General features: G+C 43.8%; 1 long non-coding RNA gene across 2 annotated transcripts; it reads left to right on the top strand.

Moving 5' to 3' along the window:
• Positions 1-31,376: 31,376 nt before the first annotated feature.
• On the top strand, positions 31,377-65,228 carry LOC121496664. Of its 2 annotated transcripts, XR_005989301.1 has the most exons (4): positions 31,377-31,642; positions 33,064-34,454; positions 62,779-62,910; positions 64,337-65,228. It is a non-coding gene; the product is annotated as an uncharacterized LOC121496664 (long non-coding RNA). The 2 variants fall into 2 exon arrangements; XR_005989302.1 differs by lacking the exons at positions 31,377-31,642; positions 33,064-34,454 and adding an exon at positions 48,502-48,709.
• The last annotated feature ends 6,861 nt before the right edge of the window (positions 65,229-72,089 follow it).

Here is a 72,089-nt window from a genome sequence, read left to right as displayed (position 1 = left end):
AAGCAGGAACCCACCAAGTGGTCATAATCAAAGAATTTCAGACTGCAATTACACTGTTCAAAGCTAGCACATTCTTTTTTTTTTTTTTTTTTAGATTTAGTTATTTGTTCATGAGAGAGACAGAGAGAGAGGCAGAGACACAGGCAGAGGGAGAAGCAGGCTCCCCATGGGAGCCCGAGGTGGGACTCGATCCCAGGGCCCTGGAATCACTCCCTGAGCTGAAGGCAGATGCTCAAGCACTGAGCCACCCAGGCGCCCACTGTCTAACTAACTGTCACCATCTCCCCTCCCCAAATTAAAATGGCTGCCATGTTGGTTGCGTTGTCTTGCTTATCATTCGAGGCCTGGGGGCACAAGTTAATTTGAAGGCAAGATGGTGACTCAGAGGAAGATAATCTTTTATATGTGTTATTTATACAGTGGGCTTTGGACGCCAAAGGTCTCAGTGATACCTGCCTGCGTCTTTCACTTCCTCCATGTCTGATGGCAGAGAAATAACCACATGGATGACAACCATGACGCCAGACAATCACGGTCATGTCTTCTACATCGTGCCTTCTACTTGTGTTATTTCTAATCCTGACAGTAACACTGGATGGTTAAATATTTCCATCCCCCTTTTACAGATCAAGAAACTAAGGTTCAGAGAGGCAAAATAACTTACTGAAGGCCACACAGCTAGTGTGCGCAGGTATTAGGTCTTGTTGCATTCGAAACTCATGTTGTATCTGCTATTCTACTTTGGGAAGAACTCTCTGGTGGGTCTCTATCTCCTCTCTCTTGACTTCTTTCAAGACTTCTTCTGTCCTGCTCATTCATTCATTCATTCATTCAAGTATTTATAGAGTGCCTACTGTATTCCAGGCTTTTCCTCAGGGTGTCCCAATAGGATTGATTTCCAGCCATCATGACAAATGGCCTGTGGGGCCTTAAGGAAGAGAAGGGGGTAGTCAGTGCTGATAGTCCTCTCTGAGGCGATTGCTAGAGATTATGGCAGCTTGCACTGGGGCTACCCTGCCGTAACAGAGGCTCACCCATGCAGAGGCAGAGTGAACAGAGCACATACAGATCCAGACACTTCACGATAGTCCTGACATGGGCACCCTGGCTCTGCTCCATGCACTGGTTCAGAGTCTGGCTTCCTCTCTAGTTACCTTGTCATCCCCTAGGAGAGGGGTCAGCAGACGGTAAATGTCTTTGGCTTTGCCAGTTATATGGTCTCTGTTATGACTCCTGACTCTGCCACATTGGAGCAAGAGCAGCCCGAGGCAGTATTCAAATGATGCGCATGGCCAGATTTGGCTGTCTGTGGGCTGGATTTGGAGTGGAGTTTGCTGACCCTGCCCTAGGGCATTGTCACTGTCTGCTGAATCTCTGCTTTGTCCAGATTCCAGCCAGTCCAAGGGGCAGGAGAGCATGGAGGAGGCACACCTGATGTGTTAAAGCCCAGGCCTGGAAATGACACACAATGCTTGGCTCATGTTTTATTGGCAAAAACAGAGCACGTGGCCACAGTCAACTGCAAGGGAGTCTGGGTAATATAGTCTGGTAATATAGTCCAAAGGACCAAAAGAGAGAATGGAGTTTGTATGGATACAGTGCAGTTCCCACCATAAACCTTAACCAGAGCAAGGGAGTCTGCACGGACAGCGATTCTCTTTCCTCAGTGACACGTGTCCTTCATTACCCCTCTGGTGTCATGTTCTGCTTGGGGCTGGTGAAGCTCATTTGGAGGCTGCAGGAGAGTGTCTTGCAGCAAAGATATCCTTTTGGATTTGATCACCTGACTGTGAATTACATCCCAAAAGATTCTCATTTCACTATAGGTCCTTTCAAAAAGCCAGCTATCCTTGAACATTTGGAGGGAAAAATGATATGCCAAATTTCTTCTTGTACACAACCAGTGAGGGATGCACTCAGATTTTTTTCAGATTCAGTTGTGCTCTAGGGCTGCTCTTGCCCTGCAGAATGAGTTCCAAAGAATATAGAGAAGATGCTTTCTGTTTGGTGCCCTGGCATCTTGGGTCAGCCACCTCTACTGGCACCAAATGTCTGAGAAATCAGCAAGGGTTTTCCTCTAATAGCCCCAGAGATGAGGAATAATGGGAGGTAGGGCCCCTGAGGCTTTCGGGTGGAAGAGACAACAGCATCCATCCAAACTGCCCCGGGCCTGGTGGAGAACCTGGAGGTCCCAGTGTGTGCAGAACAGAAGCAGGAGGATGCCTTGGCCTTATGTTCTGCTGGAGGTCCAGAAGCCTGGGTGTGTTCAGGCATTCTCTCCTGAGGACAGGGCATGGCCAGGAGGCTACTGCAATCCCTCCCAGCAATGGGAGCCCCTGACCACCAAATGCTTGTCAGCCTCCTGACAGGGCTTGCTTTGACCAGTTTAGTCTCTACATTTGAAATATTAGCACCACAGAGGCCCTGCCATCCTTCCATCCTTCAAATGCTGGGGAGGATAGAAGTATGAAAGGAGAGGCCTGTCAGGCAACATTGTTGGCCTTTGGGAGTGTTGGGCAATAATACCTACTGCATTTTCCCTTCATCCATCCTTGAGAGGGTGAGGGGCACTGGGAATGACTGTGGGAAATGCAGTCTGTGCAAGGGGCTCACGTGCTTGTCATGGAGGTATTAGTCCAAGGCCACAAGGTGGAGGAGTGCCATTTTCAGAGTCACTGATACCCCAATGAGAACCACCTCAAAGGTTTCTGCATGTTGGGATGCCTGGGGAGCTCTGTGGTTGAGCATCTGCCTTTGGCTCAGGTAGTGATCCCAGGGTCCTGGGATAGAGTCCCACATCCGACTTCCTGCGGGGAGCCTGCTTCTCCCTCTGCCTGTATCTCTGCCTCTCTCTGTGTGTCTCTCATGAATAAATAAATAAAATCTAAAAAAAAAAAAAAAAAAAAAAAAGCTTCCTGCATGTTAATAATCACAATACATGGTACCGGCCAAGACTTCATGTGTGCTACATGCCACATCATGTGCTCTTCTGAGTCCCTCGATGTGTGTAAAACTCATTTAATCCCCACAGCACCCCAGGGCATTGCTGTTATTACCCACACTTTACTGATGAGAAAAACAGGCACAGAGGAGTTACGCACATTGCCTGAGGTCACACAGCTTGGACCCGCACAACCAGAAGTCAAGCCCAGGCAGTCTGGTTTTGAGTCTGTGTTCCTACCACACTGGACTATTTCTTGGTACATGAGCTGAAGAAGCATACATCAAAAAAAAGCAGCCACCCTCTTCACCTTTTCTTTTGTTATCTGCAAGTGGCCGAAGGAAAGTAAGGGAGGCAAGGAAGAGAAGGGCAGGAAGGGGAGGAGAAATGAAGGGAGGAGAAAAGGAGGGAAGAGGAAATCCAGAGAAATAATGAGCAAGAGGGAGAAACCGGCCTGGCTGAAAGCAAACCACCCTCCCACTGCTGTTGAAATCTACATTTTCTCCTGGCTTATTTACAGACTGGGTGTTAGATCCTAATAAATGGGAGGATTTTTTAAAAGGTCCTCAGGATAGCAGAGCCAAGCTAAGCAAACGGCTCGTGTACACAGCCCAGGCGAGATGAAAGGCCCCAGCCGTCCAGGACCACTCAGGCCCCTTATCTGCCCCTGGCCCTCTGTGGGTTTGAGAAAGCCCAAGTGGGTGGCGCTGGCGGAAAGTTCAAAGTCACTTTTTGAACAGATAGCGCAATCAAAAGTTTGTCTATCTGTTGAAATATTTAGGAGAACAAGATATCACTTTGACCCGCCTACACCTGGGACCTTTCTGAATGCTGTTAAGATGTGTTTCAAGCTTGTTTGTAGTCTTAATCTTTAATGGGCTTCTGCGTTTTTCAAAGGGTAGAATTTGGCACAACAAAACCAAACCAAAAAAAAAAAAAAGATATTTCTCCCCCATCAAGAGAGGTATGCTTGGTGACCTTAGCCATTCTCATGCCTTCTGGAAATCAAAAGAGAAAAAGGTGTATGGTCCTATCTCAACCTCAGAGTGGTAGTAGTGTACCTCTAGTCTCCTTTCTTCAACCCAAAGCGCTAAGATACGGAGCTGAAGCCACCACCTGACTCCCCAGGAACTGGCCTTCAAAGAAGGCAGGGAACCTAGAAATGAGGCTTAGAGTTTATGGCGAAGTTGCTTTTGTCCTGAGGACCCTAGATGTTTGAAACTAAACAGGATTAGTTCACAGAGTACAAGGATAGCTCTTTAGAAGAAAAGTAATCTAGCAACTGAACAAAAGAAGGCAGCTTAGGGCACAGAAACCCTTCAGTAAAAACTGGAACATCTTGACTCTCTCACCCCCAAACCAGACTGTCCCTGAGTCTGCTTATTTTTGTCCCTTACAATCTTACTGGGACTGTAAAATGGAGATAATACTGTCACCTTAACAGAGTCAGCATGAGCTCTAAAGGTACAGAGAGTGTAGGTAAGATGTCCACATGCTACTTGACATATAGAAGGAGCAAAATGTGTAGTATTGAAAACAAGCAATCAAAAAATGTAGCTTCTTTTGTCTCTTTTTCCTCCTCATCTGTATCATCAATCCTCAGGATGACTCCTGTGAGTCCCCCAAAATAGATCTTCTAGCTTGAATACAAACCCTATTTGGTTGTGTGGAGATCCCTGCTGCCTGGGGGATACCTCCTTCATCCCAGAGATGACCTCATGGCTAGCTGTCCTCTCGCTAGCCCATGAGCCAAAAAAGAGAGTCCGACCTTCACATTCCCTTGGTAGTCTAGAGCCAGAGCAGGTGTAAAAGTAATTAGGAAAAGGGCAAGCATTGTTCAAGATGGCAGCCCCAACCCACCTGCCATGGTCTTTCCATGTGGTGGTGATCCCAGCAGGTCAGCTATGGATCACAGCCTATTCCCCACCACCATCACCTCCACTGCTTATGTTTCTCTGGATCTTTTTTTTTTTTTTTTTAATTTTTATTTATGTATGATAGTCACAGAGAGAGAGAGAGGCAGAGACACAGGCAGAGGGAGAAGCAGGCTCCATGCACCGGGAGCCTGATGTGGGATTCGATCCCGGGTTTCCAGGATTGCGCCCTGGGCCAAAGGCAGGCGCCAAACCGCTGCGCCACCCAGGGATCCCTCTTTTTTTTTTTTTTAAGATTTTATTTTTTTATGTATTAGAGACACAGAGAGGCAGAGACACAGACAGAGAGAGAAGCAGGCACCATGCAGGGAGCCCGACATGGAATTTGATCCCAGGACCCCAGGATCATGCCCTGGGCCAAAGACAGAAGCTCAACTGCTGAGCCACCCAGGTGTCCCTCTCTGGATCTATCTTGTTAGAGCTACTATGTTTCCAGATCCTGATTCCTCGTCTATGAAATGGGGATAATCACAAGATGAATCATAGCAATAATACTTAGCCATTAATAGAATAATTAATATATGCTAGGCCCTGTGATAAGCAATATTGCTTTCTACAATTTCATTTCAATTTTCTTAGTAAGCAGATAGCTGCAAATTAAAACTGCTCTGCGACACCATTATGTTTCCATCAGCTGGCAACAATTAAAAATGTCTGACAATACCAAGCACTGGCAAGAGCGTACGATCTCACCACTGTGTCGGGAAAGAGTTGGCAATAGTCAGTAAACTAGAGTAGTGCATACCCTGTGAATTAGCCATTCTACCTCAGGCAGAGCCCTAGGGAAAGCCTCATACATGTGCCCTGGGAGACACATATAAGAATCTATACCTGGGTGGGGGGCATCTGGGTGGCTCAGTTGGTTAAGTGAGTGACTCTTAGTTTCAGTTCAGGTCATGATATTGGGGGCTTGAGATCCAGCCCCCTGAGTGGGGCTCTGCACTCAGTGCTCAGCATGGAGTCTGCTTGAGATCCTCTCCTCTCTTTCTCCCCCTCCCCCACTCTCTCTCTCTCTCAAATAAATAAATAGGTAGATAGACACAATCTTTTTTTTAAAAAAATAGTATTTTCAGGGGTGCCTAGGTGGCTCAGTTGGTTAGGTGTCCAACTCTTGATTTTAGCTGAAGCATATGATCTCAGGGTTGTGAGATTGAGCCTCATGTGGAGCTTCAGACTGCATGTGAAGCCTGCTTAAGATTTTCTCTCCCTCTCTTTCCTTTTCTATCCCTCTCCCTGCCTCCTCTCTCTCCTTCTGTTAAAAAAAAAAAAAAAAAAGAATTTTCACAAAACATTACTCTTGAGAGCAAGAAAATTGAAAATAATGTAAATGTCCATCCCCAAATGGAACATTCTATGGCAATGAAAATGACTGCTTAGTAGCATACATATTAGCATGGATGAAGAAAGCATATAGCAGAAAAATATGAAAAATATTTTGTAGAGGAACATATATAAGTAGTTCAAGTATAAAGAAATATTTGGAGGGATCCCTGGGTGGCGCAGCGGTTTGGCGCCTGCCTTTGGCCCGGGGCGCGATCCTGGAGACCCGGGATCGAATCCCACGATCCTGGAGACCCGGGATCGAGTCCCGCGTCGGGCTCCCGGTGCGTGGGGCCTGCTTCTCCCTCTGCCTGTGTCTCTGCCTCTCTCTCTATCTCTCTGTGACTGTCATGGATAGATGAAAATTGAAAAAAAAAAAAAAAGACTTTAGAATAAGCCCAATGACATGTCTGTGGAAATAAGATGTGAAATTTCAGAAATGAAAGCCAGTCTTCCCTGGTAATCTCCGGAATGGAATGAGCATAGAGTCCTGATAAAGGGGGAGAGGTGCAAAACACTGCTGTGACCACAGGACCACGTGTAAGAAAATGATAAAGGTTGCAAATATTTAAAAAAAAAAAAAAAAAAAGAAATATTTGGAAACGAGCAACCTTAATTCAGAGCAGCCATTCTCTCTGAGGAAGGGGTGGGGAGAATGTAATACAAGAGAGAAACACAAAGGTGGTCTACTGTATTTGTAATATTATTTATATATATGTATATGTATATATGTATATGTATATATACATAATATACATTTTTTTTGAGAGAGAGAGTGCAAGTAGGGGGTAGGTGGTGGGGAGGGGCAGAAGGAGGGAATAGAAAGAATGTCAAGCAGGCTCCATGCCCATTCTGGAGCTTGCTGTGGGGCTAAATTTCACAACCCTGAGATCATGACCTGAGCCAAAATCAAGAGTCGGCTGCTGAACCGACTGAGCCACTCAGGTGTCCCTGTAATATTATATTTCTTAAGCTGGGTATATGCATGCTCATTATATGATTTTCTCTTAATATTTGGGGGATATCTTAAACATTTCATAATTCATTGGTAAAAATAAATTAAATTTATTAAAATACAACAAGCAAATGAAATGGAGTTCAACCGTTCAACCTCTTAGAAGGAAGAACCTGCTGGAAAGGAACCCACTGGAGGTGCAAAGGCAGCCCACTGAGGTCAGCCAGGGCCCCTGGCCACCCTTCCAGGGCCGTACCAAAGGGTCAGGAAGGCTGGCTCCAGTCCCAGCCATAGGCCTCAGCAGAAGCACACTGGCAGGAATTCTAGGCACAGGAAGGGTCAAGACGATGGGCTGAGAGCAGATGGGGAGCATGAAGCCCCTGGACCAACAGAGGTCCTGTCGTGAGTCGGAGGGAAATGATGGATTTATATATTTAATGGAAAGGAAACTGTGGCAGAGCAATAAAACTATGGTCATGTAAGCAGGTATGTTTGGGGCGGGGGGGTGTGTTTAAATCTACACTCTGGAGCTCCTGCTCTGGTACAATTCTTTTGTTAGATCAGGTAATATTTTTGAAAAACAGCATTACAAAAGGTTAAATGTAGAACAGATGTAAGTTATAAAATACAAGCTGATCAAAGCTGAGATTTTGAGACAGATATGTTAGCAAATGATGATAAATCCGTCCCAGTAGGACTGTAAGAAGCAGACAAATGTAACTATGGAAGAGCGAAAGTCAAGGGTTGCAACGGGGGGAAGGGGAAAGAGTGAAAACAAATGTTGGAACTAATTCTGGGGAACTCACACAGAACATCAATGAATCTGTGCCGAGAGAGGACCGAGACAACGGACACAATGTACTCCGTTTTCTTTCAAAGAATAATCAAATTCCTGGGTTTTGAATAATCCAATTACGGATTCCGATCCCAGAGCCTCAGCCATCGCTCCTTGTACCGGTTTCTGACTCTGGAGTTCAACCTTCTCGAGCAACAGATGCTGGGTTCTGGTTTAAGGCTTTTAAAAATCGGCTTTCGAATTTGGGCATCGAAACCGCTCATTAAAAAGCCAGATAATTTATAGTCACATCATTAAACCGCTTCCTCAGCCTACCACGATAAACTTATCATGGGAGGGGGGGGATTTCAACAAAACATTACCACTGCTTTCTGGGAAGGCAGCAGAGGAACAAAATTAAATAAATCAAGCCTCTCTGTGTCAATAAATGAAGCCCACGAGAAGTAAACTATTTACTGAGGCTTGAGTGAAACAGAAAACATTTAAAGATCAAGAAAGAAAAAAGGAGGTAATTGTTCAGGCTGTCAGCAGGGGACCGCTGTGATAATTTGATCTGAACTCTGCTAACAAATGACCGAGCCGTTCTTCCAACTTTAGTATCTGTTTATGCTCCTACAAATTGAAACCCCGCCGCTCAGCTGCGCAGAACAGGGCCGGGTACAATAGCACATCAGCCCGTCGATTAGTTCAAGGTGGGGATGGATTAGCTGTCCATCCCAGGCTTCCAAGCCCTCCAGAATATTTTGTCTTTCCCTGCTGGGGTAAAAGGGTGCAGACATATGTAACTAATAAAGAAACAGGCTTCTATGGACTGGAGGTTGAATGGAAGGAATGCAGAACAAAACTATAAAATAATAATAGACAAAGGGGCAGTGAGGACCAGGCGGCGGTGGGGACGTGCGGGGGGGTGGAACTCAATACCTCTTCTGCTTACCCAGGCGGGGCTGTAGCACCGGCGTCCCCCAAAAGTTTTCAGAATGGAAGGGGGGCCTGTTGTGTGTATGATCTCCTAGCACACGGCTCCGGGCCAGGCGTGCCAACATTCAGGACTGACGGGAGATCAAAAGCCTGATAAATGAGAGGAAAGGGAATGTTTGACCCGCTAAACCATATTCTACAAGAATCCCAGGCTTTTAAAGTAATAAGCAAGGCCATAAATTACAATGTCTTGGGTATATTCTGATATATTCTGATGCACACGAATGCTATTCGTATATAACATTTTTAGAGAGATCTATGAGCACTTGAATGCATAAGAATCTAGCTCACTATTAGAATTCTGCGTCTAGCAACTTATCTTCCTGGGGTTTCAGAAGCTAAAAGGGATAATTAGGTGAAAAATATGCTTTAAATAAATGGGAGCAAATGCAAAATGACACCAGCCATCCATACACTGCTTTCTTGGATCAATAATGAGTCACATTTAGAAAGGGAACTTTGGGATCAAATGGAAAAGAAAAGACGAATAAATGAATGCTTAGGCATAGCATAGGGTTAAAACCACGGGCTGTCGATTGGAGGCGTTTCTCCACCATTTTGAGCCTGTGATCTTGGTCAGCATACTTGGCCTCCTCAAGTCTTGGTTTCCTCATGGGTGAGTAACAGCAATAATCATAGCCCCTGCGTCCCAGAGCTACGAGAAGGCGAGAGTAGGCAGGGCATGTAGGACGCAGTGACCTAACCCGCGGGAGGTGTTCAGTAACTATTACGTAACATTTTGTTGATATGGTTATTATCATGATCACTGGCAGCGCACAGATGGAAGGAGAGGTATATTTGGTTAATCTATCAAACAACTCTGTGGAGAAATCAGAAAACTTGGGGAGACACTTATAAAGGAAGCCACTGCAAAAGTGTCCTACTAATTGGATTGTTTCATTGGCCTTCCTTTTCCAAATTTTCAAACCATTTGCCCCAACCTACTCTGAGGCAAGGCTGACAAACTTTCCAGCAGAGGGCACTGGCCCCATTGAAAGATGAGGAGGCCATTTTGAAAATGGCTGCCTTAACTGTCCCAAAGAAAACACGTCTGCTAGCCACTGAGACAAAAACATTTATTTCCGTCCAGGCAAATTTGCCTTCAGACCAAAAGCATCTCAAGATGGTCAATGGTTTTGCCTGCTAGGATGCTGCCAGATAAAACAACTGCTTACTAGGACCAAAATAACTCCAAAAGCCATGTGATGAAGAAAGCATGAAGAATGCAGAAGGAAAAGCATCCTTAACCTCAAGCCTTTCATCCTTCAGCGAGCTTGGTCGTTCTCAACCAAGGGTGATTTTGCACCCCAGGGGGTATCTGGCAAGGTCTGGAGGCATTTTTGATTGTCACACCAGGGAGAGAGAGAGAGAGCTTGCTACCACCGGCATATGGCAGGCAGAGGGCAGGGATGCTGCTAAAGCTTCCACAGGATGTTTAGGACAGGCGTCCACAACACAGAATAGTCGGGCCCAAATATGAATAGTGCCAAAGTCGAGAAACCCTAAACTACACATAGATGTGACGCTGGTCTTCCTCTTGCCTCAGCTTAGCTGGGGCACACGTTAATGGCAGAGATGTGATGTTACTGAGTCTGAGTCTCAGCAAATTAAAACAGAAAATTATAGTGAACAAAAGCAGCTTTTGGCCAATCAAGCTTCAATCAGGAAGGAGAAAACACAGGTGCTGAAAACATGACTTTGATTTTTTTAGCCCTGAGCTTCAGAGAGGACAGCATGATTCCCGAGATTGTCCAGCTCTTTTTATTTTCTCAAGGTGGAGAAGCTAATGGCCGGAGACTGAATACTCACAGCTGTCCTTAGAATCTCTGGGGGATGCTGAATACTCTAGAAACTAACCAGAGATGGGAGCTAGATTGAGTGGGAGGAGAATCCAGAACGGTGTTAGTGTGGATCCAAGTTTAAATCATAGCTTCATCTCTTAATAATTGTGTCACCTTGGGCAAGTTAGTTAATCCCTCTGGGTCTTAGTTTCATATCCACAAAACAAGGTCAACCCCATCCACCTTGCCAGACTGCAGGAGGCTTAAGTTATATAACGTATCTAAAGCTCCATATTCTTAACTTCAAGAATGAAAGACATGTGTCAAAGTGCCCAGTGGATATTGACATTAAGTTCCAAAGGTCACCAGTATTTACTGAGCACTCAGTAAGTGCTGTGATTTGCATTGATTAGCTCACTTTAGCCTTCTATTACTTTCCCCATTTTACAGATGGAAAAACTGAGTAGGAGAAGCAGGGTTTGAACCACAGCGGTTGGATGCCAGAGGTCACACTCATAACCTCTACCCCACCTGCCACATCTAAAGAGGTTAGGGCTGGAAGAAATATCAGAGATCATTTAGGCAATCTTCTTCATTTCTCAGATGGACAACTGAGTCCCACAGGGACTGAGCAGCTTGCTTGTGATAAAGCTGGCATGGAAACTAGGGGTAGGGTAGGGTCCTGACTCTCATTTCTTCCAACAAAGAACAGCTCTGAATTTTTTTTTTTTTTTTTTGCAAAATCAGATACCATTTTCCCAGCACAGGGTAAACACAGGACAAATCACTTAGCATGTGTATCTTAATAACCCGACTTGACTGAGATGAATGAATTCACATTCAGTCATCATATAAGCCTATTAAATATTCCAGGAGGCTGCAGTATACATTTTAATGGATGTTGAAACACTAAGCGTGTGTGTTTATGGCTCTTTTAATCTTGCCAGTTTTACTAATATGATTAGTTCAGGAACCATTTCACATTGAGACTCAGATATCAAAAGAGAAACACAGAAGTTTCTAGAATATTTTGTACCTTGAAAAAAATTTTTTTTGAGTGGAATATTTGGTTCTCACCCATGAGCTCAGTTAGGAGAGGAAAACACAAATGGCCGAAATCATGACTTCAGTGCCTCTGACACATCAATGGGTAGAAATCTACCATTGCGTACTTTGAAATGCCCTCCTCTGTGGTTGTTAATTGTGCTACTTCCCTTTTGGGGGACCCCAGGACTTCACACACAGATATCCCCGGCTTCATTCAAGTTCCAGGCATGAGGGTACATAGGGCACCAAGTGGAGTGCCCCCAGTCCTGCCTCTTCACTCCCTGTGCCTGATATTTATCAGATCACCCACTGTGCCATGGTGAACAGTGGCCAAATGAGGAGCTCGGTGTCTGGGAAATTATTGAAATGGCCAAGTGCCATGGTGAGAGTTGTTTGTTCTGGGAATGGAAGGAGGAAATTGTCGGAGGAAGTGAAATAGGAAATGAAGAGATCAAAGGGAGGAGGAAATGAGATTGAATTGAACCCTTTCTGGATTCAACTTTGCACTCTTAACCCATGTGAGGCAAATGATCAGGCTTTAAGCAGCTGGGGCCTGTGAAACACTCTCCAGCCGGTGCATCCTGGCAATGGCAGCCCCCATTACCTTACCCCAAATATGACTGCAGCTGGGAAGCTGAGGGTAAGCCAAACCCACTTCTCATGGAAAGAACAGTGGTGAGTGTCCCAACCAAATCCCCAAATGCCAGTTTAACCAATAAGCCCCTTAAGCTATGGGATAGGATGAGTATATAGAGCCTGAGCCAGACTCTCTCTACAAGAACGAAGTGAGGTCTCACCCAGAATCAGCTACTTTCCTAGTCTCCATGGTGGGAAACGGGGTTTCCAGAAGACACAGTTAACAACAGAGATTGGGTTCCAGGGCATAACGGGGTTGTGAGCTGTAGGGATTCAAGCCCCAGTGATGGTCCTTTGTCCTGGCCTGCATGTCTGGGTCATTGCAAAACCCAAGGGCAACTGTCTGCTTCCGGTCTTAAGGAGTTAATTCTTATATTATCCAACTGGAGTTCTGGTCCCTCACCCCAGATGACACAAGTCTTTCAATAACAGAAATTTATTGATCACCTAGAGGAAGACGTTAGGGAGACAGAAGTGGATAAAACAGACTAAAATCTCTGCTCTTGCTCAGCAGATGTTCTAGTGGGGCAGCAGGCAGTTAAATGAGACCAAGGTCTCTTGAGGTTAAATACATGGCATGGAATGTTCGAAGATGATAAATACTAGGGAGAAAATAAAGATAGGGAGATAGGGAGTGTTCTAGGAAAAGGGTCCAAGGGGAGCCTCCCTGGGAAGGTGAAGTTTAACGAAGGCCCTGAAGGAGGGAAGTTAATGAGACTGGGGGAACATCTGGGGAAAGAGCTTCTTTCCTTCTCTTCTCTTCTCATAGCAAGCACATATCCACATCCTTTTTGGGTCTTAAAAGGGTTTTACTTCTTGCAAATAGGAAAACTGGTAAGACAGAAACAAACAAAAGAAGGGTCCACTATTGCAGTATCTATTGCAGTATCTCCCAAAGGCCCACTGAGATGCTAAATATAGGACTTTGGGTGCCCATCTCCAAATCTCCAAACCAGGCCGATCTGCATTCCAGAAAACACAGCTGGAGGGTCTTCTAGGCACTTGACCTAAGGACGAGGTGTCGGAGAGGCTGGGAGGGAAGAGGTAGGGTAGGGAAACGGCCCTGGGCCTGGAGGAGCATCCATGAGTTTGCCTGGCATCTGTCCTTCCTTCATCACCTCCTGTCATACCTCTACAGACCCTGTTGGGTTGGTAAGACTTGGGACCTGGGGTAGGGGTAGGGGCTGGGGGAAGGGTTATTCCAAACAGTGGAGAAATCTCAACAGGCAGAAATTGAGACAGAAGAAAGGGGCAGGAAGATGATTTCCAAGGCCACTTTTCTGGAGAGGCTACTGTCCTTGCTCTAGGGATCCAAACAGCTGCCTTTAGACACCTACACTCCACAGCTTTGCACAGTAGAGCATGAGGAGATCTATGGTATCAACAAGCAATACCAACATTTATAAACATGCACACACACACCCCAGACAGGATCCTAGAGAGCTGAGAGTCATTGCTAGAAGTACATGGTAATGAGGTTAGTATCCATGATATGCTCGAGGTCTGTAATTTCCACATCACAAGGACTTGAACTCTGCCATCCTTTGGTTCCTTGGTGCCTGAATACCATTCCTTGTCTGAGGACAGTTTGAAACCTGACCTTCTAGTCATTTCTACTTCTTTCTGGAAACCCAGGTGGATGTTGGCTCTGGTCTCCCATTCTGTAAGAACTAGATGAGATTGCTCTATCTCTCAGCCTGTGCTCTCTGTAAACAACACTGTCATCCCAGTAGCTGGCTCCTTGGGACGGTTCTGGTGCTTGAGTGCCTGTTTCGGTGGCATGATCTCACTACCTGGCATGTGTGGTCCCCATGCTCCATACTCCCAGGACTCACAGATGGAACCAGGCCCACCGTGACTCCCAACCCCTCTCTACACCCAATGCATGCACGCGCACACACACGCACTCCTTTCTGTACCTAGTAAAGTTGACTTTGCTGAAGCTTTGTGATGACAGGAGAGGAAGAATGGCTAGAGATTTGGATCACAGGTACACAAATGACTTCCTAATGGCCAACCCTACTCTTGGAAATCCTTCACTTCCAGCCATCAGAGATTTTTCAGTGGCTGAGTCACTCCATATAGCTAGCCTGCAGCCATTTCCTATTCTCTTCTCCTGGCATACCGTCCCTGAGAATTTCTAATTGAGTTCTTGTCAGCTCCTGCTCTCACACTCAGATCCAAGAGGTCTACCATGGGCAGTCCCAAATCTATCGAGTTGTCCAGCAGAAACCAAAGATCTTTTTTATAAGATTCCCTCTTCTTGGAAAGCAAACTCCCATTTCAGATATATGTCAATAAGCTCTATAATTTGGGGGCTCAAATGGGTTAATCATGGGGCAGGACAACTCATTTCTCTGTGATGCCCCCATGATGCCAGAACACATTTACCTCTAGCATACATTTCATAGTTGTTTGGTTAAGCTAAAAACGCTGTTGGGGGAAATCTAGGAGAAGGCTCTCGGACTTAGGGGAGAGTGAAGGCTCTGAGTGCTTGGAGGCAGGTGGGGAGTAGGCACAAATCTGTGATGTGAGCCTACGAAAGCAGTAAGAAGAAATTTTGTTGGCCCCTCTCTCTGCCTGTCTCTTGAAATCTGACCCATTTGTGGTGGCTGATTGTTATCCTGCTGAGCATCTTTTTCTCAAGAGCGTTTACACACATCAATTGAGGCTGCCAATTGTATGGCCTTACGTCATGGGCTGTGTGGTCGGCACGGGACTCAAGGTGACCAATCAGCATATCACAGCAGTTGCCCATCAGAGGCATCTCAGGTCTTCTGCTAGAGCTTAGAGGAGAAGTGTGTTCTTGTCTCTGGGCTCTAATTAAAAGGATGATGTGACTATCTTGGGTCTTGTTTTCCCCATGGGAGATGGGGGCAGGTGTCAATGCATATGCTGGTGTCGGGGCCTGAGGGGGTTCTCCTCAGACTTACTGCCCAGGATTTTTGCCTTCAATGCCACAAGGTCAAATGGTGCCATGCTGTCTCTTCTCTCCCAGGCTGGATTTTTCAACTCCTTTTCCTGTCTCCCCACCCTTCTGTGCCCTTCCTCTGACCTGTCCCTGATGGTCATCTGCCATCTGGTTTAACACTTGATTCTGATAACCCCGAGTTTCACAAACTTCAGTCCCCTATACATCACCTTTGCTTTTTTTCTCTTTTTGCTATAACCACCTGCCATCTAAGCTACTAATTATTTAATTAGCTTCTTCACTATTTTTCTTAACCAGCTTATTTTAAAAGCAAACTGTATTTCATAAGAATAAACTGAAAACCAGTGGTTACTTGGCATAAATAGAATGTAAATAAAGACACACAAAAGTCGTGTTATTAGATGCTAGCTAAATTTGTGCCTAAGGTTCTGTCCTGAAATGCCCTTTTCATGTTAAAAGGGAAGCTGGCAAGATTTAGCAAAGTATTAAAGGCATATTGGCACCAAACTTAGACTTGCTCTTGTCATTATGAAATAATTGAGAAGGGATGGAAATGAGTTAATTTTTTCATTAATCACTAATTAATGCCATGTACATGTACCACCTAAAATTGCTTGAGTGCCAACAGAATTTTGGAAAATGCTAAACTAATCAACAATCAATAATTATGCCATTTTATTTTATTTCCTTTTGTCCTATGCTTACCATGTTTTCTCCAACTAGACCATAAACCCCTCAAATGTGGAGGTCAGACTCCACCTTCTTGATAATTGTATCCAAGAACCCACAATTGTGGGGCCTATTAATAGTCCATCAATGCTCATCGTCCTGGTCAAAGGTTTGGAACTCTTGGCAAACGGGGCGATATTTCTCTAAAGCTTTATGGAGTACGCTCATGTTCTTAAGAGTCTCTGAATGACAATGAATGAAATTCTCAGAAATGATCAACTTCTCTCTAAAATTCACAGCAGAGAGCCTTTTGGAGGCCACATCCTGGTTACTGTCGAGTTCCCCATGCACCCAGGCTATTTTCTCTATATTGCCCTTGAGGACGGCAGTGAGACAGATCAGCTTTGCCATCAGCTCACCAGACATGATCTGACAATGCAATTCCCCCCCACCCACGTTGAAATTGATCCATACTATGGCACTCACACACATGACAAATACTGGGATTCTGAATTGGATCTTAAGGTCAGTTTTCTTTTCCATGAGTATTTTATGGCAAGATCAGGTTTCAGAGGAGAACAACACAAAGACTCAAGAGTAATTTTGTCTCATTAACAGCCCAGGGGAGTCCTAAACCTCTCTTCACTGTCCTGCCTGGTTTGTTTAGTGGCTGAGTTGTAGGTGGGTGGGTGGGGGTGGGGGATAGAAAAATTGGTAATGAAAATTATACTTGAGAACATAAATCCTTTTTGGGAAGTTAGCAGATAGAGTGCTGATTTGTTACAAGAATAGGATCCTAGCCTTCTTGGACTAGGAATCTAGTTTTAAAATTAGCCTGATATTTAACATTTAAGGACAATATCATATGTTGCTGTAGTTAAAGACCTGAGCAGAATCTCAATGAACCCTCCAACAGGAGTGATTTGTTAGCAGGCACTTGAGATCACCAGCGACAATTCATTTCTGTAGAGTAATGTAAACTAATTATCTACAACGCAGAAGCAAGGACTGTGCCTGCATGGTAAATTGCAGAATATTGCATTATAAGAAGAAATATTAATTCACATAACATAACATTAAAATTGATGACAAACTTTTTCCTTTTTTAATTGTTTAATTTTTTAATTGCTATTGTCTTACAGCAGCAGACATCACGTACCTCAAGAGGCACACAAATGTATTTGCCTGAAAGCACATTCTTTGCAAGAAAAAGACACGGTTATTCAGAAAATGACTGTCTATTAGTTCTTTCTTTCATTTCATGGAAATTTATTTACTCTCCTGAGAAATAAATTTTAACATGGGGGGGGTGGATTTTTTCTTAGTGTCTTAGTGTATTTTTAATCAGAGCAGGTCTTAAACTTTTAATAAAATAAAGGAAGCATAGCCATCAAGATAAACATGAAATCCTAAGAATTAGCATTCTGACTGGAGGGTTGGCACTTTATACTTTCTCTCGATCACAAATTGTTATTTGCCACCATTTTCTGTCCCTGAGTGCTCAAGATAAAACTGACAATTTGATGGAGAGATTCCTATCACTTAGTTCTCTCTATAGGTATAGCAGAAAAATGCCTAATTGAATTATTTATTTCTTTGCTGTTCCAAATGAAATTAACAGTGTGTGCCCAGAATGAGTAGATCTTGCCAAGAATGTCAATCAAGCAAGTGGCTCTCAGGTCATTACACTTAGATCAGATTGGGGTGGAGGAGGGGTGGAGGGGGCGGGCTTTTCAGGGCACCATGTTGTCAGCTCCAGGGCTGGTTCTTCATTCAAACTACCAGCCGACTCATCCTTGGATTTCTCTACAGCTTTCACTTTTGTGGCACTCTGAAACTTCCTGGGGTTTGAGCGTTAAGACCCAGAGCTAAAAAAAAAAACAAACAAACCCAGAGCTCCAGATTAGTGGGCATGGGCTGTGTGACCTTGTTCCCCTCCCTCCCAACCCCAGCTGATCAGACCAGAGGTTCTGACCCAAAGGCAATAAATAAGTTGCTAGACAGTTCTATGGCAGAGTCTGGTGCCAAGAGTTCTGCCTAATCGAGGCAAGGGAGTTGAACAGAGTTCCCTCCTGGGCATATGGGCTGAGAGGCTGAGTTAGCTAAGGTTGTGCAGACAGGTTGTGTAGAGTTGTGGCTGGAGGCCATGCTGAGTCAGCAGGAGTCAAGGAGGAGTGGGGAAGAGACAGAAATAGAGAAGGCAAGAAAAAAACAGAGAAAAGAAATTATGTGCCCATGGGGGAGAGGTGAAGAGGATTGCCTGGCCCTTGATCGTCAACAAATCCCCTGAAACCTGGCTGTATTGTCCTTGGATTACAGTATCCTTCCAATAACCATATATTTTTATTTCCACCAGCTTAAGTGGCTTTCTGTGCTTTGCTACCTACATCAGGATGACTAGCGCATCTTTGGAGGAAGCACATGGACTGTTTCCTGATGGTCACGTGTCCTCTTACCTCTGGATGTTTGCACACATTGCTGTCTGCCTATAGCACCTCTTCCCTGCCTTTGCCCAGTCAACAACTGCCCTTCCCTCATGTCTCAGCCAGGGAACCCCTCTCCCAGAAGCCTGCCCGTCCTACCATGAGTTAGGTGCCTTCTCTTCTGTTCCACAGCCCTCTGCTGTGGCCTTCACCACACTGTGCAGCAATCAGCATCTCGCCTGTCTTACCAGGAGCCCTGTAAAGGTAGGGCTGTAACACCCAGCTCTTAATTTGAAGAGCTGGGACACTGAAAAGGCTGTATATCTTTTCATCGCAAGTTCAAAAGTCTAAAAACCACTTCCATAATCTTGCATTCACATTCTTCAACTTGGCCTTCAAGGCTCTTGATAATCTGACCCCCATTGCGGTTCCTGACCTATTTCTCACTACCAAGTCCCATATGCTGTTCTAGTCAATCAACAAAGACATCAAGAGCCTACTTGGATGTGCAAAACACATGGTTGCCAAACTCGATGTTTGCTGTTTTTGGATCCTGTGAGTCATTTCCTCACTTCAAAAGACTTCAATTGGAGAATTATTTCTCTAATAAATGTCTCTTCTCATCCATCTCTGGTTTTCAAAATCTCCAAATTCTCAAAAGTTTCCCCCTGAATCCAGTTTGGAAACAAATTCCTTCTCAAAGTGGTCTCTGGTCCATCTGATTGATCTTCTGCTTCAACTGAAAGAGAAAGTGTGTCCCTAGGAATCCCTCTGCACATACCAAACAGCAGTCTTACAGTATTCAGAATCGTCTGACCTGGATCTGCCTTATGCCCTCCATTAAAATCATACTCTCCTCAAGAACAAGAGCCATGCCTTATCCAGGGCACCCTTGCCCCAACATGCACACAAACTAAACAAAGGATTTTTACCATGTACAACATCCTTGGGCTTAGAGAAGCTTAACCTTCCATAGTACTTTATTCTTTTTATCAGAAAGTGGGAAGTGACAGTAAAATGACATTTTGCAGACTAAGGAAAAATCCTGCAAAATTAATGCCTGGGATATTTGGCCCCATACCTATTTTCTGATCCACAGGCTAGAGGATGATACATCTTAGGTCATTCAGGTTTCAGTGTCTAAAAAGAGGTTCAACCATGGCCACTATTCTACTTACTAGGTCATTTAAATGGACTGGTCCATCTTAGAAAAGATTTCAACAGGGCAGCCCGGGTGGCTCAGTGGTTTAGCGCCACCTTTGGCCCAGGGTGTGATCCTGGAGACCTGGAATCGAGTCCCACGTCAGGTTCCCTGCATGGAGCCTGTTTCTCCCTCTGCTTGTGTCTCTGCCTTTCTCTCTCTTGTGTGTCTCATGAATAAATAAATAAAATCTAAAAACAAAATATATTTTTAAAAAAAGAAAGAGAATATTTCAACAGATATTATTCTGGTTTAGTTGATTAACCCGGATCTTGCTTACTGAATTATTGTGCCTTCTTGTCCACTGAAGTGTTACTGAAGTTAAGAAACACTGAGGAGGAAAGATCTTACCCTATTTATTTAATTTTAAGCCTCAGCATTAGTACTTACCATTACTAATACCCCAAAGACAGAATGGGTATCATCTCTGTAAAGGAAAATAAAAACAAAACAGAATTTCAGGAACATGTTACCAAAATACTATGTGTTGAACGCTTACTACATGCCAGCGATTGTTCAAAGAGCTTTATCTGTATTAGCCCACTCAGCCCTCGCAGCGTCCCTGAGAAGTAAGAGCTGGTTTTTTGTAGATGAGTAAAATGAAGCACAGAAAGATTACATGACTTGCCCAATGGAAGAGCTAGTACTGATGGAGCTGGGATTTGAACCCCAGCTGGCTGGCCTATTAACTTTTTCTCAACCGCTGTGCTTTACTTCACAGAGCATATGGGTGAGCTGGGCTGCCCTACTGCAGGGTTTTTAAACTAAACCTTTGTCTGCTAATAACTGATCACTTTGCTCTGTACTCTTGCAGCCTAAGGATTTTAGAGGTGGTTTTCCTTTATCTTATCTGTCCACCAAGGAACTAAATAATGAAACAAAGCAGGTCTAGGATATTTGACCCATGGCAAATGCAGGATAGGATCCGAAAAGTCAGTTTCTTTTCTCTAAATCTCTATTTTCCCTCTTGATACCTGTGGCGGTATTTCCAGAATTCAGCCACCAAAGCGCTGCCCTTCTGGCTGTTCTCCATTTGCCAACTCCCACTCCTGATGCACTTTCATCCCTGCTCCAACCTGCTCCTTGCCCTGGGAGCCTGACCTCTGAGGACTGCATCTCTCAGCCTCTCCCTTGACCTTGGCTTCCAGTTGGGTTAGCCTGTTAGAAGGCATCAGCAGGATGGGGAAAGATTTCCCTGCTTCCCTCTGGGCAGCAGCTATCTTATTTGGCTTCCCTTCCCTCACCATTCAGCCCTGAGAGGCTATGACTTCCCACAGATCCTGGTCCTCGATGCACCCCATCCCTCTTTGGTTCCCCCAATCCTGCCCACATCTCTATTACTAGTCATTTCATTAACCTCTTTCCAGCTAAAATTCCTTGAGCACGGCACCTTTGCTTTACAACAACCTTCTTGATTTTGCCATATCTGAGTACTACTCATATTAGTATTTCCCTAGTATTTTTTCTTAAAAATCAATTAATTCATCTTATGTTTTAATTCTTTTTAAAGTAGATATTCAATTCCTAGCACCTAAATTAAAAACCAGGGGCATCTGGGTGGCTCAGGTGGTTAAGCATCCACTCTTGGTTTCAGCTCAGGTCATGATCTTGGGGCCATGAGATCGAGCCCTGCATCAGGCTCCATGCTCAGCAGAGTCTTTTGGGATTCTCTTCCTTTTCCTCTCCCTCTCTCTCTGTCCCTCTTCCCACTTCTGTGTTCTCTCTCTCTCTCTCTCTCTAAAATAAACAAATAAAATATTTTTTAAAAAATGAAAAACCATGTTCACTTACTCTAAATGAAATATAACTATATATTAAAAAAAAAAGTAAAGCAGAAATTTTGTTAACACTAACTCTGGGCAGCTGCCATGCTTGCCAAGACTCTGAGCCTGAGTCCTCCCCCTCTTTGGTAAAAAATGGAGATGAACAAGTATTTAAAAGGTTGTTAAGGGCATTTTACCAGCAAACTGAGACATCTTGATTGATACAACCAGAAGGATCTTGAGATGACTATGAAGGTAGGGACTTTCTCATGGTGGGATCTATGTTATTTGGTATGCCATCTAAAAGGCAATTTGTATCTCAACTTGTGGATAATACTGCCCCACAGCAACCAGTAGCAAAGTTGCTACTGACTCAGTTTATAGCCTCAAATTATGTCTTTGAGATGAAACTAGAAGATAATAGAAGGTAACAGTTGCTACTACAAGATTCTAGAAGATGGCACTAGCATAAGGAAGCATAATAGACACTTACACAGTTGCATGAAATAATTAGCCATCTCTCAACACCAACAGCAACCACCCTGACAGTAATAACAAAGACACATGCTTTTTGCTTCCAAGAGATGTTGGTCTTTCTCTGCTAATACTCTTCACTACGCCAACTTGACAAACAGGAACAAGTGGGTAGGTCAAGTGTCAATGTCAACACGCGTGTGTGCATAGGTGCGTTCCTGTGAAGTTGTAGGTATGTGAGGAAGTTAAACTTTACCAAAGCAAACAGTGTGAGGCATGCACACGGTGACACTTCTTATTGGCTGGTGTGGATGGTGCAGAGACATCTGTATGTTTCTCTTTCACAGTTTGATCACCAGACTTTTCATTTCACAATCTCAGCATCAACTATGTTGATCAGATGTACACATGCCTAATCAGGGTTCCAGCGAGGTTGAAAATACTGGGTTAAATCAAGTCCAGGGGCTTTCTTTTGTTACATTTACCCAACCCTGTTGCTCCTGCTGTGTTTTATTAGGCAAATATAAAATTAACAACACAGCAATAATTATTTCCTAAACTGGTTCCAACACAAATTTCCAATTTGAGGTCAGATGTATTGCCTAATAAAATTTTTACAGCTGCAGTCAAATGGTGGTAGTTAATTCCTGGAAAATACAATTCTTAATTCACCAGAATTAGTTTTAAGTCTTGATTCATCCTATAAAGACGAATGTGTATTACTGCAGTTTATACAAAATGTTCAAACAGTAATATCCAATATAATAGCTTGCATAATTTCAGCTAATTCTGTTAGCGGTATTTGACCTACTTATACTTTCACTGAACCATACATCACGGCTTTAAGATCATTGGGTCTGATCTTTCTAAATTGCCCTTTCTCGAACTGTATGAGCATTGCTTAATGTTATGCAGCTAAACACGGAATCATGTCAAAGAGGAAAGAATAATTGGAATACCCATGAAGGAGGATTCTATTTGTACTCCTATTGCCACCAGTCATTTGTTACTTCAAGACCTATGCCTTAATCACAGACTTTGAGCCACTGTTCTGAACTGGAAAATTTACACCCATAGACTTGCAGAATTCAAAACGTTTCATCTGCTCAGGTTCCTTGGTACCTTAAAATTAAAAATGTAATTAAAAATTTAAGGATTAAATTCAAGAAGAATATTCATAGTCAACACAGCACCTGCTATGTGCCAGGCCGTGTTCTAAACGTTTCATATACGTTACCTTTTTAATCCTTACAACGGTTCCAAGAAACATGAGTTTTTTGTTTTCTTTTCTTTTCTTTTCTTTTTTTCCCACCCATCGTACAGATGAGAAAACAGAGGCACAGCGACAGGAATGTATCAGATACAGCGAAGTTGCAAGACAAGTGGAAGATGTGGGATTCACACCCAGGAAACCTGGCTCTAGAGCCTCTGCTTCTGAGCATTTTGCAATATCATGTGAGATAAAGAATCATACCTTAAACAAACAAATGATCAACATTCCCCATAGATGGTGGGTCCTTCTCCTTTTCTTTTTAGCTATGTAGCGACAGCAGCAGGAGAGGATTGGGACACATATGAACGATTTAAAGATATAAAAGACCAATAGGAAGATAGCATTTGAGGTCTTCCTTTATGATCTATCTCATCTAAACATTGTTTTCTAAGTGTCCAAGACATGCATCAACAAAAATCTAGAAACTTCTCTGAGTATAAAACCTACACACTTCTGAAAGAGGCCACCTTCTGCAAAACAAATGCAGACCAACTTCTTGGCGAGAATCACGCAAGTTCAGTCATGCTTTCTTTGGCCTCTAGAAATAATTTGTTCCTTGGCACCTGGTTTCAGAGTGGTTGGAAAAAGCAAAACTGTTGTACCCTGTCAGGCCTGAGTTAATTCCTGTTTGGCCACTCCCTAGCTCTGTGGCCTGAAGCAAAGCACTTAATGGGTCCATACCTTCATTCTCTTCATTTGCAAATGGAGTAGATTTTTTTCTTCCTGCCCCGTCCTTTATACTCTACTTTCCAGGCACTGATTTCTCTGTCAGGGTTCAGGAGTTGCAAGCAACAGAATCCAGCTCAGACTAACCTAAGCAAAACGAGTTTGTGAGAGAGATGTGGAAAGTAAAGAAAAAGAATCAGCTGGGGAAGGAACAAGAAGCAGAGCTTCTCAGTTACAGCCACAGCTAAAGAGATAAAGCATGCCAAGTCCACGGCACGCTGAAAGTGCTCAATAAAGGCTCATTCTTTCCCCTTCCATCCTGGGCTTCTTTTCACCAAATTCTTCATCCATTCCGACACATACTGTGCGCCTACTCTGTGCAAAGCACAATGATCAGTATAAAGAATGTGAAAAGGAATAACTCAGCCCCTGCCAAAAAGTCAGCAATGCCCTCACCCAGAGTATTATTTTATGTTGTTGAGAAATACCCAAATGAATCATTCATCTCTGAAATAAATGGCTAATGTCAAAACATTTACTAATGCAGACAACGCTGACTGAAATAAATGGCTGAATAACCCATTGTTTGGAAATCTATGAGAGTAATATATATTACAATCAGATAAATCAAAATTACAAAGGATTTTCTGCTGCTTTTCAAAATGCTTGCCAGAAGTTGGTCAGATGACAGTAAGAAGGATAATCAGTTTAACAAGTGGTTGCCGGTTACCTCTGGGGAATGAGCTGGGGAGGGGGGTGCTGAGACACAGGAGGGGGTGGCGGACAAGGAGGAGGACCACATTTCATCATATGATCTCCTGGAGAGTCTGAATTGTTCAACTAAATGTGTTTATTCTAGAGTAATGAAATAACAAGTTGAAATAAAAATATACTCATCAGGGCACTTGAGGTTGATTTAAAAAAAAAAAAAGAAAGAAAAGAAAAAACCAAAGAGCTTGAGCTAGGCTAAGCAGAAAGTGGGGATTTAGTGGCTCTGAACTTTAGGTAAGGGAGAGAGTAAGAGTGGAACCAACCAGCCAGACATTCTCTCTTTATCTCTCTGTCTCTACCACTGCTTCTCATCTCTGAATCTCTTCTGGTGGCTGCTGTCATGAAGTTCAAAGTTCCATTAATAGTGGTTCTGGGGCTTGCATCCTCACAGCTTTGTGACTGGAAAGAACAAGTGTTTGTCCCTAGTTGTTGTTGGAAAATCCCTAGGGGAGGACCCTCTTCCCCCTTCCCCCTCCCAGTCACCCTTAGCCTGGGGTTGAAGGAGTGTAATTGGCTCTGCTTGGGTGAGGCGCTGACTCATCAACCAACCCCTGGGGCAGAGAGGAGGTGGTTGTCATGTGCTCCACAAAGAGGGAGGTGGGAGAGGAGTGAAGTGACATCATCAATCTAGTCCCTGGGAGGGGGGTGGCCCTCTCCATGTATGGCTCTAACCTCCTGGCTCAAAGAAGACCTTAGACACCTGATCCTCAATTTTGGACAAGTCTTAGGAGAAAGCATGTGAGCATCTGAGTTGTTCATACTAAGTCAGGAAGTAGAGTGAGTCACTATTCTAGCTTCCCTTCTAAACTAAATCCCATTAGATAAAGATTAGGACTGCAAGTCCCTTGACTTTTTATCTTTGCATCCTTGGGACTGTGCATTCATGTCATGAACATTTATAGAGTGCCTAATATGTGCTGGATACCATGGGCATATAGCTATAGGCAAAATGCACCCGGTGGAGCATGGGTTCTAGTGAATGAGACAGCAGTACACACACACACACACACACACACACACACACACGCACTATTATACAGTTCTTCAACCATTTCAGGTTATGATGGGGAGCTAAGAAAAAGCTTAAAGCAAAGTAAGAGGCTAGAGTATCAGGTATGGGGGCTGCATTATAGAGTGTGGTCAAGGATAGCCTCTTAGAGGAAGAGACAATTCAAATGGAGGCCTGAGTAGATAGAAGAGAGTTTTCTGGACAGATTCAACTGCATGTGCAAAGGCCTTACCATGAGCATAGGGTGCAGCAAGGAAGGTACTAGTGGGGGGGGTGGCGCAGAAGGGGAATGGGGGCGAGGCAGAGTAATGAAGAGGGACAGGCTGGTTGGCCTGCTTAGAGGCAGCCTTGCAAACCAGAGAGGACTCTGTACATTGTTTGGTGTGTGATGAGCAGCCAGGGAGTCCTTGAAGTAGGGGAGTGACAGGATCTGATCCATGTCTTTAAAGTGCCTGGCCAGTGGTAGGCTCTCAATAAGTATTAGTTAACAATTAACAAAAATGCTCAGACCAAAAAAAAAAAAAAATTAATAGTCTCCCTGGCAGGAGAGAGACGGTACTACTGGCTACAAATGAAAACAGACTGACATTTGTCCAGTGCTTTATACTTTACAAAGCTCTTTCACCCTGATGATCTCATCTGACCTCTCATATGGACACAGATCTATGACCACAGACACCAAGGCCCGTGCATGGTACAGACAAGTCTGCTGCTGCACTGCACACAGGTGTCTCCAACAGCTGTCAGAGGCCAGCGTGGGCTGAGAGCTCTGAAGCCCCCGCTCCTTAGCATGCTCTCCCAAACCCAAGCGGGGAGATTCTCACACTCATCTTCCTGAAACTATCCTGAAGGCTTAGTTTTGCAAACCAGGGGCCCTGGGGAGACCAGATCAAGAGCAGATTATGTATGCTCTGGAGGATTTCCTTTCTTTCTCTCTCTCTCTCCCTCTCTTCTACTCAAACATGGAGGGGGGAGGGGAGGTGGTTTGGTGGCTAGAAAAGAAAAATTATTTAACTTGCCCCTCAGGCCTGGGATTAAGGCTATTAGAAACAATGGCAGTGGGGAGCCCCTAAAGGAGTCCCTGATTTAAAGAGCTGGTGTCAAGGCCCTCAGTGACATCATGGGGCCACTCTTGGGAGCAGGGCTGGACAGTCCCCACCCCCAGACTCACGGCGCCTCATGCCAGGGCCTCAGAAATTACAGTGTCCACTGGGTTTCTCGGTTTCGGCTAAAGTCATCTTTCCTGGACTATTCCCCCATCCAGACAGGAAAGGGGAACTTTTACCCTTCTCTGGGCTGCCCTGGCACACAGGGAGGGGGCTGGGAGGGACGAAGATACCCAAGGAGATAGGTAGGTCCCCCCCCACACACACACAATCCCAGGTAGGTCCGGGTGCTGGTTCCAATCCTCTGGCTTGCAATCTTCTGTGACTGTAGGCAATGGGTTTAACAGCTCCCCAGCCAGGCAGTGCCAGATTTGAAGCTTAAAGGAGCTCCTGGTTCAAAGGCAGTGGTAAAAGACACATTTCAAGGGCAAGCCCCTTAAGACGCGGCCCAGGCAGGGATGGGAGCCTGGAGCTCAGGGCGCCGCTCTCAGAGGCTGGCCTGGCCTCGCAGGCCGGCCTTTACCATCTCAAAATGCCATTTCTACCCTGGCATTTCACTTTAGATACGGTGCTTCAAATGTCCTCCGTCTCAGTGTATTTTTAAACATTTCTTCGTGCCACTTTCCAGCTACTTCTTACAAGAGTCATAAGCTGGGGGCCTTTAGAATTTGTGGAATGAGCGCAATTGTTAACGGGCTGCCACAGACTCAGCAGCAAAATGCATGTGTGCCTTCTGGACCCAAAAATACAGTCATAGCGGAAAGAAAGCAAATCGACATTCTCTGTTGTCAATCATGTTTATTAAATTAAAAAAAAAAAAAGAAGTCCTCTCTCCCAGGCAGTATGAAAAGTGGGGGCCTGGGCGGGGAGCTGGGGGGCGGGAGATGAATTTATTCTGTGTTGGAGAGCTCAGCTAAAAATGTCATTAACAGACACAATTATGCATTCTGATGCAAAGTGCTTCAAGCTGACAGTGTTGGGGGGGGGACGTACAGTGCAGCTCCCAGACCACAGGCTGCAAAGTCTCTAACAACTTTATTCATCGACGCTGGCCCGCAGTTCAATCCCACTTCCTTTGAGTATCTCCTGCAAATAAAAGGCCCCATTCTTTGGCTTCCCCGGGCTTTCTTCGGAGTGAAAACATCACTTTGTGCCCACGTTGTGTTAAAATAACAGATTTGTGTTCATTCCTGTAGGTTTCGGATGAGGGGACTGGGGTGGACTATCTTCACTGCGGATGGCGAGGCGCCTTTTTGGGGAAGAGGCTGCAGAGAAAGGGTCTCCCACAGGGAACCTTTGTCCCGGAATGCAAATGAGCCTCCCCGAACGGCGGGACAATGCCAGCCCGGTCCCAGCCGCGAACCCATCCATCTGCAGCTACTTTGTTAACCCGATGTTACGTGCGTTCTTTCTCTCACACAAAATACTTGATGTTGACAGCTGTGAATTTTAAATAACCGTTCCGTGGTATGCTTTTCTAATTTTGTGTATTCAGATCGTTTCTCCATATTGGGGCAGGAGTGGGGCGGGGGGGTTGGAAGCCAAGTACCTAGGTTCCTTCCTTCGTTGAGAGATTTCGTGCTTTTGCAAAGTCAGAGAGGCCCTGGTTGGTAAACACAGTGGAGTGTGGCCCCCGCCTCCCCCAGCAGCATTTGGCATGACTGGGGAGGGCAGGAGTACTTTCAAAACAGCAACGGCTGCCCAAGATGACAAGCCAAGCTGGTCTGGAGGTAGGAGCCTGGAGTGACAGGCCCACTCAGACATACTCCAGGGGTGCCCAGAAGCTGGGGTCCTCCTTCATGACTCCCCTTGCTTATCTATAGAATGGGCCACAACTAAACGTTCTCCAGAGGCCAAAAAGAAAGACCTCCTGTATCTGGGATGACCCAATTTTATTTCCCCTGTCCAGTTCCAATCACATTGTTCTGGCTGCCATTTTTCTTCTTAAACAGAGTGCAAGAGCATGAATGTTAAATTTCTAAGCATAAAAGAAAACCGAGAGAGCTCTCAGACTGAGGCTTGTGTTTTTAAGACACTGGATTGGCTGCACGGTTTTTTAGTTTGTGTATTTATTTATCTCTTTGCATCTTTGACATGAGGCCAACCAAACACACACGTGATAGAAACAAGAACGCTAAACAAGGAAAAAGAAGGTTGTGGTAGGGCCCTCAGAAGGCTCATTACGTTTGCCGTCACTGAACTTTGAAATGTGACTCAGAGCCTCCCGGCAGCAAGAGTGAAAGGAGAATGATGACCAATGACAAAGCCTCACTGCACTGCTGCACACAGTTCTTCGGACAGGAGAAAAATTTTCCAGAAGCTTCATTTTAAAGTAAACTTTAGAAGGCACCTGGGTGGCTCAGTCGGTTAAGCATCTGACTCTTGGTTTTGGCTCAGGTCAGTGTCTTAAGGCCCTGAGATCCAGCCTCATACTGGGCTCCACACTCAGCTTAAATCTGCTAGAGATTCTCTCCCTCTTCCTCTCCTTCCCCCTCTGCTCTTCCTCCCACTTGCTCACTCAAATAAATAAATCTTTAAATAAGATAAAATAAAATAAACTTTACACTCAGAGCTCTTCAAAAGGGGGCAATGAGAATATAAGTTTGATGTCAACATGAGAGTAAACCCAGTTACACAATTCTCAGAGCTAGAACAAAAGAGTGGGGCAAATGGGTGCCTAGACTGTCTAGGGCCCATTCCAGTTGCTTGTTGGCAGCTTTGAAGACTTCTGTTGTGAGAAGGATTCAAGGCCACATCTAGGCTGGACAAAGAGGGCAGATGTTAGCCCGCGTGTGCTATGTATCTCCTCACCTTGGGCTAAATAAATACAGCACAAATGAGATTTCTGGTGTTCCACTTAATCCAAAGATAGAACTCTGGGACCTCAAGAGTATAAGGCTATGGTTACCTTTAGGTGTCCCTGAATAACACTGTTCTTGTTTGGGTCTTCCAGAAGATCTAGAAGGCTGATTGGTGTTTCTATCAATGCTTGGAAGTCAGAGGAAGCAAGTGACAGGGTTAACAGCCTACACTGGAGAAACCTGCCCTGTCATCACATCTCCCTTCAGAGCCACACCACCTCCCCGTGGGCCTGGGCCACATACTTTTTTTTTAATTTGTAAAATATTTATTTCTGCAGGACTTTGGGGGACTTCAACTTTCTTTTACTTTTCTGTATTGTTTGAACTTATTATAACACATACTACTTTTATGATCAAAAGGCGGCGGATAAATAATTTTAAATTAATCAGTTTTGTTTCATCTTTTCACCTCAAGTCATACCAACATTCTATAAGGAAGGGCTAGTCTCACAGTGTATGAACACACCGAATTGATGAGCAGAACCTCATCTAGCTGAATTCCAAATGTCCAGAACCTTGTAGCTCAGGCCACCCTTGGAGGAAAGCACATGAGAAAACAGTTTAGAGCATCTGTGATGTCTACAGAAGATTCGTGCCTCTGACGGAGTCACCCACTCACACCTACGTCCCAGGAACTCCACATCCACAGGACAATGGCCCATGGGGGGGGGGTACTGAGGGCTTGCCAATTCCCCTATAATCATGAAAACAATTTTTAAAAAATCACTAATAATCCAGGCAGGAAACACAAGAAGGAAATGCATAAAAAACAATTTTGGAAATGTGTTCAAAAATGGAAGGGGTTGTGCCAAAGACATAAATTCCAGGTTCCTTGGCTTGGTCCATAGGTCCTGCCTTCCACCTCACGGGGATCTGTGCATGCGTGAATTTTCAAAGCAGTTTTTCTGGTTAGCCTTCAATTAACCAGAAAATCAAATTAATTGTGCATGAAGTTCTATTTCCAGGACACAGTCTGACCCATGGAATATGCAAATCTGGGTAAAAAAAATAAGTCATGCTAAAGTGGGGCTCTCTTGTATTTGTTTTAGAGCATGGAAGAATGGAAAAACAAGACAGTGAGGGCCCCGGGCCAAAGAAAATGCTATATTTAGATGCGAAGGGCTTTGTTTGGCCCTGCTACCAGTGTAGACACAGCCAGTCAGGAACAAGGGGGCCATTCAATCAATCCACCTGACACGCTGCTGTCGCCGGCTCGGCCGTGAGTTCCACAGGCATGGAGCTCAGAACCATCCTGAAAGAGGCTGTCGGCTGAGGAGGGCTAACAGCTGCTCTGTGGCAATTAACCAGCAGTTTCTGTTGCTGAAGGAGATTATTTTGGATGGCGTAAAGAGATTCAAATAAAAATGTCAACGTGCCCATTATGGATGAAAGTTAGAAAAACTTAAGTGGCCCCGAATTAATCACTATTTGACAGGGCGGCCCGTAAATGAGTACTGAAAATCCTCCACAAATCTATTTTCCTGCCTTTTTGGTAATTGTAAAGAAGCTCGTCGGGGGTGGGGAGGGCATTTCTTGGCTACAACCTTAATTCATCTCGGAGTGAAGATTTAATGACAAAGTTACAAGCCCTTAAAGTAGCATTTATTGAGGGGCTAATGAGCGTCCCTAAGAACTCTGTTAAAAAAAAAAAAAAGAGGCAGCCACCATCACAAGAGGCCTTTGAAAATACCGAAGAGGGGGGAGTTCATTAGTCTTTTTTTTTTTTCTTTCTTCCCCTTTCTCAACAATGAATATTTCTGCTGCCAAACCTTCAGGAATAGGGTTGGTTTCCTTTCAAGTCATTGATGCAGATTTTGCTTCTGCACAGAGTCCAGACAACCTCTCGGAGGAGAAGCAGGAAATCACACCGTCAAAGGGAAACTGTGCATTCCTTCCTCCCCGGCTGGGTCGGCCCCTCACAAACACTGGATTTATGCTGCGTTGCCAAACCGCCTCCGATTTCCATGCCCTCCCACGGCTAAGATAACGAACACTGCCTTCGGCCTCTGAGAGCTGCACTTATTTAAAACTCCAGCTATGCGGTAACAAAACCGGCTGCTGTCACCCCAAATCGAGCAAATGAGCTCCTGTCCTACAGCATAAAAGGTAAGAGAGTTATTGAATGTTCCCTGCAGAGCCGGCCCCATTCGCCCTTGCCCTTTCTTGGCACCTACCCCCCCCCTCTCCTGGAATCTTCTAGGCCCTCCTGCCTCCAAGCCTCCTTCTGTCTCTGGGAGCACAGGCAGGACTAGCTGGGGCCAGTCTGTTTGAAACAGATCGAGTTTTCTTAAGTCAGGATTTTTTTTTTCTCTTTTAAGTAAAAGTCCAAGTAAAAGTCCTTATAGGGAACCTTGTAAGGAAAGTGGAAACTAGCAAAGCACTTTGACTTCCAGTCTCTTCTGGGCAGTGCCCAGGCACCAAAGTATGGTACGTTTTCCAGAAGCGTGAATACAACTGAACAGTTAACGGGACGTAGGGAAGAGACGAAGGTGGAGGGGGAAGCTGTACACCCTCAAAGGTGAAACAGGTATCCTGACTCCTCCTCACTCACGTCCAAGAGAATCATGGTTTTTGGAGCTCTTCTGCCCTGGGAGTCTCGAAAATGATCTATAGCTGCGGTGAAACTGACACGCAGAAAATATGAGTGTTTAGAAACTACTCCCGTCACAGTTTGGCCAAAACATCCTACTTCTCTTAGGACAGAAAAGAAAGGCTTTGCACTACAAGTGCCTCCATTGGGAGAATACATTCATTAAAATGACATTTTGCACAGCTGCATGAACCCGGGATCTGGGAGATGCTTCCTGTGTGTACCATAGGCCCCGGCTCGTGAGGGTTCACACCCGGTGGCACCGTACCAGGGCTTTCATGGCCAGGTCACTCGTTCTGAAAGAACTGCCCCCTCCATATCACCTGGGAAGGACTCTAATTCGCCCCTCACTGGAGACATGTCTGTATTTCGGAGACCATCTCTTTAAATACAGTCACCCCCGTAATGCTGCACATCATAGGTTTTCCTTCCGAAGGTTGACAAAATTCAGTGGGCATTGGGGTTTTTTCAGCAGCACATAGGTAGTCTTCGGCTTCCAAGAGTGAAGCTACAAAGGGGGCTGACAGCTCAGGTCATGAAGGAGAAAACATACTTGCTCTGCATCCTCAGGACAACCACTGCTGAGGATGTGAAGGGCCATGAATAATCAAGAGTGATTATATATGGGATCCCTGGGTGGCACAGCGGTTTAGCGCCTGCCTTTGGCCCAGGGCGCGATCCTGGAGACCCGGGATCGAATCCCATGTCGGGCTCCCGGTGCATGGAGCCTGCTTCTCCCTCTGCCTGTGTCTCTGCATCTCTCTCTCTCTCTCTCTCTCTGTGACTATCGTAAATAAATAAAAATTAAAAAAAAAAAAAACCTAGAAGAGTAGAATAAAAAAAAAAGAGTGATTTTATGTAATGTTATTATCAGAATAGCTTTGGCTTAGGTACCAAATGATGGAGTAACACTTTGTATCCATTTTTTTTTTTTCAGTTAGGCCAGGCAACATGATTACATGATTTCAAGACTGATGGCATGACCTTCACTTATCTTCACCACTGAGAATCCAAGAGCTCGGAGAGGTTCATTACTGTGCCACGCTCCCGCCGCTCGTGTGTATGGAAGATGCAGGACTCAGCCGGAACTGGCCTGCGTGCAAAGCTTTGTCCGTAATCACTGCTCTGGTCCGCCCCTTACACTGCTGCCCACATTCACACCGGCCTGACTCTGTAGCCACCCTGCTAGCAACTCTGGCGCGGCAACACAGAGCCCTGCGCTCCCCAAGGAGGGGCGTCCCCGGCCAGTGCGAGGGCATGGGCTGGAGTCAGAATGCCTGGGCTCGTTCGCAACCTGGGCTGCCGCGGGCAGGCGGGGCGGGCCTGTGCACATTTCCTAGCCTGTGCCTTCATCTTCAGAGTATCAAGCATTTCTTTTTTCTTTTTCTTTTTTTTTAAGATTTATTTATTTATTCATGAGAGACACACAGAGACAGGCAGAGACAGGCAGAGGGAGAAGCAGGCTCCCCGTGGGGAGCCCGATGCGGGACTGGACGCTGGATCCCGGCATCGGGGCATCGGGACCTGAGCCAGGGGCAGACGCTCCACCACTGGGCCACCCAGCCGGCCCATGATCAGACATTTCTCACTAATACGGTCGTTGTAAAAAACGAAATGGGCTAACGTGTTTAGATACAGCATAGTTTCCGGCACATAGTAGCCACTCAGTTAATGCTAGGGAAGGAGGAAGGGAGGGAGGGAAGGAAAGAAAGAGAAAGAAACAAAGAAAGGAGAAAGGAAAGGGAGAAGGAGAGAGAAAGAAGAGGGAGAGAGAGAGAAAGGGAAAACGAGCGAATCCGCGGAAGGGCACCTGTTCTCCTGCCCACTGCGCCACCGCAGAGGGGCGGCATCACCCCCCGGGGTACTGGGAGCACCTCGAGGCTTCGCACGAGCCTCCCAGGCAGGCGGCCCCGGGGCCTCCCACGGCTCACCATCACCAGCTCTGCTGTTTGGTGTTGCGCGGCCTCCTCCGCACGGCCTCGTCCCCACCGGCTCCCCAGGCGGCGCCAGCGACATCCCCGCCCAGGCCGCCCGCACGCAGGAGCCAAGCTGTCGGTCCCAGCATCCTCAGCGCTGGCGCGGGTCACGTGACCACCCCGGAGCCAATCACGGGGCCCGACGGGGGCCGCGCGCTGATTGGCTCTCTCCCGTCACGTGCCTCACGGAGAGGGCGGAGAGGGTGAGGAGGGCTGGTCTCCGGAGGGAGATGGGGTGCGAGCGCGCGGAAGAGCGTGAGCGCCGGGGCAGCAGGGCGCGGGCTGCCGCGAGGGAAGCGTGCCTGCCGAGAGCGGTCCCTCGTGTTGGCGTGTTGGCGTCGCTTGTTTCGAGGTAGTTGGTGTGGCTAAGGACTAGCGCTTGGGTTTGAACCTTGGCTTCCCTCCTTGGAGCTGTGTGGCCCTGGGCGGTTAGTCCGCCTGCGCCGCCTCAGCTTCACTCCTGAGTGCGGTTAGTGGGGGGCCCCTCTCCCACCGCGTACGCCTGCCAGGTGTTCAGCGCGCCGAGCGCCCCGCGGGCTCCCAACAGGCTGGGCACTCAGCGGGCCGCGGCCTCTGCGGAGCGCCTGGCCCGCCCCGACCGTTGCCAGGTTGGTGGGATGCACCGGTGAACGGGACAGGGCAACAGCAGAATCTTTGCCCTTGTGCACCTGATACTCTACGGCAGAGAGAGGACGGAGAAGGACGAGGTAGTCACGCGCAAGTTAGGTAGAAGCAGGATGAAGAAAAGGAAGTGGGTCAGGGTGAAGGGGCCTGGAGGGGGGGGGCTGGATGACGCGGAAGCCCAGGTCTGGAGGCGTTTGGCGAGTCAGCACTTGGTGCAGTGGGGGTATTGCCGGAAGGGGGGGCTGGCAGTGCAGAACCCCAGGGTAGGAGCAGCAAGGAGACCAGGGCGGCTGGAGACAGCAAGACAGAGAGGGCAGGGATGGTGGCATATGACCCGGGCAAGGCAAGAGAGGAGTTCAGGAAGGGCCTGGGAGCGCAGGGAAGACTTGGGATTTTACTCCGAGGAAGCGGAAGCCCTTAACAGGTTTCGAGACTAGGGGGGAGCGGATGTGACTTACTCCGTGTCGGGCCGGTGGTGGCTGCGGCGTTGAAAATAGAATAGCTCTGGTTATGATTGTTCTGATGAGGACTACATTTCAGTTCAGCAGGTGGAAAAGCAAGTACCTGGTATGTAAAGCTCATTTGGGGATACTCCTAGAGCAAACACTCCAAGGGGGCTGTCTTGCTCTTATCTGAAAAATAAGATGCACCTCCGATGCACTTTTGGTGCATTTTCTCTTCCGGGGCTTCCAAGGAAACAGGACCAGGAGATGTGCAGATTCTTGATGTTTCAGGCTCATTTGGTATTGTAAATGACTCCTCTGAAGAGGCCTCCTTCATTCAAACGCAACATCTGTCAGGAATACCACGGATCTCTGGGAAAAGCATGGTCTCCTGAATCAACAGCCATAATGACAGCTTGTTGAAGATTTACATGGCTTCTGATTTCAGCCTGATAATTCCGTTTTAACATGGTGAGCTGGCGGTATTGGCACTCAGCTTGCTGAGCGTATCTTATGTCATCGGATCATAAGAACTGGCCGATGGAGCCTAAAAGATAAGTCCGAGGAAGTAGATTAAGAGTGTCTATGGTGATTCTCAGCGAATGGATCCGAGTGCCAGAGGGATGGGGCCCGATGGGAGGTAGATTATATGACAGGTGCTTTTAAGAGAATTGTGTGCAGTCTCCTAGTAACCTCACCCTGTGCTGGCTAAGCTTTGGGCTTTCTTTGCAGAGAGGAGAAAAGAAGGCCCCCTGTGTGGAACACCTTGTTAGAAGGGCAGGGCAGGACAGTGAGACTTGCAGATCGTTCCGTCCACTACGTGTTTGGGATGGAAATCCATGGAGACCCTTCAGAGGAGAAAGATGCATATTTAAATGCTTCGTATTCCTGGTCTCTTAGAAACCATTAAGGCGTCTCATTTGCAATTTGTCTAAAATCTTTTGGGATCCATCGACGCTTCCAGCTAGTATCATCCGTTAAGGCTAATAAATCTCCTATGTTTGTTTTTCTACCGTTTGGTCTTTTAAAAACTTTGTATTACAGTATAGTATTTATACAGAAACGTGCACAGATCATACTGTACAGTTCGATGAATTTTCCCGAAGTGAACACCCTGATGTAGCCACAATACCCAGAGCACATAGAGTATATTGCCAGAACCTCAGGGACCTTTACAACAGAAACCACTATTCTGACTTCTAATACTATAGAGTATATTGGGCTGGGTTTTTAGATTTTATTTAAGTGAAATTCTGTATCAATTTGTGTATAGTTATAGGAAATTCTCTATTAATTTTATATAAATGAAATTCTACAGGACATCTTTTGTATCTAACTTCTTTCACTCATATTAATTTTGTGCGATTCATCCATGTTGCTGTGTGTAACAGTAGTTCATTTATCTTTATTGCTATGTTCCATTTTATGAATATACTATAATTTCTATAGCCAATTAACTAACAGACCTTTGAGTTGTTTCTAAGTTCTTACTGTTGTAAGTAAAGCTCCTATGTATATCTTTTGGCGAACATTATGCATTTCTCTTGGGTATGTATCTAGGATGGAAATGTTTGGGCCATAGGGGACACCTATGCTTGGTTTAAGTACATACTGCCACAGTTTTTTCTATGTGATTCTACCAATTTGATCCCCATTGGCACTGCATGAGAGTCCCACTTTTCCACATCCTGGACAACATTGGCATTTTCACATTAGCCAGTCTGGTGAGTATGAAGTAGTAGCTCATTTTCATTTTAATTTGAAAACTATTATCTTTTTTTAAAAAAGATTTTATTTGTTTATTTGAGAGAGAGCGCACAAGCAGAGGGGAAGGGTAGGTAGAGAGGGAGAAGCAGACTCCCCACTGAGCAGGGGCTAGATTCCAGGATCCTGGGATCATGTCCTGAGCAGAAGGCATGTCCTTAACCGACTGAACCACCCGGGCGCCCCTGCAAACTATTATATTGTCTTTCAACTACCAGACACTTTCTGGACTCCTCCTCTGTACGGGGTCAATATAGCAGACATCTGCACACACATTATTCTCACACCAACCTTACGGGACTCAGGGTTTTTTCTCATTTCCCACAATCACATATAGGGTCTCCGTTTGGCCAGGATATGGGACTTTCAAATGCCAAAACCAGGAAAAGTCCCAGAAAACTAGGATGATTGATTATCCTATGGCTAAAAAAAATGACAGAGCACATATTCAGAGATGTCCTCACTTCAAGTTTTCTTCATTATATGTTATGTTCTCACTACTCCAGGTGAGGTCCCTGGACCAGCAGCATCAGCTCTGCTTGGAAGCCAGTAAGAGATGCAGTATCTGAGACCCCACCACAGACTTTCTGAATGAGAATGAGCATTTTTCCCCAGGTGCTGTGTTGTACCCTCACAGTTTGAAAAGCACCACTCTGTGCCAGTGGTTCTCAAACTTGATTGCACTTGGGAATCATCTAGGGAGCTTTACTGTTACTGTGGCCTGAATCTCATCTCTAGAGGTTCTCAACTAGTTGGTCAGGGAAGCTGCCTGGACAGTGGATTTTTTAAAGCCTCCTGAGTTATTCCAACATGCATCCAAATTTGAGAACCAACGCTCTCATCCATGTCATGCAACCTTGGATAGTATACCTTTATTGTAGTCTTTTCAGGATTTCATAAGCAAGACTCTGATCACCTTCATTTGCATAGTTTAAAGAGTTTAAAGATTTAGGTCATCATCTCTTTAGACAACTCCCTCCTCAGACTGAAGCATCCAGCACCGGGCTTTGTTTTCTGCTCATCCTTTTGCCCTCAAATGGAAGCACTACAATTACCTTACAATTCTGAGTGTAACTCATCCTGAGTAGATCTTCTTGTCTAAGGAGAAAGAAAAAGGATTCAAGCCTGCATAACAGGTCAGAGCTCAGCTGCACAGACATTCCCCAACACCCACATACTTGACAGCAGAGACAAAACATCCAGATTATTGACCGTTTCTTCTTTTCATCCCAATGATCTGAGTTCACAGGGCTGAGATGCAATTAAAAGCTAGTCCAGGCTAACAGCCAGTGGGCCACAGTAGCTCAGGGGAGCAGTAGCTCTAAGAGCTGGCAAGCCTTTGCTTTACAGATCCTGATTATTCTTTCATGGTTTAGCTTCCAGCACATGGCCTGGTTTCCATGTAAGACGATAAGGCCTCTGTGTTCTTTCACATGCAGACTAAAGACTTCTGGTTACTTAGATGAAGAAATCAGGTCCTAGTGATGGCAAAATATTTACATGTTGATTTAAGCTTGTCCATGAAATTGGGGATAAGGAACATTTCCATTGAGAGGGGGAAACAAAGAGTTCAGAGCTACAGTGGCATTTCAGTGGTATTTATTTAGGTAGAAGAGGCTTTTCCAGTGCCTACTCCCTTCCTTTTCTTTTCCCCTGGATGATTTTGGGAAATCCTTAAGTTCCTAGTACAAAAACAACCAATATTGTGTTATCTTGTTGGGGTGTTTGTGTTTGTGTGAGTGTGTATGAAGGGTGAGAGTTGGAGAGTACAACAGCTGTCTAAAATGTGGAATCACATAGCTCATTGCAAGATAGTTTTTTTCCATATTTGCAAATGTTTCAGTCTGTGTCACACTATAACATACTGTGATTATACAAAGGGATTTCCAATTTGACTTGTTATTTACCAGTATCTGCAAAGGTTAGTTTTTTTCTGCTTCAAAATAACATTGTTTGGGAACAGACACTCTACTGTTTTAAGTTTTACAACATTCAATTATTTTTAAATATTTTATTTATTTGAGAGAGAGCGTGCACATGAGTGTGGGGGAAGGGCAGAAAGAGAGAGGCAGAGAGAATCTGAAGCAGACTCCACACTGAGTGCAGAGCCTCATTCAGGGCTCAATCCCATGACCATGAGATCCTGACCAGAGCTGAAACCAAGACTTGGACGCTTAACCAACTGAGCCACCCAGGTGCCCCTACAACATGTAATATTTTAAAGACTTACAAATGTTGAGAAAGATACTCCCAGAAGCATCCTCCGGACTCTGGTGGGAGATTTTATATAGTTAGGCATCATTATAATAATTTACTGTTTGTTGACATTGAGCGTGTACTATGATCCAAGGTGGTCCTATGTACTTTATACATATTAGCATATTTATTTCCAAAGCCCATTGGAAGAAATGTGTTGTTATTTACCTTTTACAAATTAAAAACTGAGTCCTGCAGTTGATAAGTAACAGAGCCAGGGTTCAAATCTAGGTTGTCTGATGTCCAAGCCTGTGACTTTCCAGTTTTAGTCCTGGAAGTCCTGCGTCCTGGGCAGCCCTTCAGTCCCCAGCAAACCTGGACAGTTGGTCATCCTACCCGTAAACACAGTACTTGACCTCCTCCTCTATACAACTTCTTAGACTTAGGATATTCATATTCTTGCAATTCCAACACTGCTGTCCAATCCAATAAGCATTTTCAACCATCAACTGTAATCAAAAAGCTCTTTGCTAGGTGCAATTAGGATCCAGAAATAAAGATGTAAACCCTACTTTTTAGGCCACTTGCAAGTAACCTGAAGGGAAGAAAATACATGTTATTTTATCAAGAAATCATGCATTATCTTTGGCACTGTACCTGTACAAACACCAGATTTCGGTGTTTGTGTGTAACGCAGATACTGATTTTTAGTTGGCCGCATAATTATTTGCTATGACAGTACAACATCTTTGTGAGAACAGTGTGGGGCTGGGGTGCTTGGAACTGCTCATCCATGCAAAGAATTCTTGTCAAATATTTTAATGAGAAGAAAAACATGGCAGTCATGATGAAAATCCAAGGTGACCTTGGGCTGAGCAACACATTGCTGATCACCTAATGGTTTTTTAAGGCCTTTTTTAAAATGATGATGATGGTGGTGATGATGATGATGATGGCTTGTTTACAGAGTTACTGTCTAGATGAGGGAGAGGAGGAGAAGCAGATTGGGAGACCACCTTAAGAAAGCATCTTTGTCTCAACATTAAACTTTCATTCCAGCAAATACCAGATACCAGCCTCTAAAGCCTGTTTCTCCTTGGAAGAAATTCCCCTTGGCTATATGGTAGGAGGAAGCAGCATTGGCCTTACACCACCCTCTCTTCACTCCATGGCAGGCAGAGTGCACACCTAGCCTTGGCCAGCCTGACATCTCCACGCAGGACTCTGTGTCCTGGATGAACAAAGAGGAGGGCACAGTTAGGAATTCCCTTGAGAAGCAGTGGTGTTCAGAACCAGGCACAGTGACCTCCGTACGTCCCATGAAAGATGGTGGAGATGTCCTGCCCATTGTCTGGGGTTCTAAATCTTTCCCTAGCTTGGTGTTCTTGGTCTCTCTTTCAGCCAGGACTGATGTTCAGTGAGTCTGAATTAGTGACCCCATGCCAGTGGTTAAAGTGTTAAAATACTTTGGCTCATTTGGTGAGGAACCCACAGCCCCTAGCTGCATCTGCACATGGTGCTGCTGTGGCTGAGTGAGCCCCCTTCTTTGGAATCTACTCAGTTTCCCCCATCATCCAGGAACCTAAGGGTTCACTCTCAGAACAGCAGGAAGCCACCAGGAACTTGCTCTAGCTCCCTTCTGATTGGACAATTCCAGGTCCTGTGAGTTACTATGTTGAATATCAATTCTATGCACTCTGATAAACTTTGAATACAATCCCCTTTTCTCCTTAAGCTAAGAGAGTCCACTTCTATGTTTGCAACCCAAAGCCCTGATTGATACATGCACTTCTACACATTTAATTTTATGCAGGCTCTATTTAGGGAAGGAAAATTTATTTCTGATAGGTATGGGAAAATGAGTTACAGAAGTGTACCTGCTGTGAGGGAATTATGTGAAAGTACTCCATCTTGACATGAAAATATTAAGACATGAAATTAACTTGGTAAAAAACTAACACGGATTTAATGTTTATGTTTGCAAAGGTCTTCCTTCTTTACTGTATCTCATTACAGAGCACTTTGCTCTACCCTCTACATTTGAGATACAGGTTAAGGCATGACATGTTTTGTATTATCTCAATTTAGAGTGAGGAGTGACTAATCACACAACCATGATAGCACAGAGCAGGGGTAACCAGCTGGGTCTCCTGATCTAAAAACCTGCCCTGTTTCCTTTGTATTTTGTTGCTTCTCCAGGTGGGTTGTTCACCATGGTTGAAAAATACCAAAGTCTCCTGCCTGCCAATTTCAGAAATTCTACTACTTCTCTTCCCCCTTTGGATTGAGGTATCGTCTCTAGCACAAGTTTTCCAGTTATATTTAAGCCACAGTCATCTGGAATACTTTATCAGAGGTTACTTTTAAAAATTAGCTAATGCCTACCTGGGAAAGCAGAACATTGAGGGAATGGGAGCTTCAGAAGGGCCACAGGATCTTTGTACTTGCTATTTCCTCTGCCTGGCAACCAGAAATAGTTCATAGGCTCTGATAAAGGTCAATGTAATCCTGTTGTTTTTATTTTTTCTTTCTCCACCCCCCACCCTCAGTAACACCAGCTCGCTAAATTGATGGAAGTAGAATAAGGATCAGGAGAAAATGTCAGAGAGTATAGGTTAAAAAGTCTCCCTCTTTAGTCAACAGAACATTTATGTGGAAAGTTTTGGTCAATGCCTGAAAGTAATTTCCTGGGATGGACTGAATTGTAGCATGATTACAGAAATTAACTTCATTTAATCAAAATATAGCGGGTGGGTGGGAGGTTGGTGGGGGAGCAAATCATCTAATCTGAAACAAATCAGATTAAGACCTTTAGAGTTCGTAAACCTTGGAAATACTATGGTGCTCCCCTGATCTACCATATAGAGTTCACAAACGTATACCACCATAAAATACAAAACTCCTATAGAATATATATGTATATAAAAATAGCTCATTGGAAGAATTTCTTAATGCAAAATTCTGGCTAAGCTCATCAGAACTTAAATTTTTGTGATGTCTCTGTTTTTTCTTATGCCATAAGCACATGTTTTGTTGGTTTCTTGAGCAATCTTGTACTCACCAGGAGTCAGAATACTGTGTCTTAGACATTTATGAACAGCATGGTCCTGGTTTAGCCTCAGCTTCTTCGGATATAGGACTCATGATGTCTATTTGCCTCCCACAATGAGATTAAGGCTATGACAATGCTTGCTAAATAATAAAGGGCTGTATAATGTAGGTCATTATTAATTCCGAGTGGTTAGTGATAGATTGTAAAGACATACTCAATGTTCCCTAAAGTCTGAAAGTGCCAATGACTCCAAAAACATGTTGTTCTATGTTATTATGCTCAAAGAGCAATAAGGTAGGGGAAACTACAGTAGGTTTTTATGCTTTGAAAAGGAAACACATGCAGCCTTAACATTTGTTGGCAAGGCTAGAAAAAGGGCATTTTCATACTCAACGAATATATATCTCATGAATCCACAGTCAGAAGTTACTGGATGATGCCCACCAAAAGATAGGGACATAGATCCAGGAAACAGAGATCCAACTTAACAAAAAGAGTAAAGGGTCTCTCCTTTTTGCCGCCATCCTGGTTGTGTGTGGTTGACTGTAATTGCCATGTCTTCTCACAAGACTTTCAGAATCAAGCGATTCCTGGCCAAGAAACAAAAGCAGAATCGCCCCATTCCCCAGTGGATTCAGACAAAAACTGGTAATAAAATCAGGTACAACTAACTCCAAGAGGAGGCACTGGGTCTGTGAGGAAGCATCGCACATCATGAAATAGCAAACATAATTGGCACACATATTTAAGCCACGTGGAGATCACATGTTCCTATCCTATCAATATGGAAACATCCTTCCTACCTGGCCAATAGACATGTCTTATCAAGGAAATGATTTTCTCTGTTACTATGCCTCTATACCAGTAGGTTGGTTCAGTAATAAATGTGAGACCTTTCAGCCGAGCTGCTGTTGTGTCCTGATTTGTCAAGTACTGAATTCCTCCTCCTGTCAGACCTCACATAGCACTGTCTGATAGAACTTTCTGCAGTGATAGAAATGGCCCTTGACAACCAAGTATTTAAAGTGCGGCTAGGGGACGCCTGTGTGGCTCTGTCTGCTAAGCATCTGCCTTTGGCTCAGGTCTTGACGGGGAGTCTGCATATCTCCACCTCTTTGCCCCTCCCCCTGCTCATGTGCTCTCTCTCAAATAAATAAAATCTTAAAAAAAAAAAAAAGAGTAAAGGGATTCCTGGGATGATGCTGAAGAAACATATAAAGAAGTCAAGCTAGAGGACAGTCAGTCCAGACTGAGTAGGAGAATGTGGTGCTGCTAGAGTCCAAAAGGGATGTCTCCTAGAAGAATCCCAAACTGACCAAATAGCAGATGTATTTTAAATGCTGAGAGAAGAGTCACAGTTTTGATAGGGAGTCTGCAAGTGGTAGCTAGAAAACAAGGCTATTAGCAACTCCAGAGAAAACAAAAAGTTCTACAAGAAGGAAATGTAATCATAATTAGTGGCTCAGTTGAGGGTAATATTGATATGAACATGACAAGGTAAAGGCTGATTATTGAACTAAATCAAATTGTGACATGACTCTATTGGGAGGAAGGTGACAGGAAGTCAGCCTGTGTGTTGCCAGGCACGTGTGTTGGGGGCAGTGGTGAGAAATGCATTAAGACCAAGAACACTCATGTTCTACGGTAGGAAGTTAACAGACAATACCTGGATTTAAAAAGAAAAGCCATACAATCGTGTTATTTAGAAACAAGGAAATGAGTTTCCAAACATATGTCAGAATGAACTGAATATATCTTTTAAGGGTGCAGGATTGGGGTGAGTGAATAGGAAACTGAGGAAGCAAGGGGGAGCCTTATTGAATTTTAGAACCAGGAACATGTATAACTTTGGGGGAAAGTTTTTAATTCAAAAAGAGACAGGAGAATTCAGGCTAGGATGACAATAGACAGGGCAGAGGTCTGAGCTCTTCAGCCACAAACAAGGGGGAGTTAAAGCAGAAAGTGCAGCAGCCAGATTAAGAGCCGCCAGCTCTCTAGCTTGACTCTGTCTTCGCCTGGGAATTAATAGGTTACAATGAACATCTCTACCTGGGAAAGGCCTGGCTGGCGCACAGGGTCAGCACTCCACAAACACTGACAACAGCAATAATGAAGCTGCCAATCCCAGGGGCACGCTGGGGACGCATCTGCCACAGGCTGGTCTTGCAAGCTGTCAGCTTTCTTAAATGCACATTGCCAGGCCAGAGGAAAGATGTCACCTGCTCTCCCTGGTGTACCTTCACTGGTTACTGTATCTGCTCATTTCCACAAATTAGGTCCCAATATGTCCAAATATGGGTTTCTTTTGTTGTAAAGAAGGTGCTGCTCTGACTTGGACCAAAATTATTGGAGAGCCCACAAAAGTAGTTTGAAAATGGATTACTAATTTGAGATCCAGGTAGGGAGGTCTTGGTGGGTTCTTTGACCACCCCCCCAAATCTACACAAACTTGCATATTTATGCAGATATGCATCTGTTTTGTGAAGGTTCAATACTTAGCTGTGCAAAAGGCTGGGGTTGTGACCCAAAGCACCAGACTAAAAGCATCAAATACCCAGCCAGGACAGAATGATGTCTCCATCTTCGGGCATCTCACCTATTAGTGACTATAAAGAAAACACAAGCATTTTTGGGGTCCATAGGCTTCTAGATAATTCCCAGCACCATTATTTCAGGTTTCTTCATCTTGCAAGAGTCAATCCATTCAGCAACTACATGTAGAGGTAGGGATGTCAGCCTAATGTAGCAGGAAAGATGCAAGGCATCATGGAGAGCTCATTGGCGCTTCACTCTTGAACAGGACCCTGGAATTTACAATACCCTCCACCTCCGACCCCACCCCACCCCCAATGCTATATTGCCTGGTGACCCTCCAACAGCCTGGAAAGGAGCTCATTTTAGGTACTAGAGGTGAAGGCTGAGATTCATCAAACCGGAGACTCAGGGCACAGTGCAGGTATCTGTAGCAAAGACCTCAGGACCAGAAACATAGAAGTGGTGAAGAGCACTGCTGTCAGAGCCACCCAGTCTTGGGTCCTGTTTGTGCCATATTAACAGATTGATTTGCGGCAAGAGGTTTAACGTCTGCAAACCTCAGCTTCCTGGTCTGTGAAATGGGAGTCATTTTACCTGGGTCTTCAGATTTTTCCCAGGATTATGTAATGATATTAAAGGATTTGATGCCAGGGAAATGGCTAGCATTCAGCAGACAGTCATTAATATCATTATTTTATTAAAAAAAATACATAAACAAACATGATGGACTCTCATCTTTTAAGGAGAAAATAATTGTAACATTATATCTGTTTTTCATTCCAACAATAATATTCTTATCTGATTACCTTCCATTTCTTTAGTTCAGTTGTTCTCAGCTGGGAGAGAGGGTTGTCCCCCCGGGGGCATGGCAATGTCTGGAGACATTTTTGATAAGTCACTACTGGGGGGATGCTACTGGCATCTAGTGGGTGGAGGCCAGAGATGCTGCTAAGCCTCTGTAATGCACAGGGCAGCCCCCACAACAAAGGATAATTTTGCCAATGGTGCTGAGGTGGACAAAGCCTGTTCTAACACTAAAAATGAAACTTAAATGGGAAAAACATACTCTAAGGACCCTACTGAGGGCATCCCTCCGTTCTTGGAAGAGACAGTGGTTCGATTTTAAGAACATCGTTTCCAGCTGCTCAGCTTGTCATTTCTATTCTGACATTCAGAGAGAATGAATGTCAGAGTTACTGTGTGGCCGCAGGGTGAGGCGGCCCAGCGCTGGGGATGGGGATGCCCCTCCAGAGGGGCAAAGCTAATGTCTAGGACTTTTGTAGAAGCAACAAAGCTTTATGAGTCTCCATTGTGTTATTAATTTCAACTTTTTAAAAAAAATTTATTTATTTATTCATGATAGACACAGAGAGAAAGAGGCAGAGACACAGGCAGAGAGAGAAGCAGGCTCCATGCCAGGACCCTGATGTGGGACTCGATCCCGGGACTCCAGGATCATGCCCTGGGCCAAAGGTAGGCGCTAAACCGCTGAGCCACCCAGGGATCCCCTAATTTCAACTTTCAGTAGGAAATCGGTTTCCAAAGGTAAATTGAAGCTTAAGGTATGTTCAAAGCATCAGAGGGCAATTTCGCAAGTGTAACTTTTTAACATCCCCAAACCTCTCAGACATCATTCTAAAATGAGGCTTACTCTGATTGAGTTTGCTGACACCGGTATTAAACAGTGATTTTCATGTCATGGTTTTGGAACCGTTGACCATCCTCGCAAATATTACCAACATAAAAAGCATTGCACAGAGACAAAAATTTTAGATTATTATTTACTCAACGACACCCTGCCTGTTTCTGATTGGGTTTTCAAAGACGGAAAGGCTAAATTAGAAATAATACCATCACCCACACATCCCTTTCTCTTCTGTTATAAATCCATACCCAGATATGTTGACATGAAGATACACGGTATCACAGAAAGGACATCCAGAGTGACAGGAGGACTCCAGCGGTTGAATGGTGGGTTTTTGTTCCAGCTCCCAGAGCCCGTCATCCTCCATACCTCTCATCAGTCTTTTGTGTGAAAGTCTTTGCTAAGAGTCAAGTCTCAACTGATAAGGCCTTGGAGACATAATCATTTTCCATTGACAGCACCTTGCAACCAATTCACAAACATTTTCATATTAATATTGAGCAATTTCCCTACATTCTAATCCATCAAAGTAGGCTATTAATCCTTCCTGTACCATTCTCTATTCAAATGCTAACAATTTTCTTCTCACAAGCTAAAACATTTGTCCGACAGCCCCTCACACAAAGACCCTGCATTGTTAGCGATGATGGATCAGAGTGTTAATATGAAGGATGCAATGTAAATTATATCATTGATACTGTACATATGTAGAGGAAGAAAATCTTTTTAAGAGATCATTTGTATGCTAAAGATAATGAAAGTGATCCCATGGTACAGCAACCTTAATTTTCCTTCCTAAGAGGAAAAAAAAAAGGTTCTTTATAGTAGAGAATATGGAAAATCCATCATGATTTACAAAGGCGCACAAATGCCATCGTTTACTTTCTGAAAAAAAAATACCCCGTTTCATTTATTTATTTATTTATTTATTATTTTTTAAGGATTTATTTATTTATTTATGATAGACATAGAGAGAGGCAGAGACACAGGAGGAGGGAGAAGCAGGCTCCATGCCGGGAGCCTGATGTGGACTGGATCCCGGGACTCCAGGATCGTGCCCTGGGCCAAAGGCAGGTGCTAAACCGCTGACCCACCCAGGGATCCCCTACCCTGTTTCTTTTAAAGAACTTATTGAAATAACTGGAGAAACCATGTTAAAATCTCTTAAGAATCGCATACCCTATGGTTACCAGAACAGTATGGATAGCAGAGCTCAGTTTGGGTTGGAAAATAAATTCAGGGTAGTGAGTGGTCAGATGATTTATATTAATTATCTAATTTATTGAATGGTATAGAAACTTGGAGGGGACTACATTTGTGGTTCACCCCCCCCCCCCCCCCCAAGGAGAGTGGTGAAGATAGCCTGTGTTAAGAAATAGGATGGAATTTGGTTGATGTTCACATAACAATGTTTGTAATAGCACCTGGGCTCTACATCATTATAAACTCCTGGGGGTAAGAACTGACCATCCAAATGGGGTCTTGTGTTATTTTTCCAGAATACCTAGCAAATCAGAGGTCTTAAGTAGCACTAAACTAATCACTGTGATACTTGATTCACTTATATTTATTTATTTTCCAATTCTGAGTTGTCTGGTCTCCGAGTTTCCTTCTGTATTAAATGGCTGCTTGAAGGCAGGTATCTTAAATTCACCCTTGATATCTTTTCACCAGCCCCCACCTCCATCCAGTCTTAAGACTTGTCACTTCTTCCTGAAAAAACTCCCCCTTCCCCATCTCTCTCTCCATTAGCCACTTCCACCACCTTCCTCTGAGACACCACCATCTTCCATGCGGATGCTGGCTCATCTGGTCCCTTTAGGGGTCGCTTCACCCCTTCCTCACAAAGCAACCCAAGGAATCTTGAAATGCACATTTAATCATGTCACTTCACTGCTTTAAAAAAAATAAGTTAAAAATAAAACAGAATCAGTGTTTTATCCTCAGGTTCATGTTCCAGTGTCTTCCTGGGGGCTGACAAAACTTTACTAATTGGGCTCCAGCCTATCTATGTGACCTCAGCTCCTGCCACTTAAGTTAGAGAGTTCTTCCTGTTGGCCAGTGCCTTCCCTTCCAAGTGTCCTTGCCTATGCTTTTGCTTGCCTGGAAAACTGTTTCTTATGTTCTTTTCTAGGTTAAGTTCTCTATGTATCCTTCAGGCATCAGCTAGGACACCATCTCTTAAGGAAACCTCCTCTGATGACAACAACTCCTTGTACCACCCTATCCGGCCTCCAGTCTAAACCAAATCTCCATATACCGCCTTCATTTTCCCTTCAGAAAGTTCAAGGATCTGCCTAACATTTGTCTCCCACTAGGACTGCACAGTCCAAAAGAAGAAAGATAAGGTTGGTTCTGTTCATTCTTGTATCCTCTTCACCCCACACAGTACTTGTCATATAAACACTCACTAAACAGTTGAGAAGTGTTAAATGAATAAACTTATCTGCACAAAGCATTTTACTAGGAGCTTGGGGGGATAAATACAAGTATAAGACACACTATCAAGAAATTACCATGTGAAACTTGCACTCATTTAAAAAAAATGACAGCAGAAAATCTGAATCTTTATGCTCTTATCTATTTGGAAATTCTCTCCCCCATCTTTGTATGCATTTGGTTTCTTTCAGGATTTACATAGTTTTGCATCTGAAAAGATACTTGGTGGCTCTCCTCTCTTGTTGAACTCCATTAAACCTCATTATTGCTTTTCAAGGATTAAGACTTGCCCCCAAGGAATTAGTGGGGAGCACCCCCCTCTTCTCAAGCAGCTCTTGTGATAGGCTGGTCTCCAGCCCAGGGAGTAACATCCAAGGAGTTTAAACTGCTTCTGGCCATGAACCAGTCAGGTGTGATACTCAGGCAAGAGAGAAAAGAGGAGGAATGAGTAGAAAGGAGAGAAGATCAGAGAAGGAGAGTTTTGAATGGAACCTCTTCTGTGGGCATGCTCAGATAAGGAGTTATGCCTCAGATCGTTGTTCTCTCTGCTAGCTTCCCAAAGCCCTCTGTGATAGGTATCGAAGACAGGAAAGGACCCTGATCCAGAACAGAAAGAGCTCTGGGAGATCACAATGAGGAAAACCAACCATCCAGGGTCTCAGCAATCAGGGCAGGCCAAATCCCTCCATTGGGAGGACTCCCTGGTCCTCCCTGAGTGCAGCGCTGGGCATCAAACATCCTGCGAATGTTTGTACACTTGGGCTTCATTTCCTCCAACACTACATCCTGATGACTCCCTGATGATAATAAGGATCTACTTGGCACAACCAGTCTCCTTTCGCCTGCACAGAGCGCTCAGAGACCATGATAGGAAGGCTCACTCTTCTTTTTACTTAAGGAAAAGACCTGTCTGTTTACAATGTACTTGTCATCTCCACTCCCTGCTGAAGATTTGCTGCAGACAGTGAGCAATCATTTTAAACCAGATCTAGGAAGTCTTGGTATATCAGGTTTTCAGAGTATCACCTTCTGCTTTGGCTCATTGGCTTAATCTATTTTTCTTAAACCAAGTGACTCTCAAAGAGATGGTTACATAGTCACAAGACAACATGTGGCTTTTATTTCCTCTTTCCTATCAAGTGTCTGAAAAGCCCCGTGCTGGAAGTTAAAATAATCCAGGCAGTCGTAATCCTTGCCTGCTGAAGTGGTGGTGAAATGTGTGACCGAGGGACGTTTCTTGCACCTGCTGGTTTGCTATGCAGGCTGAACTTGGTGAAGCACTGGAAAGGTTGGTGGCAAGATGTCAACCCGGCAGCGTTTGTTTCTAATAACCAAACACTGAAAACAGCCTGAATGCCCACGGCTAGGGATTGGGTTATGCACATGATGGCATAGCCCTGTGGGGGAATAGAATAACGCTATCAGCCAAAGCTTGGAGAAATATATGCCCATGGTATAATGATATGAAAATTGCTGAATACCCAAACACCTACATAGCATCGTCTCAAGTATGTAACAATGCACAGGGTAAAACAAAACAAAACAAAACAAAACAAAAACAAACAAAAAAACCCACCCTCAAGATCTTCACTGGGAAGTAAGATCACGTACATTCCCCCCTGACTTATTTTACACTTTTGTACTTTCTGACTTTTCAATGAGGGAAATGCATTCTTTGATAGATAGAAAAGAGTTTTGTATCTATTTCTGTTTCTATCTCTATCTATGGTCTTCTTAAGGCCAGAAAATTGGTTTCCAGAAGATATCATACATTGATCTAGATAGATAGTAAAAGATCAAACATTAGCCCCAGGCTTAGCTGCCCCCTGCTCACCCCATCTCCCTGGAGACCTGGGTCCAAAAGAGAGGAGTTTCAACCATTCTACCTACACGGGTAAATGGGCCAAAGAATCCTCCCGAGAAAGCCAACTTTTCCCCATCCCTGGTGGCCACAGGGACTAGTAGGATCCAGGCCAGTTTAAACAGAACGAGATAGTTTATCTGACTTTCAAAAGAGCTGGATAGGCATTTTGGAAGTGGAAGTGAGAGGAGAGAAACCTGCACCTTTTTCCTGGGGCATTTAGCGGAGGCGCCTCACGCAATTGCACACTTACGTTTCCTAACTACGCTTATGTTCGGGGGTGTGGTCCACACACAACCACATGGTTGCCCAGAGCCTTTCTGCCCCTGGTGCTGAAAGCCAGGGGCTAGATAATTATTCAAGGTCAGATTTTTAGAGTTGGATGCCAGGATTAAAAAAAAAAAAAAAAGAAAGGCAAACATTAAGGGTTAGCCAATACTTCGCAAACACTCATTTAAGGATTTCCTAATCACTCTAAGTGGCTCCTCCAGCTCTTGCACTTAAAAGGCTGCTGTTTTGTGTGATGTCATCTTTCGCCCATTATCTCAGCAGTCAATTTGCAGTGTTCGGAGAGGCAGCAAGAAAATGTTTGCAAACATCAACATTCTCGAGTCTTAAAAGATAATCCCCCTTTCAACTCCCTATGAGTGTATCAGCAGCACAGTTAGGTTTTCAGATTCCTCTAAATGGTAACACCACCAGCTGGATTGTACAGAAAACCTTTCTTCTGAAGAACTCAAAGACGTTTCTGAGTGGTATCACATCAATCACCTAGCAAGTCCTCAGAAGACTGGCCAGGCAGGTAGTTGGAGGGTAATTAGAAATGCGAATTGATAAAGCCCCTTTAAAATAGCTCCCAGAGGCAGCTCCTACCTGAGGGAATCTGGTGATTTTAGTTTAAGCATAGCTGGTACCAAGAGGTTCCGACCCACTGGACATTTGCATTGCTTCATTAAAGTCTTCAAAATAGCTATAGTATCATTAGCATCTCCATATTGCCAGGGGAAACTGAGGCAGGCAGAGGTTCAGCAACTTACACAAGGCCATTTAGTTTAAGTGACAGACCCAGAATTGGAACTTAACCAGATGTGTCTGACTTTTTAAAGTTTCACATCTAACCCACCACATGGAGACACAATCTCCTTTCCCTCCTGTGGAACATTTTCATGAGCACTGTGCCAAGAAGCCTTCCTCTACCGGTGCAAATCTTGCCAGAGTAGAATGTTTGTCAGACTGGTTTTAAATCCTGGTTCCTCCAGGTATGAGCTGGGTGACCCTGGCCAGTCCCTTAACTTCTCTGAGCTGCTGTTTCTGTGTTTGCATAATGGAAATTATAGTTCTTACCTTGGAGGGTTGTTGTGGACATTATTTTTTTAAAAGATTTTATTTATTTATTCATGAGAGACAAACATAGGCAGAGGGAGAAGCAGGCTCCATGCAGGGAGCCTGATGTGGGACTCGATTCCGGGACTCCAGGATCACGCCCTGGGCTGGAGGCAGGCACTAAAACTGCTCAGCCACCCAGGGATCCCCTATTGTGGACATTAAATGAGATAATGCATGTTAGATACCTACCAGGGTGCCTGGACATAGTAAGTGTTCAACAAATGCTTATGTATTATGATTATTAGGATGTGTAATCTAGATAGTAATATAACACATATAGTTTTTATTATATCTTATTTATACAAAAGTGCAAAGAAATAGGGTTGTTGTTATTAGTAGTATATACATTATATATTACTATAACACATATATTTATTTTGATATCTTATTTACATATGAGTATAACAAATAAATAGGATTATTACTATTACCATTATTAGTATATATTCATATAATGCATATTATTATTATATATTATTTACTTGTGAGTATAATAAATGAACAGAATTATTGCTATGATTAGTAAATATATCCTATATATTTAGTATAATGATATATTTATTTTTATATCTTATTTACATATGAATTTACTAAACAGGATTATTACTATCACCATTATGATTAGCATATATATTCTATTTATTAGTATAATACATATATTTATTATCATATTATTTATATGAGCATAATAAATGAGTAGGATTATTTTTATTACTCTTAGTAGTTATGTATCCTATACATTTGTCTGACACATATATTTATTATATATTACTTACAAACAAGTATAACAAACAGGATTATTGTTACTATTCTTCTTATTATTATTATATTGCCCCTAAACTCCCATCATGCTCTCGGAGGGCTCCACCTGACTTATCCCCAAACTGACCATTTGTTTAGAAGGATTGGCAGGCAAACTCTGTCTTTGGGATCTGCTCACCTGAGCCTTCAGCTTCTTGAATGTGGAAGAGAAATGTTCCCACTCTGCTCTTCCTTGAGCCTGGTTCTCCCTCTGCAGTCACAGGGGAAGTATTTACTAAGTAAATCCTCAATCCACTTCCAAAGCAAGGAAGCTGCAGTTAATTTCATATGCGGGGAGAGAGCCCATGGCTCAACATTAGTATCCTAATTTATGAAGAGTGAAATAAACTCTAGACTTGGCCAGCTGATTCAGGTGAGGGGATAATAGAATAGCAAGCAACACCCTGCCAAGTAACTCAAATTGTATAAAATAAAATTCAGCAATATTTAAAAGTAATTCAGCTCATTTGAAGCTTCTAGCCATTCCCAAACTCAGTAATAACTAAAGCATGCAGCGTAATGAATAAAATGAAAATGTGACCTGGGATCTCACCATTTATTTAGAACTGAGAAACTGAAAATTGCTCTCTCTAACTGATGGGCCTAAAGTTATTACTTCATTCACTTAAGCATTTTACATAAGGCAATTCTCTGATGATAAATCACATTGAAATTGATTTCAGTTTAAAAATGAAAAAAATCCACATTAACATGTGGACGCTTAAAGATCTGTAGATCTGAATTATTGGGGTGCTCATGCTAAGAATGGATGACAAATTGAAAAATAAGCATGTACTCACTTTTAGAAAATAAATCTGCTCCTCAGAACCACCCATTATGCAAGGAAAAATAAACTGCCTCTCATTTCATTAGGAAAACTCATTTGCATCAACATTTATACTTACATATGTAATAATGCATGGTCCCAGCCTGAATACAAGGTGGTAATTCAATCAAAAAGCTCCGTTGATATGCTATCATAAACAGCAAAAATGGAAACAGAGCCTTGGGAATAAATCACCCTCTTACTATTCAGCTGGGACCATACTGGGCTATTTTACACTACATGCATTGGTGCAATATTTCACAAATATAAAAAACTGTATTTTCCTTTTATTTACTGACATGTGGCTGTTGAACTGGCAGCTTATGGGACTCCAGCAGGTGCAGGGATGGATCCCAGTGGTGGAATCAGACGGCAAGCGATGACAATAAGGCAATTAAAAATTTTTTAATTAAAATAATTTTAATCAAAATTTCGAGGGGAAAAAAAAAGACACTTGAAATTTTAATCCAAAGCATAAGGTTTATACACACATCTCCATTTGGAGGGAAGAAACCCTGGTGAAAATTAGCATCATTTTCAATGCAGCCATATTTTCAGTTGCTAATTAGACATCTTCTCTTGGCTGATCATATAATTTAGAAAATGGGTAAGTGGCATTTTACAAGGCTTTACAAGGTTATTTCTTAGACAGTATTGAGTAATCTGGGTGGCGTGGTACATGCTGTTCCCTCTGCCTGGAATATTCCTCCAGTGTATCCTCCTGCGTCTGGCTCCTTGTCATTCAATTTTGAATGCATTTTCTCAGTGAGGCTTCCTTAATTTCCTCCATGTCACTGACCCTGCCCATCGGTCTCCTACATCATCCTGTTTTTGTTTTTGTTTTTAAAGATTTTATTTATTCATGAGAGATGCAGAGAGAGAGAGGCAGAGACACGGGCAGAGGGAGAAGCAGGCTCCAAGCAGGCAGCCCGATGTGGGACTCGATCCCTGGACTCCAGGGGTCAAAGGCAGACGCTTAACCCCTGAGCTACCCAGGCATCCCCCCATCCTGGTTTTTTAAAAAAATTTATTGCAGGAATCTTTAAGCATGTATTTTTTTTTTTAAGATTTTATACATTCATTCATGAGAGACACAGGGAGAGGCAGAGACAAAGGCAGAGGGAGAAGCAGGCTCCCTGCGGGGAGCCAGATGTGGGACTCCATCCCAGGACCCCGGGATCACTGCCTGAGCTAAAGGCAGATGCTCAACCACTGAGCCACCCAGGCACCTCTCTTTAAGCATATTTAAAAGTAAAGAGAATAATAAGAATGAGTCTCAGTTTCAGCATCACTGACACTTGGTCCCCACTTCGTTTTCCTCTCCGCGGCCCCCCACTCCACCCCTGCCCGCGGGCCCTGGCTACCTTCTCTCATGCCCTGCAAATTCAGAACACATTCAGAACATAGTGTCCTTCCCTCTGGAAATCTGTTGGTGTGTTTCCCCAAAATAGAAGGACTTTAAAAAAATATAACATCATTATCACATCACAATTTTTTATCACAATTTTTTAATTCACAGTAATTACTATCAATATCACCACATAACCAGGCGAGTGTTCACATTTACCCAATTTGTTTGAATTGGGATCCAAATGAGGCCCAGTCCTTGTAATTTTCTGTGCTATATCAGTCTTTAGGATTTTCTTACCTCTCTATTTTTTCACTTGCAGTTTTTTTGGGGAGGATATAGTTGTGTTAAGCTAGGTCAGAGATGCCTGGGTGGCTCAGTCAGTGAAGCATCTGCTTTTGGCTCAGGTCATGATCCCAGGGTCCTGGGATCCAGCCCCACATCAAGCCCCACACTCAGCAGGAAGTCTACTTCTCCTCCTGCCCCTCCTTCTTCTAGCATTCTGTCTCAAAGTTTTTAAAATCTTTTTCTTTTTAAAGAAGCTAGATCATTTGTTTTGTAGAGTCTTCTATAATTTAGATTTGCTGATTGCATCCTATGGGTCATTTGATAAGTACCACTATCCCTTGTATATCCTGTAAATTGGTCATTAGGTCTAGAAGCAGATTCAAGTTCAATATGGTTTTGCAAGATCATTTCATTGGCAGTGTTGTGTTCTTTCAGTAGGAAGTATACACTATCTGTTTTATCTCTTTCCATAACATTACAACTCATTGGTGTTCATTGCCTAGATCCATTGATTCATTAAGGCTTGGAAAAGTGATGCTCCACTCCCAACATTCCTTCTCCATTTATTAGCTAGAAAACTTTTATAAGGAAAAATTTTCCTTCATCAACTATATGGATACCCTGAGATCCAAGTCATATAAAAAAGTAGGATAAATACTTGATTTATCAGTTTTTCCAAAGATTTAAGTGGTTCCCTAGAATTCCCCAAAGGGACCAATGACTCAGTGATTGATCTATAACTATCTGTCTAGCATCTATCTGTATCTATCTATGTAGATACATCTATCTAGGACCAAAGTGACCTTATTTGTAAGTAAATTTATTTAGGGGGACATATAAATGTGGTTAAAAAATAAGTCAATTAAATTATAGAGGAAGTAGGACAAAGATATGTCCCAAATTGGGACAGTTGTAAGTAAGTGATGGAAGTTTGGAAAATGTTGCCTTAGAAAGCAGTTCTCACCAGGGTTGGGTAGGGGTTAGGAAGAACTGGGTTTGATCCATATCAGCCAATGATATGAGCCTACCTGTTGTTAGGATTGATCCACCAATGGAGGGAGGTCAGCTTGGAACCTGGGAAGCACTGATACAAGGAGGCAGAATGAGATGAACCTACAGGAGGGGATAGTCTGTCCCATCAGAGTTCTGATGCCCCTGCAGGGCCAACCTGCAAAGGGGCAGAGGCGCTGGACTGTCCCACATTTTCTTTTTTTTTTTTTTAAGATTTTATATATTTATTCATGAGAGACACACAGAGAGAGAGAGCGAGGCAGAGACACAGGCAGAGGGAGAAGCAGGCTTCATGCAGAAGCCTGATGTGGGACTCGATCCCGGGACTCCAGGATCACGCCCTGGACTGAAGGCAGGTGCTAAACCACTGAGCCACCCAGGGATCCCCTGTCCTCACATTTTCTTTTATTCATCCAGCAATGGACACTTAGGTTGTTTTTATGTCTTGGCTGTTGTGAATAATGCTGCAATGAGTGTGGGGTAGAGATATTTCTTCAAGATAATGATTTCATTTCCTTGGACAAATGCTTAGAAATAGAATTGTTGGATCATATGGTAGTTCTATTTCTAATTTTTTGGGGGAACATCCATATTGTTTTCCATGGTGGTTGCACCAATTACATTCCCACCAAGAGTGCACCAGGATTCACTCTTCTCTACATCCTCCCAGTGCTTGTTATCTCTTGCCTGTTTGGTAATGGCCATCCTAACAGTTGAAGTGATATCTCATGGTGATTTTGATTTGCGTGTGCCTGATGATGAGTGGAGTTGGGCTCCTTTTCATGTATCTGTTGGCCCTTTGTATGTCTTTTTGGGAAAAACAAGTCTATTCAGTTCCTTTGTCCAGTTTTTAATCTTTTGTTTTGTTTTACGATGGGAATTGTACGAGTTCCGTATATATTTTCATTTTTAACCTCTTATCAGAGATAAGGTTTGCAAATATCTTCTGCTCTTCCCTGGGCTGCCTTTTGATTTTGTTGGTTTTCTCTGCTGGGCAGAAGCTTTTTAGTTTGATGTAGTCCTAACCTGTTTATTTTTGCTTTTGTTGCTTGTGCTTTCAATGCCATATCCAAAGAAATCATTGCCAAGACCAATGTCAAGGAGCTTTTCCTGGTTTCCTTCCTCTGCCCTCTTTGAGGTTAGTCATGGTCACGTGATTTGCATTGGCCAATAAAATGTGAGCAAGTGACCCCAGTGAGGATTTGTCATGTGCTCTCCCCCTGCCACTGCAATCTACTACATTCCAAAGGTGTCTATTCTCTTAGCCTAGATCCCGGAGTGAGGATGATCCTTGCAGATTGGGTAGGGAGTCCCCTACCCAATCTGCAGTGGACATGGAGCATTAGTAAGGAATGAAGGTTGTGGAAGTAAGCCATTAAGATATGAAAGTGTGTGTTACTATTACCTTGACTGTTACAGGTAGGCACAGGTGGGTGGATGGCTGGTGGAAAGTATTCTCTGGAAAGATAGAAACTAGCCCAGAATGTCTCAACCCTGGCACTGTTGATATTTGGCCTCCATAATTCTTTGTTATGAAGGGGCTGCCCTGTGTACAGTAGGATGTTTAGCAGCATCTCTGGCCTCTACCTATTAGGCGTCAGTGCCACTCCCTTCCCAAGTTGTGACAACCAAAAATGTTTCTAGAAGATTATTATGTTTCCCGGTTGGAGGGCCACACTCACCCCCATTTGAGAAGTCCTGCTCCAGACAGAACACGGCAAATTCAGCAAATACGTGTGGGTCAGGGTAGGGCTGAGAGAACAGGGAATGGAGGAAAATGAGGCAGGAAAAGAAACGGGAACAACTCATGACAAGCGATTCAGGCTGCGGACAGACGTCATCAAATCTGTGCTTTGGAAAGATCGTCCTGGCTGTTCTGGATCACTCTAAAGTTTCCAGGCCTCTTGCCAGTGAGACTGATCCTAGCGAAGTGACATGTGGGAGTTGCTGCCCACAGCACAAGTCCTAGTTAGCATGAATTAGTGTACTGGTTTGCATGAGCCCATCCCAAACACGGTCTGTCACCACTGGGTTCAGCATGAGCTTCTGGAAGTGAAGTGGCAGTGGGGTGACTGCACCCATTTAATACATGGGGAATTATAAGGCTCAGATAAGAGAAGTAATTACCCAGGGCAGCATGGCTAGGAAATCCACATCAATGGCACAAGACTGAAGACTTTTGCAACACACAGCCCATGCTTGACTCCAGTGAAGGGTGAACATAGATTTGAGATGAGTAGGAGAAAGAACTTTCTGACACTGAGTCATCGTAGAAGTGGTGTTCCTTCACGATACTCCTACATATGGCTTATGCACGGCAAACACTCTTCAAGAAACCTTAGCAATATCCCCTCACTTAATCTGCATAAAACCCTATATGGTAGGCACTATTGTTATCCTCTGTATTATGCATGGAGAAAACAAGGCAGAGAGAGTTCACATAATTCATCCAAGCTGTAGAGCTGGGATTCAAACATGATTTGTCCATAGGCCGAACTATATTGCAGCGCTACCTCTTAGAGATCTTATCATGTTGTGGGCTTCCTGCCACTGGAAATTTCAGCCAAGGCTGCTCATTTTACTAAATGAGATAGGACATGTAAAAACACAAAGTATGGCGCTTACCACATACCAAATGCCCAAGCTCTGGAAACCGACCTTTCAGGGGGTTCCCGCATGGATGCTGAGAGCACTAGAAGTCTCTTGAGGCCCCTTGCAGCTGGTGTTGCTATCAGCATCCCCACAGAGGCATAAGCAGCCCTGCACCCTCCAGGGCTAGTCTTGCCAGGAGAAAGCCAACAGCTTGGACAAGCACCACGGCACAGAAACCTGAGCAGCTTACATGGCATAGCACCTGCCATGCGCCAGACCACATTCTGAGCAAACAGCCAAGCATTAACTCATTCAATCCTCCAACAATCCAGACCCAAATACTGTTATCACTTGGGGTTTACAGATCAGGAGGCAAAAGCTAAAGGAGATCGAGTAACTTGCCCAGGAACTAAAACGAGACTCAGTTTTTTTTTTACACAGTGATGCTGAAGTTACAGACTCAGAGGCTGGTCCTGAAGCCACCACCTAGTTTAGAATCGAAATGAAATGGGCCTAGATGTTATACGTTCACAAAAGCGACTCCAGTTGGAGAAAGTCAGATATTCAAGAAAGGGATAAATGTCAACGATAAAACCAGAGGCAGAGCCTGGGTGGTGAGAGCTGTAGCAGTAAAGAGGCCCTGTGCTGGGTCTATAAAGAGCTCAGAATCCAGGCAGGGAGAACTAAGGCAGGAGGAAGTCTCTCAGAAAGAAGGGAGGACGGGGTTAGTGCCATCACAGAATGGATACCGCCCGTCTGCATTTCAGAGACTCGTTGCACGCCCCACCTCCTTTTAATTCTATCAGCAGCAAGGAACAAAGCCAACCTTACCAGTGGAGTTCTGAGTGGCCTCAACAATTCACGGAGACCTTGATGCCCTGGAGAGCAAGGAATGCTCCATTTGTTAACTATATCTTCTGCAATCGCATGCACACACCTGCAGGTGCACACATGTGCACACACGCATATGCACACCTGCGGCAGGAAAAGGCATCAGCAGCACTGCCATTGCCTCAAGGGCTCTTGACGGTCAGGTGAGAGGAGCAGAGGCCTGAGTCTGGACACTTCAACCATCCCCCTGTTAGAGCACCTGCTTTGTGCCATGCCCGGGGATTAGTTAAAGCCAGAGGTTAATTTTTTAATTAATTTATTTTTAAAAAATATTTTATTATTTATTCATGAGAGACACACAGAGGCAGAGACACAGGCAGAAGGAGAAGCAGGCTCCCTATGGGGAGCCTGATGTGGGACTCCATCCCAGGACCCCAGGATCACAACTTGAGCCAAGGCAGATGAGACACTCAACCACTGTGCCCCCAGATGCCCCAAGCCAGAGGTTTAAACGAAAGGTGTGTGAGGTGCCAGGGAGCAATGATAGGATGTTTTCTCTGAGTGGCCTGGTCAGTGGAGGCAGGACTCTGTCCTCTTTAACCTTCGGATGCCCAGGCCCTTACGGTGTCAGCCACACAGAGTCAGCCAACAATACACATCTCTTGAACGGCTGAATGAAGAGGTCTGTGACCTTGGCCAAGGTCAGCTTCTTCCTGGCTAGCATGAGGACTCTGCAACCCGCCGGGAGGATGCCTTGTGGAAGGTCTAATGAATGAACATTCGGGAGAGGCTTCCAGGAGTGCAAGGCAGGTGCCCGCTTCCTAGGGAAAGAATCTACTTTCTGAAAATGGACCTATTCACCAGATCTCCTGTAACCATGAGAGAATAAGCTTCATCGTGCAGTTCTGAGTTTTTATTTTACTCTCTGGCTTGCTCCCAGCGAGTGAGCAGAGCTTCCTCATCCTCTGACCCCCAGCTAGTAGGCCTGCAGAACGTTTGGGGGCACCCCCACCCCCATGCAGCTCAGCCTGTGGGCAGCCCACTTTCCCTTCCTCCACTCGTCTCTCCAGCATGCGCCATAAAACCTTTCGCTGGACCACGGAAAGGCAGCACTGCCTCAACTGCTGGGTGATTCAGGAAGCTTCTTTCTCATTTTAATTGGTTTCCTAATTGGACTGTTTATGGGGTGTGCAATAGCCTAGGATGAAAAGGCTAGGCGAGCAATTATGTGCCTGGCATTCCTATCTGGCAGGAGTTAATACTTTCATAACAAGAAGGAGAAACCCCCAAAGTTCACCAAAATGCCATGGTTTTGTTCTCAAGAAATACCTAGATTTTGAAACAATCCCCCAAGTCAGAAATGGTGTCAAGCCCTGCTTACCCAGTAGCAAGCGGGCGCTTCATGAGTCTTTGGGTTCCTTTTTGATTTAGTGGAATTTGCAGAACGGGGGGCTCTCTGGGGCCTGTCAGGTTTATAACTGTGCACTCCCTTCCTGGCTGCAGATAAGGGGGTAAGGAGGGCCCTTGAGGGGCCTGATTGATTCTCTGGAACGAAGGTTTGTCTTCCCTGGTGGGATGGATGACTTCATTCTGGTAGATGAGGTCACCCGAGTCAAGGCAATAAAGTGTCTGATATTCACATGAAAGCCGGTTTTCAAAGCAGCCTCTGAAGGCAGGCCTCCCCGTGCCCCCATTTGCCTATACTCCATCAGCAAGCTGTGTCTACACTAAGACCCTTCTTTCCTTGGTACAATTTATTCCAGAAACTCCCCTCCCCACCACCAAGCAAATTCTGAAATTGGATGGTTCTGATTTATAAAAATTTGGGGACAGGGCGCTGTGCAGAAAACCTGTCCTTAATGACTTGGACATTTGGCTGAAAGAGGCTGAGTGATGTTTTCCCAGAGGAAAGTATATTCTAAACACTGCCACATCATTTCATCTGGGTCTTTGGTTGTTTTCAACAAGCTCACTGGGCTCTTTCAGCCCTGGAAGTCCCTGGTATCAATTTTCTGGTAGAGAGCAGATCGGGAACATAGCTGTGGTCTAATCCTGTAGATTACAAGTAACTTTTTCATAATGCTGCTGCGCTGACATGGCAACACTGGGGGAAGGTTTGGTTTTGGGGGAGGACAGAAAAGAATTTGTTTTCCAAGAAAGGAAGAAGAGGGATGCCTGGGTGGCTCAGCGGTTGAGCGTCTGCCTTCAGCTCAGGTCGTGGTTCCAGAGTCCCAGGATCGAGTCCCACGTGGGGCTTCCCGCTTCTCTCTCTGCCTCTCTCTCTGTCTCTCATGAATAAATAAATAAAATCTCTTAAAAAAAAAAAAAGGAAAGATGCTCTCTGCCTATGTCTGCAAATTTGAAATCTTAGTCCCCAGGGCAAAGTCTGGTTATGATTTGGGTTTTGAACTGATCTTATTTGGTCCCATTTGACGTGCTTTCTAGAAACTGGTTCAGCACTTGGTGCTTGGTGGTGGATCTGAGTCATTAGCCAACTTCCCCAAGTATTGGTTTGTTATATGTTAAGTAGTACCCACCCGAATGCAAATAAGGAAATTCTCCTGTATTTTATAGAAATTGAGATGCTCTCAGTCTGAGATGTAACATCGGTGTATGTGTCTTGGAGAAAGGAAGACCTGTTGGTATTTAAACCATATCCCAAACCTTTCTTATCATTTGGAATTTCTGTTGAAGAACTTTTTGAAGGTTTTGTTTAGACATAGACTTTTATCACGTATCATCCTTGGCATTCATAAAAAATGGAAGTGGGATATATCAGTTAAAGCGGTGACAACCAGGTCATGACCACTACTTGGCTGGAAGCAATTGTAAGAAACCATCACTTGAAAGATGCATGATGACCTTAGAGATGGTCAGATGAGACCTGGTGTGTGTTATAGCAGAGGGAACACGGGAGCTTGGCACAAGTAACTGCTCAATAAAGTATAATCATTATAGTATTAATTATTAATCCTGAGTGGACTTGTAATGTGTGTAATTGCAAATTTTCTCCTTTTCCACTTTTTATCACAAGGGAGATTTCAACAATTTAATGTCTGGGTTTTCCGGGACAAAGGCAGTGCTTGCCACCTGTCCCACAGTACCCTGGGGTCTGACAGCCAGGATCTCTTCCGGTAATTCCACCGCGGGTCATCATTGACACCAGGTAGGTCATATGTCCACCCTGAAGCCTGGATTTGGGATGTTCTGGTTTGCCAGACTTGAATCAAGTGCCCACCTCTGCAGCCAGGGCTGGAATCAGACTTATCTCAGCATTCTCATGCAGAGGGAGTGGGAAGGAGTGGTTTCCTGGAGGAGGATCAAGGTGATGATGCATTACCATAAACAGAAGAGATGGCTGTGGGCAGTTAAAGCCACTTCATTGGATTCAACTTGGCACTCAGACATCCACCTTGATGAGCCACCTTGAGCCCAGTCCTTCCCAGGAATTCAGGAAGCCCCTGATACCCTCAGTTCCCCCATGAGGACCTGGAGAACTCACAAGACCCTGGCAAGCAGTAAATAAGGCACAGGGTTACTGGACAAAGGACTCCCAGCTCCCCATGTGAGACAGATATGGAGCAATGCATCTCTTCCCAAACACACATGCAAGGATGGCAGGGGCCAGTGCTGAGCATTCCTGGAAGGGGCTTCCAGCTACACTCAGCAAGATCACCACCCAACTGTGCTTGTGTTTCCTCTTTCATATTGCTGGCTATTGAAAAAAAAAATGTAGTTAAACACATCTGAAATACTTCATCTAGGTTAACATTCCTAAAAAAGAGGCCATCAGTTAAAGAGATTGAGAAAAATGTGTCAGCTGCTCATTCGTTGATGGGGAATTCTAGCTTTATCCCTTAAACACCCACCCCTTCAAGAAATATGCTAGCTTTAAGTTTTTCTAGCTGTAAAACATCACATAACTTGCAGAGATGAATTTCCAAATTGTCAAATCTACTGTCGTATTTCCCAAAATGTGGGTGTGTGATGTGAAAAAAATAACTACTGTCAAATAAGTTTGGGAAATACTGTGATCATTTGTTGCAGAACTTCTCAGAGACTTTGATGATAATGGTGTTACTCAATAGTTGCTGTATTTTTTTTTTAATTTTTTATTTATTTATGATAGTCACAGAGAGAGAGAGAGAGAGGCAGAGACATAGGCAGAGGGAGAAGCAGGCTCCATGCACCGGGAGCCTGATGTGGGATTCGATCCCGGGTCTCCAGGATCGCGCCCTGGGCCAAAGGCAAGCGCCGAACCACTGCGCCACCCAGGGACCCCCAGTTGCTGTATTATTAGCACATCTATGTGTCGTTCACAAATAATTTTCTCAACAATATCTTTATAAGGTAAGGAATAATATTATCATTCCTATTTTATAGTCAAGGGAAATGCACATGTGTTCAGTGACTTGCACAAGGATGTGGCCAGAATTCAAATCCAGGCTGACCCCAGAGCACACATTCTTTTAAGCTCTGAAACCACACTTAACACCACTTGAGTGTTGATATGCTTTATGAGTTTCCAAGGGAAAAAGGAGAAATAGTTGATTTTTTTCAAATTCATTTGACACAAATCCTTTCTTTTATAGGATCTCATGAAGTTAAGCTTGCACACATCCTGTGTTGGAAAATGCTAGCCTACAACAATTGCTCAGTTTTCTAAGCTCCGATAAGCCCACATTTATGGACCATAAACACCTAGCATATTCCAGGTGCTGCATCTCTGACTGGGGTAAGGCAAGATTCCCACCCTCGGGGAACCCACCATCTAGAAGATAAAAGGACAGATACTTCGGTGCCATGTTGGACATAAGAAAAACAGGTTGTGGACAGGGCGGAGGGGCAAGGAAATCAACTCTATCTGGGGATATAGGCTATTAAAAAAGGAGGTGGGCCTTACAGGGTGAGTAGAACCCACCAACCAAAGAAAAAGGGACAAGATCATTGCAAGTGAGGAAGAAGTACAGCTACTTCTACTCCTCCCCTGTGGTAATGTTTCAGAAAGAATTAAATGCCATCTGGAATGTTACAGGAGGCCTCAGACTTGCTTGTGAACTCTCGAACTCTTGTGAACTCTTTTCTCTCGAAGCCCCTCTAACCAGGAAGATGGCACACAGGTGATGCTGGGTCCCTGTCCCGTGGGAAGGTGGCTCGCCAGACTCGATCACCCTTACTTGCCTCCAAAAGGTGCCAACTGAGTTTTGTGAGGTCTTGAGCATCACCCAGAAGCAGATCTCATCACCGATGGGGCAAGGCTGCTCTGCACAATGACCTTATGTGGTGGTTTTAAAATAGGACTGCACTTTCTTTGACTCTCTCCCTTGAAAAGATAGAGGCTTAGTTCCCTCCCCTTGAATGTGGGTCAGATTTAGTCACTTGATTTTTTAAAAAGATTTTATTTATTTATTTGAGAGAGAGAGAGAGAGAGAGAGAGAACAAGTGGTGGGGAGGAGCAGAGGGAGAGAGAGCCAGAGAAGCAGAGCTTCACAGGACTGTATCCCAGGACCCTGAGATCATGACCTGAACTGAAGGCAGATGCTTAACCCACTGAGCCACTCAGGTGCTCCTAGTGACTTGATTTTAATGAAAACAACATGACCAAAGGGATTCTCTGTGGCTTCTGGGGCTAGGTCATAAAAAGCCTACAGCTTCTGCCTGGCTATGTCTCTGTCTCTCTCCCTCTCTCTCTCTTCATATCTCCCTGTCTGTCTCTGTGTGTGCCTCCCTGTCTCTCTGCATCTCTGTCTCTCTATGTCTCTATCTGTGTGTATGCCTCTATCTCTCTCTGTGTCTCTGTCCCTCTCTGACTCGGTCTCTTGATGTGTGTCTGTCTGTCTCTTTCTGTGTGGGTCTCTGTCTCTTGTTTATCTCTCTTCACCACTCTGGACATTCATGTCTGGAATGCAGCCACCATGTCTTGAAGAAGCCCAGACCACCTGGAGAAGCCACATGGAAGGATTCCCCAGCTCGTCCCAGCTCAGCTCACCACCAGTGCAGCCACACATGGAATCACATGATGAGTGCCCTGAAGCCACCCAAATTTAGCTCCACAGCCAGGTAGTTGTAGTGGTCAGAGATGGGGAGTATCCAGAGAATTCCTCTCTTTCTAAAATGCCTACTTGTGTGTATCTCTTATTCACTAGGCCCCATGTGAAGAGAACCACAGGAAACATGCAGAGGACAGCACATTTATTGGGGTTCTTGGGACCTAAAAGTGCCCAGGTCCAGAAAGTTCTAAGATTTTGGCTCATACAGAGGCTTTAGAACCTTTTTAGCAGATACCATGCAAATTCCCCCGATGCTCAAAGCACAGTAGTGATGAAAAGCCTTTCAAAAGGAGTTGGAGACCTCCATGGCTCAACCAGGCACTCCTGGGCATATTCAGTCTGCTTTGCTGACTCTTGCCAACTGGCGGAAGTTTCTCTTCAGTCAAGACCAGCCACTTCCCTGGAGGATCTGTGACAAAGCAGCTCCAGTGTAGCTGGGGAAATCCTGACCTTGGCCTCTGATAGTTCCTGAACCCCTCTACACAGGGGCAGGTGCTGGGTGAGGACTGTGCAGAGGAAGGAGGAGGCCATCACGCCGCCCTTCGTGAGCTTCCAACCAATGCCACCCTTCTAGCCCTGGTTGGGTGAAAGCTGCTGGAGGCCACTGTCCCAGCGCAGACACTGCCAAGCTGTCAGCTTTCAATTATGGGTTGGAAGAATCCCGATCTTTCTCCTTGGAGGAAGGTAATTGGGTGTACCTTTTCTTAAATGCTTTAAGAGCCAGGATTGAAATTAAAAGAGTTTTCTCTTCAACTGTTAAAGAGAGAGCTGAATTACCCAGAAAAGGCAACGGTCTAAAGCATTCTGGGGAATGGGGGGTTTTGTCTTCATTATGGAGGAAGGACCTGCTGCTTGCCAGGCTCTGTGGAGCGACAGCTCTGAGCCAGGAGCTCTGGACCCTGGGTGGAAACAGGTGGTGAATAAGTAGTGGCTGAGATGGTTAATTACTATGGCAGTAAGTGGCACCGAGAAATACAGGGGACTCTGAGGGTGGCTATGGGGGGGTTGTCAAATGCACCCAGGGAGTCAGGATTCCCTGCTTCCTTCCTTCTCAACCTTGTCGAGGCTGGTGCAAAAAAGTCCCTCCCTGAGCTTTGTGGCAGCCTTGTGAGAGACAGCTCAGAGGAAGGAAGGTTGCAGCCAGCTCCCCCCTTTCTTTATAACCAGCATCCATATCCTTCCCCACGGGGCGCCTTCAGCAGGTGCATGAATCCATCTCCCACACCCGCTGCCGTCCACACAAATAAAATCCTAAGAATGGCCAATATATTCTGAGCCAAGTCACAATAGCCCGCGAGAAGAAATGCATAAACTCATAACTTCAAACCTAGGCTATTTAGCATCCCATTAAAAATATTCAAAATATAAATCAAAATTCATAGGAATAAGTAATATTCAATTTAGAATTTATGGCATTTTAAAATAGGATGATTTCCTCAAATGTGCAATAAATTTGGTTTTGTGGAATTGCGCTTGCCACCTTATCATGACAGTTGCTTTATCTACACAGCCCACCAAAGCGGAGTCACTTTATAGAATCTAAATTCACAAATCAACTGTCGTCTTCACTTCACTGATTCATTGCTGATGGGCCTTTCACAAGGTAAAAAAAAAAAAAAGAAATCCCTTCCGAGTTGACAAGAGTAATAAATGGGGAGGTGAGCGCTGCCCATCCATCCGCTGGCCCGCTGACCCGCCTATAGTGATACACAGCAGAATAAACTCATAAACCAGCCGCCTCTTTTGACCTCTCAGAGTAAATGGAAACAGAAGAGCATTTATGATGATCACTCTGAGGACTGGGGGTCTGACCAGAGGATTATACAAACTCGAAGAGCACCTTGAAAACAGGAACCCAGGCCAGCCTGTGGAGAATCAAAAATTTTGAGATTTTTGGAGAGGTTTTCCCTTCATCAGTTTTCATTGTCCCCGCTGTTCTGTTGTTTATTCAGGTGAGAGAGTGCTGGTGCAGGACACACAACGGGGAAGGGGTGCCTCAGAGTCTTGCAGAGAAAACATGGCCTTAAGTCTTAGGAAGAAGGGAGGAAGGAAACTGACCAAATCAAAGCACACGTTTGTGTTGCAGAGATGCCTAGAGCCGCCTGTGTGTAGTTTCTCCAAACAGCGAGTTCTAGACCCAGACAAGGTAAGGAGGACCCCTACTTTGTTAATGCAAGACATGATGATGATTAATGAATACACAGCCGTTAGTTCTTTACTAAAAAATATAAAATTGTCTTTTATTTAAAAGTCAGAGCTAGAAAAAAAAATGCCCTCAGTTAATTTAAGAGTGACCCAAGCTTAATAACCTGGTTAAAAAAAAAGAGCAAAATTTATAGAATGGAAAAGCATGTTTCAGTCCCCAGTTGACAATATTCAAAGCCAAACTCTTAATTGTGGTTGACAGAAAAGTCAGAAATGAGTCCAGTGGCATCTTAGTCATGACACAAGCACATGGGTTTCAATTTTCTGAACTTAATTCTGGGACAGAAATAGCATGTATGGATTCAGATGACTAACAAGATGTTGAATATCAGCTAGTATCCAGAAATGCATTTCTGCTTGCAAGAAGTACTCCACAGTAGAGATGTATATAAGCAAGGGGTAATTCTGACCTCGTATTTAGAATCTGTAGCCAGATGCTCCATTGGCAAGGTAAATGTATGTGGGTTTTTTTTTTTTAAGATAAAGGAATTTTAAGGTACTATTTTTTTATAAGATTTTATTTATTCATTCATGACAGACACAAAGAGAGAGAGAGAGAGAGAGAGAGAGGCAGAGACACAGGCAGAGAGAGAAGCAGGTTCCATTCCATGCAGGGAGCCCAACGTGGGACTCCATCCGGGGTCTCCAGGATCACACCCCCCGGCTGAAGACCACGCTACACCGCTGGGCCACCGGGACTGCCCAGGAACTATTTTTAATAGTAAATATAGCACCACATTATTATAGAATGGTTGGAAGAGGAGAAAGGTCATGCAGAAGGACATCACCCTACTACCACAACTGCACTATTATTATTTTGTGTATTCATTCACATTTACTTTCACGTATGTTCATGGGATAGCATATACATAATTTTATATTTTTTATTTTAATAAGTTTTTTTTAATGTTTGCTTCCTGCTTTTTGTTATTATAGTTTTAATGGCTGCATAATTATCTATCAAATAGATGCACTCTAATTCAGGTTATCATCCTTTAGTTTATGATTGTTGGATATTTAGGCAGCTTCTAAAATTTCAGATTATAAATAAGGTTCTGATTACTAACTTCATATTTGTGAAAAATATACTCGTTGACATTTAAATTTCAAAGGATTGGTTAAATAGCAAGTTAAATATAGCAGAGGAAGGAATTAGGGAACCACAAGATAGATCTGAGAAACTTACTCAGCATGCAGAATGGAGGCATAAAAAGATGGAGCAGGTGAAAGAGAGATTGGGGGACACACAGGATGAAATCAGAAGATCCAAATACATTTCAGAAGAGTTCTGGAGATGAGTATAGGAAGAATGGGAGGAAATATCATGTGTAAATTGTAGATGAAGGCTAAGAGTTTCTCAGAATTGAATTGTCATGAGACCTCAAAAGAAACATATTAAATATTGGGGAGAACAAATTAAAGAAATCCACACTCCTATGTATGGTAATGCAAGCGCAGAATACCAAAGACAAGTGAAAGATCCTTAAAAGCAAATCAAGACTGGAATCAGAATGACAATAGGCCTATTAAAAACAATCAAGGCTAGTAAACAATAAACAATGGAAAAATGTCTTCATGTTGCTGAAGGAGAATACTTTTCAAAGTACACATAGTTAATTACTCAAAAGTAAAAATCACAGAAGTTTCCAAGTAAAGACTGATAAAACTTACTACTCAAAGATCCTTGCTACTAAAGGATGATGTAGTGAAGGAAGGAACTGAAGGAACTGAAGGAAATGGAATTCCAGAAGCATAAGGAGTAAAACTGACAAACTTTCTACAGACCACATTCTACAACCATAAAACAACTAAGTTATAAAGAAAGAGCTAATCTTAGTGTGTATCTAGGAATGAAACAACACGAATGACTGCAACCAAAAACTCCCATAGGGATGGGTCACAAAAGAAACTATAATAAAAACAGTAAAATATTTAGGACCAAATAGATAATAGATTGGTTATCAAAATTCATGCTACAAAGACAAAAGTATACTAAGTAAAATAATTGTAGCTCTGAAGTCACAGATTATAAAAGAATTAATGAGATCCAGCTCAAGACTTGGAAAATACACCATGTTTAAGATAGTAGGGATAAAGAAATAACAAAGAACAAAAATCAATAAAATGGAAAGTAAAATAGTTTGACTAGCAAAATTAAAAGCTGCTTCTTTGAACAAACAAATAGATAAAACTCTGGCAAGATTCATTAAGAAAATCAAGGAAGAAGGCCCGATAAGCAATATTAACAAGAACGGGAACATAACCATAAATACATAGGACTTTTCAAAATCATGAGAATGCTATGAACAGCTTTATGTGAATAAATTTTAAAACTCAGAGGGAATGGAAATGCTCCAGAAAGAGATGGAAATAAAAATTGACTGAAGAAGAAATAGAAAACCCAAGAAGTATGTTAAATCCACATAATCAGGAGTCACAAAACCACTTTCCACAAGCATTAGGCTCAGATGGCTTTCTAAGTGAGTTTTATCAAATCATCAAAGAATTGATAACCTTTGCTTTATACAATCTATACCACAGAACAAAAGAAGGTAGAAAATTTTCCATCTTATGAAACTAGTTAATCTTGACATCAAAACAAGGACAATACAGAAAAGTAAAACTACTGGCTTACTTATGAATATAGATGTGAAAATCCTTTTTGAAAAATCTAGCAAGGAAAAAAATTCATAAGCAAGTAGGATTAATCCCTTCTAGAGCAGTTTAAGATTAGAAAAATGCATTAATACAATTCACCATATTAATATATTTCAGTATAAAGACTGATCATAATAAATGCAGAAAGAAAATTCCAATTCAACTCAACTCTTATTCATGATAAAAGTCATGGCAAACTGGAAATTGAAGGGAATGTGTTTTCCTTGATAAATAGCATCTATCAAAAACTCATAGCAGATATTCTATATGGTGGTAAAACTTGAGAAGCATTATATTTAAAGTCAGTAATAAGGCAAAAATGATTTCTATTATCATTTTTATTCAACATTATTCTGGAGGTTGTATAAGGTGTAATAAAATAAGAAAAATAAAGCAGTAAAAGAATTTTAAAAGCATAAATTTTAAAAATTGCATTATTCCTATGCATTGTTAGTATCATTGTCTCCATAGAAAATCTAAAAGAATTTATAAAGTGTAAGATAGTGCAGTAAGGTTGCTAGGTACAAGATCAACATACCAGAAGCAGTTAAGTACTTACATGCTGGTGAGACACTATCAAATATATAGTTGAAAAAAAATCTAATTTATAATAGCAGCAAGCGTTATGAAGTGCCTGGGATTAAATATATACCAAAATGTGCAAGGCTTTCATGATGAACATGATAAAACTTTATGTAAGATCATAAAGTACTATAAAAATAAATTCAAACTATTTGTGGAAAGATGGCTCAACATTACAAACATAACCATAATCCTTGAGTAAATTTGTAAATTCAGGGTGCCTGGGTGGCTCAGTCAGTTGAGTGTCTGACTCGATTTTGGCTCAGATCATGATCTCGGGGTCCTAGGATCAAGCCCCACATCAGAGCTCCACGCTCAGTGGGGAGCCTGCTTGAGATTCTCTCCCTCTCCCTCACCTCTGTCCCTCCCCCTGCCTGTGTGTGCACTCTCTCTATTTCTCTCTTTCTAAAATAAATAAATAAATCTTTTTTAAAAATCTGTAAATTCAATACGATTCCAATCAAAAGTCCAGCAGGTCCTTCTTAGAAAGTCACCAGTTGATCCTGAAATTCATATGGTGTCATAAAGGTTGTTCAATCACATTCAGTAACTCTAAGCTATTTTCACCATCACCATCATCTCCATGTACAACATGGACACAAAGCAAGGACTTCAGGTCTCTCTAGTGATAATCAATTTCTGTTGTGATTTTCTTCCAAGAAAATGCATCTTGGAAATGGCAATTGCCTTTTCATCAGCTACTGGAAAGACAAGTCTCATGACATTGCTTTTGCCAGCACAAAGACATTTGTTTACTGGAACTATCAAGCAGTTGCTGACGTCCAGGCCCCCGTGAGGCCATTACAAATGACAGTTTCTTACACACTAAGGATGCCTCACCTGACAGTGC

Source organism: Vulpes lagopus, chromosome 8, assembly GCF_018345385.1.
Source record: "Vulpes lagopus strain Blue_001 chromosome 8, ASM1834538v1, whole genome shotgun sequence".
Classification (NCBI taxonomy): Eukaryota; Metazoa; Chordata; class Mammalia; order Carnivora; family Canidae; genus Vulpes; species Vulpes lagopus.
The sequence above is the reverse complement of the archived record's forward strand: the minus strand, read 5'-3'. Positions and strand labels throughout refer to the sequence as shown.